Genomic DNA, 72,089 nt, shown 5'->3' on the forward strand with positions numbered 1-72,089 from the left:
GTATCCATATTGCTCACTATCTACCTCATTTGTTGTGTTAATGATGAAATTTTGGTGAATATATGAACTTGTGTTTGATGATTTTGCTTGAACATACTATAATTTTGGCACCACCATTGTTGGACTTATTGTTTGATTATAATGAATTGGAAGTGTTGTTGTGCATAGTTGTTTTAGATGATGATTTGGAGTGTTGTTGCTCATGTTGCATAATTGTGGCTCATGATCCTTACTAACTAGTGCATTTTTCAATTAAATGTGTAGATGGCCCCTCTCCGGCGAGCTAAGAGGGCTAAATGCTCAAACTATAGGGAGGTGGTTCCTCCTCCTCCCCACATCACAGAGACTTATGGAATTGAGTTTACCAAAGAAGAGCATTGGGAAAGATTCACCAAGCTTTCAACTCAGACACTTTTTTCTACTAGATTCTATGATTCATCGGCAACTACTTCGTTGGGTATTGACGATGATGTGAGATTTTTGGCATGGAATTTGGGGTTAGAGGAGTTCTTAGGCCTTCATATTCCTACCTACTCTCAGATTACTTTTGAATTTCTATCTTTACTTGAGGTTCACGAGGAGGACTTGGAAGGTGAAACTTCTCGAAGACTTTCATTTCAAGTCTTTAACAATGATCATTCGGTGCCTCTTTCCTATCTCAATGAGGTTTTCAAATTTTCTACTCCAAGTGAGGATGTTCCACTTATTTATCCGCATTTGAAGGTTTTCAACGTGATAACAAATATTGTGAGTTCAAGTGGTGGAGGCATATCTCTATTGAGGATTCATATCTTCCTCAATTTTCAAAATCGGCATCAATCATTCATGCGGCTTTGAGATATTTTAGCCGACTTCTTACATAATTCCTTTTTTCTCCAAGGAGTCCCTTGGTGCTATTTTTCGAGAGGAGTTAAGTTGGTTGTGGCTAGCGGATAAGCCATTTGAGGAAGGGGTGGCGATCATTGACTTTGCTTTGCATTTGCTTGATTGTTTCATCCATATCAGAGACGGTATTTTCCTCTCCGGAAGTATCCAACTAGGGGGTATGATTACCATCTTGGTTCTTTCCCTCAACAAGAGGTATTCAAGTCACTTGTCCCGGTCCATGATAAATGGGAGAAAGTCCCTTACTACTTTTTAAGCATCTATGCCATGATAAATCAACGATTTCTGAAGCGCACTACTAAAGCAAACTTGTACTTTTGGAAAGTTACAAACACTGCGTATTGGTGCCCCATCCCTCACCTCGAGGCTATGGTTAGATGTGTGGACACCCCTCTTCCATGGAGATCTAACAAAGTGGCGATTGATCAAACCCTCAAGAGAGCACCGTTGCCTAACCTCCGCCATAATCCATATCTACCTCTTGCTCCCTCTTCATCCCGCGGAGGTAAATCTTCCCAAGGAGGTACATCCTCAATTCCTCCCTCTTGTTCTTATATTTCTACTATTGACTTGTCTATTTTTCATGCAAAAATTGATTCCATAGCGAATGTTCTAAATTGTTCACCTTTGGGGTACGATTTTGTTTTAGGCTATGACTGTTATTTAGGGTAAAATTACCCTAGACACGTGGACCAATGAGAGGAGGCCACATGTTGAGTCCATGATGGCCCACATGGCTTAATATCCTCTTGACACGTAGCCCCCTTAGATACATCTTTTAAATGGCGGTCTTCAAGGGCCCAAATCCCAAGAAGCGTCGTAAAACAGCGCAACCCACTGAAATCTAGGTCAAGTGACCTAGATAGGGGCACGTTCTCCAATGACCCTATAAATAGGGAGATACTTCCCCATTTTAGGGACACATTTAATCATTTATTACACCTACATTCTCTCTCATCAGAGAAAGACTTGAGCTTGGAATCCAAGCAGATCCCCACCTAAATTTCCGTACTCTTTATTCCCTTTCAAGTTACTAACTTTATCTTCGGAGGCGGAGCTCCAACCACCCGAAGTCTCCGTTGTTTTGCAGGTACAACTCAGCCGGACCAGACTTCGTGACGTAACTCTCCCGAGGGACAAAAACACCCCAAAACATTTGGCATCGTCTGTGGGGAGAGTACCTTGAAGATGGTTCAAGAGTCTGACAGATTTGAATATGCACTGCATTTTAAGTTTCAAGCCTCAAATAACGAGGTGGAGTATGAAGCCCTGCTAGTCGGAATCCGCATGTGTAAGGCAGCAGGGGCAATCAAAATTGACTCCTACTCTGATTCACAGTTGGTCGTTAGCCAGTATGAGGAAAAATATGAGGCAACTCATCCGGCTATGATAAAATACCTTCAGGCAGTCAAAGAAGAGGCTGGGGCACTTGAGGAATTCACCACAGGAAGCAGCCGCCATGAAGAAGCGAGCAGCAAACTTCGAGTTAAGAAACGGAGAGCTGTTCAAGGCGGGTTTCCTTAAACCTCTATTGAAGTGTGTTACCCTAGAAAAGGGGAAATAAGTTATGGAAAAATTGCATGATGGGTACTGTGCCTCTCATATAAGCGGCAGGTCCCTAGCCGTCAGAGCCAGGCGGCATTACTTTTGGCCTACTCTTGAAGCAAACGCTAAAGAGTTGGTGAAGCGATGTGACAAATGCCAGAGGTCTGGCAAACTTATTCACCACCCGGCTACTGACCTGACGGCAACCCACAGCCCAGTCCCGTTTGCTAAATGGGGCATGGATATCTTGGGTCCTTATACGCCTGCTCTAGGCGGAAAGCGCTACATTTTGGTGGCTGTGGATTATTTCACCAAATGGGTGGAAGCTGAGCCGGTTAAGAACATCAAGACAAAGGATGCCATCTCTTTCATCCGGAAGAACATCATCACCCGATTTGGGGTACCTGTGTCTATGGTGTTTGATTATGGACCTCAGTTTGAAACCCCTCATCTACAGACTTAGTTGGGAGATCAAGGTATCTCACATTTGTTTGCATCAGTCGGCCGACCCCAAGCAAACGGCCAAGTTGAAGCCTTCAACAAACTCATCTCATACGGCATAAAAAAGTAAATTGAAAGATCCGGTGGCTTATGGGAAGAAGAGCTAGTTCATGTCCTATGGGCCATCTGGACTACTTCCAATGGGGCAACCGCTGAAACCCCATTTCTTATGGTATACGGTGCTGAAGTCGTCTTGCCCATTGGGAGGCATCTGGACTACTTCAAATGGGCCTTCCCCACTACGAGCCGACTCTCAGAGTCATGCTCAATGATGAAGAGGCAAATTGGGAGGCCATGCGGATGGCATTGGACTCCCTCCCAAAATGCAGGGGCAACACTGCCCTGCGTCATGAGATATACCGTCTGAGAATGACCAGAGCCTAAAACAAGAAAGTGCACAAACGTCCTTTGAAAGTTGACAACTTTGTGTTACGAAAAATGGAGGCAACCGGTAGGGCCAATGAGGCTGGAAAGCTAACCCCTAATGGGGAAGGCCCCTACCGTATTTATGAAGAAGTTAGGGATGGCACCTACCGTCTGGAAACCCCAGACGGCCGGCGTCTACCTAGAACTTGGAATGTAGATAACTTAAAAAAGTACTACTTCTGAGAAATGTAAATTTTTGTAAACAGTAAGTCAATTAATGAGAATTCAGACTTTGTTTGCAGAATTATTTTTCCATTTTTATTACTTGTCCGCCTGGGTAAAACTCAGACAGACTCTTTGTTTAAATAAATAAGTTTGATACTTAGTATAATTTAATAATTGCTTGTCCGCTTGGGTAATACTCAGACGGACTATTCGTTCAACCAACTAAGTTCGACATTTAGTGTAAATTCAATGTTGTAATAACGCTCGGCCAATGGTCCGATTAAAAACTAAGCACAAAAACGCTTAGTGGCTATACAACCGGTCTTAGACAAGACCAAAGGCCATAATGGCCGGATGGTTGCTAATTTATAAAACCGCCTGTCCCAACATGGACAAAGGCGTCCGGCGACAGCCCTCCGGGTGCAATTGTCGCAAAGAACAGACTATTCGTCGGTTCTACGTATCTATGCAGACGGCGAAAATTGAACGAACAAATTGGTCAACTCATAGCCGTCTGACCAGAATAATCTATGAAGAACGACTAAGTTACCGAATACCGGATGCCCTGAGGCATCAGTTGGTCACTGGCTAAAGTTCTCACTTAGGTTATTTATTCCAAAGTTGCACTCACTCTCCCTATTGGCGTAAAAGATTTTGTGTAATGGCTACGTGATAACCCAAGACGGAATATAACTGCTTGGGTAAGAAGCTAAAAGCACCCGCTCTAATGGCCGGCTGTGCACTTGGTTTGGGGCAATCACCATTGTGATTGATTGGCCTAAAAACACTCCATACTTCTCCTAGTATCAAGTGTTTTCAAGCCAATCAATCAATTTTAAATAAAACCAACCACACAGCCGCCTAGGGGCAAGAGCACCCGGATTGCAAATTGCCGCATGCTTTTTTAAGTTAGACAAAATATTAAAGAATTGCAAACATACGCAAACATACGCAAAATTCAAATTGAAAAATTCAAACACAAACAGGTATAAACAACCGACTGAGTCGGAATACTTCATTAAATATTTAAAATGGCTCAAAGGCCAGAAGTTGTGTTAACCGGAGTTACATCCGGTGAAGAAACAAAAAATAAATTGTTAACCCAACCTCATGGTTGGTAAAGATAAAACAGAACACGGCATACATGCCGGTAAAGAAACAGAATGGCATACTACCGTAAAAAGTGGGAGGCCCGCCTAAGGCTGAGGTAGATGTTGCTGCTCCGACTGATCCTGTCTGGGTTGGCCTTCATCTTGATCATCCGGCGCCGGCTCCTCGTTATCAGATACTTCATATCCCTGGTTTGCAGCCCAATCTTTAAAGCGAGGCGGGGGAGCATCACCCAGCAGTTGGGCATCATACACCTCAGTGGCGGAATCATACCTTAACTTATAGACCTCGAAGTTTATATCTGGGTAGAGGAGGTTCCAAGTGATCTTCAGCCAGGCCAAATTATCACGCTCATTCTCCTCCGCCAGCCGCTTTTTCTCTTGGGCTAGCTCGTCCGAATGCTTGTTTCGCAGATTGACGAGCTCAGCCCTCAGGCGGGAAACGTCTACTCGAAGTTGAGTGTTTTCTTGATCAGCATCTTCTAATGCCTAGAGCTCAGACTTGGCAATCTTTAGTTTTTGATCAAGATCATCAGCCCGGCTGTTAGCTTCGTTGTTCGCAGCCGTCAAACTCCGGATCAACTCCTCCTGTTTCAACTCTACTACTTTAATCTTTAAATCACGCATATAATTAGCATATTCAGCACAGTTGAGGTTTTCAAGGGCCCTCTGTTTGGCGTCATTTACCTCTTCCTGTTTCTGCCTGAAGGGGCCCCTGAGGCCATCCACTATCAGCATCACCTGAGAAAAGAGCAGCCGGATTATGATATGCTTAGTTCAAATAAAGAAAAAGTAGTGGGGTTGTGGGATTTTTTACCTCAGCCAGTTGGCCCATTATCCGATCAAAGTACACCACCTGCAAGTCAGGTATTGAGTTCTTCTCCAACCGGGTGAGGGTCTTCACCATCCGTTTTGCGAAACCCGCAAGATCCGGCTCGTCGGATGTCAAATCTGTACCAAAAGTAGTACTCAGTGAGTAAGAGGCAGCATAAGTGGCACTCATCCGTTGCCGGATGCTGACTGAACCCCCAGAGGGGTTTACCTTAGTCTTGACTCTCATAAAGTCAAGTGGCCAAGGTATCTCAATCTTTCCCTTACCTTGGGTATCCGGATGGGGCGCAGGCTTCAGCTCCTCCCCAGTTTTTGCCGCACCGTCTGCAACATTAGGTGGCTCGCCACCCTTCAATGCCGTAGAGGCATCTGGCGCTTTCTGTTGTGAGTGTTCTGAGCTTTCGCTCAAAATCTTCATTGCAGCAGGAGATTTGCCTTCGGTCGTTGGACGATCGGATTTGGCAGAAGAATGTGTCTGGGGAGGGGGATCCTTCCCGGCGGCCTTCGCAGCCGGAGCTTTCTCCAAATCATCTCCTTGCCTTTTGAGAAGCTTGGAGAAGGATCGTGGAATCCGCTTTGCAGAGTACTGGGAAAGGAACCAGGGTCAGTATACCCAATCGGCAAATTGCCTTAGTAAAATATATATATATATATGCACATATAAAGTCGGTCTTACCCCGCCTTTCTTAGACTCTTTAGCATCGACGGCTGCTTTCTTGGCAAGTGCAGCCTCTTTGCGCAGCAGCGCCGCCGACTTAGCCGGAGGCTTCGTTGGGTCAACCATTTTTAAGGCGTCGGCTGCATGAATAGAATTCAAGTTAGAAGAAATTGTGGCAAGTTTGCAAAAAATAAAAATAACAAACACTCCGGATGTAAGGTAATCTACCCTTAGGAAACATGGTACTCAGCCCGCATGCGGACAAGAAGCACTCGTCCTTGAAGAAGTCTGGATGGGCGATCCATTTCTTGGGAACTATAATGTGAATCCCATCCCCCATGGGCTCGGTTGTTGTTTCAAGAAATCCCGGCTCTATTATTTGCTCTCGGGCCTTAGTAGATAGCGCCGGGAGAGGGCACTTCCTGCCTAGAAGAGTCGGCTCAGTGTTTTACCGGTGCAAAGTCCGGTTATGCCCCAAAGTTGGGGAAGAAATCAAGTAAAACTTGTCCTTCCACCCGGACCATTTGGATACTTTGTCCAAAGTCTTCAAATATTGGGGCAAGGTAGTCAGAGTATACCATGCCCCATGGCCGCCTGGGGCCTAGCTCAAATAATGCATGTGAGCGAAGCCGGAGTAGCTTGGATTTATATTTTGGAACTCGAAGGCGGCGATGTAACTTAGAATATTCACCCACGAGTTGGGGCTGAGCTTCCAAACTCCTACATCGTACCCCTTCAGGATTTTTCCTAATCCCGGAGTGGAGGGGGAACCGGAGGCCGGCTTCGATGACCGCCTCGTAGTAGACAAAGTAATGGTCTGCATTATCAATATCATCGCTCTAGGCCATCACAGCGTCAGCCGGTGTAACGATGATGTCCCAGCCCCTTCCAAAGGGGTTCTTTTCTTTAAAAGCCCTAAAGCCGCTCTTAAGTAGGGCAATGTTACCCGGCAGCATCCTAGTCCGTTTAGGGTTGGGTAGGCCGGCGACCTTAGGCACCTGCTGATAGTCAGCCGCAAAATTATCTTGGTCAGAGCCTGAAGATTCGGCCCTTGACCCTTCGCCGGCTTCATTAGAGGAGGCGGCTCCCTCGCCGTCTACCTCTCGTACCCCCTAGCTCCCGGAAGTAGAGGGAGCCTCTTCATTAGAACCACTCTCCTCCAAATCTCTCTGTTCCCCGTCGGGGACAACCTCATCGGCTGGCACTTCTATAGTGCGCCGGCTCCTAGACCTTCTGGCCGTCTGTTTCGTTCTGGCCATTGTGTCCTGCACAGACACAGAGAGGGAGGAATTCGTAGATGAGCATATCGGTTCCGACAGTCTAGAAAAGGCACCCTCTGTTCTAGACTCAACCGTTCCGGGGGACCGGCTGAGTGTCCTAGGCAGTGCCGAGTGAGTGGGTTGAGAACTCATTTTTATTTTCTAGAATTATGTATACAGGCGGAGAAAAAATTGTATACAATTTGAAACGGAGAAAAGCTAAAATAGTACATGCAGTTACCTTACTTTAACTCTGAAAAATCTAAAAACCGCTACAACCAGTAAACCGGGTGTTGAACTTCTAGCACACGGAAACTTGAAACTGCTTTGATGCAGACGGAGGCAGAGAATCTCTCTTTTTCTCTCTCTAAAAAGTCAAATGTGAATAAGGTGAAGAAAAAGGGGGAGGTAAACTTCTATTTATAGAAGGTGAAAACGGGGGAAATCCTTGTTTGAAATTCAAGTTTTATTACCCGTTACCGTTCACCTTTGATAGGTGGACACGTTTCACAGGCCCCACGTGATATGCATGTGCCCCCTGTGAGGGGCAAATGTTTAGGGTAAAAATACCCTTGACACGTGGATCAATGAGAGGAGGCCACGTGTCGTGTTCAGGATGGCCCACGTGGCTTAATATCCTCTTGACACGTGGCCCCCTTAGATACATGTCTGAAATGGCGTCCTTAAAGGGCCCAAATCCCAAGAAGTGTCGTAAAACGGCGCTGCCCACTGAAATCTAGGTTAAGTGACCTAGATAGGGGCACGTTCTCCAATGACTCTATAAATAGGGAGATATTTCCCCATTTTGGAGACACATTCAATCATTTATTGCACCTACATTCTCTCTCATCAGAGAAAGATCTGAGCTTGGAATCCAAGCAGATCCCCACCTAAATTTCCGTACTCTTTATTCCCTTTCAAGTTACTAACTTGATCTTTGGAGGCGAAGCTCCAACCACCCGGAGTCTACGTTGTTTTGCAGGTACAACTCAGCCGGACCAGACTTCGTGACGTAACTCTCCCGAGGGACAAAAACACCCCAAAACAACTATCATGCTAGGCAAGTCTACGACATGCATGTCATGAAAGGGGGATATCGAACCGTATGTTAACCACCCGTACCTCCCAGTCTAATAGGGACCCGTGCCTCAGTGGGAACCATTTGATGAGTCCATCGGCCCTAGGTTGTGCTATCCCTATTGGGAGGGGCCTAATGTACCTCCCCATGCCATTAGGGGGACCTCCCCGACATCTTACGATTATAAGAGGCCAGGGGGATGCGATTTTGCATATGATCCGGCTAACCCTAACCATTTTCCCTCACCTGAGACTTTAGGCCGATGGGGGCAATCGGGCAAGCCGATCCTTGATGATTGGTCCCACCTTTTTGCTAGGGATAAAGCCGAGAGGGCGAGTAGGTTAAAGGGTAAGGGCCCTATGTATATGGATGGTGTTACTAGCCAGTTTTCTTCTAATGTTGGTGAGGGGAGTACTCATTCTACCCCTTACCACAGTGCCGAGTGATACTATATTAGCTACCCTCCCTTTTATGCTTGTTTGCTTTTCTTTTGTTTCATTTCCTGCTTGTAGCTTTGTTTTAGCTTGGGGGGGGGGGTAGCTCATTTAGCTCACGGGAATATTCTTGTGTCTACTATGCTTCTTTTGTTTCCCCCTTGCTTTTATGGTTCACTATGGCTTTATCTCACACTTGGTGTCTTTCTCTGCTGTTAATTTATGTTGTTGTCTGTTTCATGCGATCGTTTTATGCTGATGTTTCATGATATTGTTCTCTTTCTCATGATTTTCGCTGATGATGATATGTTGACGGTCTTGTTCTTGATATTTGTTTTCCTGATGATTGATTGCTTCCTGATTGGATGATTTTTCTCTCTGCTCCATGATTCTCTGTCACTGCTTTTCTAATCATTTCTAACACCTATGATGCTGTTTGATTTTGTATGGAAGTTTATAACATTTTCCTTTTTGTATATAGCTTTATTTTTCTCTCTTGGTATGTTATCCTTGCATTTGTGTTTGAAGCATCCTGACGGTAAGCGTTTCCTTTCTTTTACACTCATTAGCATTGCTTGGAGTACCCGGTGAGATCTTTCTTTTCTACCTTTATCTTTCTTGATTGCATAGATTAGGTTTAGATTAGGATGATTTGATCGTACGAGGATGTTTGCCTTGTAACACCTAGCGTGTTTGGGGTCATTGGCGTTGTTGCCGAATGATCGCTTGTTTGACAATTGGGTTGTACTTGTGATTGCTCTCATTCTTGTGCTTTTCTCTCTAACTTTTCTTTTCTTTCTTTGATTTAAAAAAAACAAAAATAATAATAAAAATAAAAATAATACAAAAAAAATTAAAAAAATATATAAAAATATAAATAATAAATGCATTTTTGAGGCTATATTTTTCTTTATTCTTGTTTAGCTCTTATCTTTGGACATTCTAGAATTTGGAATTTTGCCTTTGAATATATGCTTTCCTATGTTTTATCGGTGTGCACTTTGAGAGTATTCACGGTTGACTCTAGGATAGGGTATGCTAAGGTAGAGGTTTAAACCTTTTGGGGCCTTGAAGCCGGATTTGACAACTTTAGTGGTAATACGGAGTTTCATTTTTCTTTTTCAAGCCTTCATCATAATTTGATTGTGCGGCATGGATCCTTGACCTTTGCATTCCTACCCTTGAATCTTGACTCATAATTCTCAAACACGAGACCAAACAAACTAGGAAGGACAAAGGCAACTTTTTGGGGTGGTAATTTTCCATTTTTAGGATTTTTTTCTTTCTTTTTAGTCCAATTGGTTTACATATGCCTTCTTACTAACCATTTGAGCCTTTCTCATTCTTTTCAAGCCACATCTTTAGAACTTTGAGCCTTTTGTTTCTTTTTGTTCTATTTTTGGTTTTTGTGAAGCAAATTGTCACGTTTTTGGAGTTTGTGGTAAATAAGGTTGGATATTGGTTCTATTTGTAAGCAAGCTTCTCTTTTGTATATATTGTAAATAATGGCATATGAATGTTTGGAAAAACCCGTCCAAAGTTAAAAAAGGCAAGGACATAATAAATGCAATTTGGTAAAAGCCATCCAAAGTTAAAAGAGGCGAGGACAATTGCTTTAAATACATGAATAAATAAATAAAATGTTGAAAATGAGAAAATCCAAATACATTCTGATGTGATTCTTTTCCCTTTTCAAGCATAGAGGACAATTCTTCCTTTAAGCTTGGGGGAGAAGCGTTTACTCTTTTTGTATATATGCTTGTGGTTATAGCTTTAAATAAGCTTGGGGAGTTAGTTTGTTTTTGTTTGGCGATTGCTTGGTTATGTGGAGAAGGTTTGATCACCCTTTTCTTCACTAATTAGGAATACCGCCAAATTTTAAAATTTTAAGCCTACCCTAAACCTTTTTTCCCTTACGTTACAACCATTGGGAAAGACATTTCGACCTAGAGGTTGAGTCACATATCGAGGGAGGGCATTATGAGTTAAAGCCTAAAGAGAGGGAATGCATAGTTAAGACGTCGAGTAGCCCAAAAATGTGTTCTTTTCCGGCTCCTTCGAGGAGCCATTAAGATGCTCATTAAAGGGAGATTTGAGACTATAGGGAGAACGCGGTAAGATTGAATGGGATGAAGGTGAATTGTGATAACTAGTTCTTTACGCTTAGTATATTCTTTGTTTCAATCAACCTCGGATATCTTGAAACGTGCATACCCTATTTGCTTAAGAAAGATGTTTATTCATTTGAAATGTAGTCATTTTGTAAAGTCCAATTCGTAAAGGTTTCAATTTTGCTTTTCTTTCTTTTACTTTACTTTTTGTGGTTTGCCTCATGTATATTGGTGGAGAGTTATAGGTGAAGCTCCTAGGAAACCTTTACGAGACCTGACTCATCCTCACAGGCAACTTTGGGGTTTAAAGAGCTTTTTGTAGCTAAAAACAACCATGATTCCTAAGATAGTGAGTCTTAGTGTATATTCCCGTCTTATATCCTTTTTCTTTTTGAATAAGTCTTTCATCCTTATTCTTTCTTTCGTTGTTTTGCTCGAGGATGAGCAAAATTTTAGCTTGGGGTATTTGATGAGTTTCATTTATGGCACTCATTTGGTTCTCTTTAGGGTGGATTTCATGCTACTTTATAGCTCTTTTCTTTAGATTTTCCTTCATTTTACCCTTTATTTATTTAGTTTGCATTTTCTTAGTTGAAATTCTATTTTTATGCATTTCTTGGTTTATTTTGTTATTTTCTCTTTTATTTGCTTGTTTTAATTCATTTTTCAGGTTAAGGTCGTTATCCAAAGATTCCCGAGGCCCCATCCTAAGTTCGACATTGATTAGGATGCCCAATGTTCTCCATTTGAAGCTCAAGCATGGACAAGTGCAAGTTTCTAAAGACTTTAGGTCGTGCTTTCAAGCCGTGGGGGCACGAATTCTTGTGTTGATGAAAGGAATGGTGTCTTTCGAACAAGTGTATTATTCTTATAGTGGGTTCAGAATTATTGGAAAGCTAATATATTTAGTAAGGTCAAGTGATCGAAAAGCCTAGGTGGAGGCAGCTTTCAATCAGTAATATTAATATATAATTAATATTGCAGCTTAATCTTGATTGAACCCTTCGGGTCACACCCAAGCAATTAACAAACCAACTCGACGAATTAATTCGAAAGAAATTAATGAGTCGCCTGAGTATTAAATATTTAGATGTCGGAAATTCGAGCTTAGAGCGTCGAAACCGAGCGTTGGAAGTCGAGTAAAAAGTAGTAAATGACAAGACGCGCAAAATAATAATAAATCCATTATATTCCAAAAATACCCCTGGCATCGGAATGCCCCAAGCATCCAAATGCTAGGGGCATAATATGCTAGCACAGGTGGCTAGCATGCGCACCATGCCAAGCCAAGGTGGTTGGCTGGTACGTGCTAGCGCACCATGCATAGCAGCAGCTAGAATCTGCACGCGCACCAAGGCAGCAACTGCTAGCAGCCCGCACATGGTGTGCGCGGCATGCTAGCAGCAGCCCGCACTTCGAGTGCGTGTCTTGCTAGCCACAGCAGCAACCCGCAACTCCAAGTTCGAGGGCTGGGCTCCGGCTAGGCCTAAGGCACGGGTAGTAGGGCCGAAGCAAATGGGAAGGAAGTGATGGCTAAGGACATGTGGCACAAGCAGAGTATGGAGTGGGGAGCAAGTATGGTTCCCTACTCTCTAAATGGTCCTCACTTCTCTTTACATGTATTAGTGACATTTGTAGATTTGTTATTAGTTTACTTATTTATTTTAATTTAGCTTTAAAATAAATTATGAAATTTCATGCTCCCACATTGATGGGATAGAAATTCCCACTCTCCCTCTTGCCTATAAATACCCATCTTGGGTTTTTGGGAAGAGTGCTTGAGTAGGAGTTCAATAGAGCATTACATTAGCAAACTCTTAAACTCACATAATACTCGGATTTTGGTCGGACCTCGCTAACCTCGAGGTTACGGACCTAAAAGTTGCTAGTTGTTTTATTGGGTGGATCTCCGTCGGAGGCTCTCGTATTTTCGGGGCTAAGATTCTCAAGTAAGAGCCCAATTTGTGGGGCGAAGCACGCGACAAAGGTAAATTTCCTATTTTGCCCTTTTATGTTTATTTATGCATTAGTGATATTATTTATTGCAAGCGTGATCCTTGGCTCGGTTTTTTTCCGTGGTGAGTAGGACTCACCAAACCCCAACAGCGGTATCGGAGCCCCGCTCATTTATTTTTAATTATCATATTTTTTCAAGGTATTTTTATGGCTTAATTTTTCTGGTTTTAAGTTGCTAATTAGATAGTAGCTCGTATTATCCATTTGAACCTCGTATTAGAGCTGACTTTAGCTCCCGAACCCAGACTTGGACCCAAAAATAGTCAATTTTGGTGAAAAAGGCGTTCTGGAAATGGTTTACCCTTTTAGGGCTCATGTTTTAGCCAAAAAACGACCAGAAATGCATTTTTTGAGGGGTTTTTCGTTTTAACGAAATTTTTTAAGTGTTTCTAACCTTTAAAATTAATTGCATATTTATGGTGGTTATGTAATTGGTTGAATACATATTTTATATGCAATTTTAAACCTCTTTAGGCATGATTACTTGGTGGTAATTTGTGTTTGAAAGCTTGGTTTTATTTTTCACATAATTGTAAATTAAATGCATTAAGCGTGAAATTTTTGTTTTTGAGGCTTCTGAAGTGCTAAAGATTCAATCTTTAATTGTGTTAAGTGATTGAAACTTTAAAAGCTACTAAATTCCATGAATTTTATGTTGAGCTTTATTGTTTTAATCATTTTTGGTTAATTAGAAACATAAAGTTTCAAACTTTGTGATAGAAATTTGTTTATCTTCATATTGGAAGATATAATTTTTACAGGATTCACAAATCTTAGTACTTAGATTTTTTTCATTTGAACATTCAAGTTCATATTTTTCCAACTCCCTCTTACTTTGTCAAAATCTCAAGATTAATTTAAATTAATTAAATTAATAATGAGAAATTGCCTTATTTATTTTGTTTCACCATGTTAAACCAATTTAATTAAAGAATGGTTCTTGGGAATTATTTTGGCTGAATGCACCTTGATAAATTTTATTTAAGTTAGACTTGTTTAAATTTTCAATTTTTGCTCATTGAATTAGTTCTAAAATCAATTTAGAATTAATAATATGTCACGCAAAATTGGGATCAAAATCCCGAGGCTATGGCACGCAAAACGAGGTTAAACCCCCCTTTAGCTAGTCAGGCTACATAGCAGCCCGCATGTGGTTGCCAAGAGGGGTGCCCTTGTGTGCGTGCAGCCATGGGCGTGGCTAGTGCACCCAGCCGCAACAGCACATGGCTGTGTGTGCGTGCGTGTGTGTGTGTGCGTGCACAGCAGCGACACATAGATGTGTGCTTGCGTGCTGTGATGCGGCAGTGGTGCTCGAGCAATGTGTGTTTGTGCTTGGTGTTGCGGCAAGAGAGTGCGTGTGGATGTGCTACGTGCTTGCGTCACGATGCGCACAACCCCACATTTGGCACTTTACCCCAGGTTGTAAGGCAATGCAATTTTGTTTATTTTTCCATTTTATTTATTTAATTAATCTTGTTTATTTTAATTAAAATTTTTAAGGCTAGGCCTCGGTTTTGACCGACATTGGCAAAATTTATTTTGACAAATTTTGGGTTCTACCGGTTTAATTAATTGGATTAACTAAGAAGGATGCGGAATTTAGTGGGAGCTTCAGTTATTAATTACTTCAATTATATAATCGGTTAAACAACTTTGATTAGTTTTAATTAGGCATGTTAATCGAATTAACCACCTAGATTAGTTACTAGTGCTCGTGTGTTTACTGCATTATTACTTGTTTATTGTTGTAAAATGCATGGGCCATTCACATATAGTGAATGGATGGATGGAATGAATATTCTCTTACAGGTATGTAAAAAATGGAAATTAGTGGGACCCGATTAGGACAGAAAATACAGACTGCATACTGTGATGTATTTTTGTAAATCTAAATACGGTCTACGTACCGTTGAGTATTTTTATACCTTAATATTTAGATTAGTCCTAATCTTAGCTACTAGTATTGCATAAATATGGTCAAGTCTTGAAGATAGAGATTCTTCTAAGACAAAGCCATGAAGTTGCAAATGAAGACCTTTTGAAGACTTGAAAAAATCAAGGGGTCATGCTAGTTACCAATATGCATCAAAATGCTTTTTGCTTTACATATTCAAGATTATTTATATATGAATTATATATTAGATGCATGTTTAAGGATTTCAAATGTTGTGATGATTAATTAAGTTCACTTAAATCAACCAGCATAGAAACCCTATTCCAAAACAACACTTATTGACCTATCAAAAGTAGTGATGGGCTACGCCAAGGCATACCGGGTATGCAAGTTGGTTTTGGTTGTACCCAACGATATGAGTGATGGAGTCCTAACATGTCGTGGCAAAGTGAATAAATTGTTGAGAGAGCATTAGATACGACGATTTATTCAACCAAGAATGGCTTAGAGCCATTAGCAAAGCGTTTCTTACCTTGGGAGATTGAGTGCTAAGACAAGCCAAAGCATGCTTAGCCACTCATTGTTTCCTTAGATCTTGGAACCGCCTTATTTTAACAAAATGGGGACAATTTTATGTGCAAATAAGACGTTAAATAAGTATTGAAATATGCATCAATTATACTCAATATTATTTAAAGTATTTTGAATGGTTTTTCATTTCAAATTCTTTCAGTTGTAGAATCATGTCTTCAACTATCAATAATAATCTAATATTCCCAGAACTTCCCAAGAAGTTATCATTTAACTTGAATTTGGTAAACTTCAAGGAAGGGAAGAGGAACTCCATTTGACCCTCCGCAATTGCTACCTAGAGCATATCTTGGATACGGCCATCCTGAGTTTCTACTCAAAAGGGATTATGGACGACGTGGCTCATAAGGAGTGGAGTTATGATTGCAAGAGAGTCTCTCGACTCATGGAAAACTCCATTCCGGAACAGTGGATGAAGAAATTCTCCAACTACCTTCCGGATGTACTTCTCAAGGCTCTAGAAGATGTGGTCAATTTTAGGGTAACAAAGAGCAGTAAGGGCAACTATGATGGACTCGTGGAAGAAGTGACTAGGTCATTGTCTAACATGAGGAACAAGCCACCGCAAGATGGGTGTCTCAGAAAAGAGAGGCAAGAAGTATGGGCTAGGATCTATAGTGCAAGACTTAGACCAGGGATGCCACTTCAAGCCCATGTGTAAAAGATGACAAGGTTATTCAACATCTGGAACTGATTGATAAACCGGTAAAGGATGAGTAAGCAGCTCATATTCTTTTAAGATCACTCCACTCGGGATACATTGCAATTAAGATGCAATGTACCAATAATCGGAACAAACTATCCTACAAGGAAGTTGTCTAAGAGCTCCAGTAAACCTATGATTGCAAGACAACTAAGTTTGCTCTAAGGCTTAAGAAGAAGGAGTTCAAAAACAAGGCCACGATGCACTGCTTCTATTGTAGTAAGCAAGGCCACTACAAAAGAGAATGTAGCGAGAATATGGCAGATGAGGCAAGAGGAAAGAAAGCCTCAATCTCAGGTATCATCTTGACACTTGAAAATAAGCAATTTATAAGGTATTAGATATCGGAAAATTGACTCACTTTATGCTCCTGTTTAAGGAACAAAATGAGCGGTGCTTTTCAAGTGGTCATGAGTACACAAGTGGAAGATGAAGAAAATCTATCCAAAGAAAGCTTGTAATATCATGTATTTTGTCTAAATTCTAAAACTTGTTAAGTTTTATCTACCATACTTTGATCTTGCGACGTGGGAGGTCATTTTAACCTTGATCACAAGACCTTTTGTTTCATGTCTTGTTTATATTTATGCAAATGGCACCTTTTATGTGTTTAGACAAAATTGTTTATGATGATACTAAAAGAGCTAAGACCTTGAGTCAAATCAAACTTACTTGTGGCATTGTCATCTTTGCCACATTAACATCAAACGCATCAAGAAACTTCTTCAAGAAGGCGTTCTTGACACTTTCAATTTAGAATCTTTTGAGAATAACGACGGATGTTTACTAGGAAAGATGATAAAGCACCCATTCTCCAAGTTGGGAGAAAGAGCAGGTGACTTATTAGGTCTAATACATACCTATGTATGTGGACCAATGAGCTCCGCCACAAGAAACGGACATCGATATTTCATCACCTTCACAGACGACTATAGTAAATATGGCGCACAAATCTGAATCGTTTGACAAGTTCAAAGAATTTTAGTGTGAGGTTGAAATCAGCTTGGCAAGAAAATCAAAGCCCTTCGATCAGATCGAGGAAGTGAATACTTGAGCCAAGAATTAGATGACCATCTGAAAGAACATGGCATACTTTCATAACTGACACCTCCAGGAACCCCACAATGGAATGGAGTATCCGAACGGAGAAATCGAACCTTGTTAGACATGGTACGATCAACCATGGGTCTTAGTGATCTTCAAATCTCTTTCTGGGGACATGCACTTTTAACTGCGGCACTTACACTGAACCGTGCTCCATCGAAAGCTGTAAAAAAGACTTCGTACGAATTATGGATGAACAAACCTCCTAGGTTGACTTTTCTAAAGATATGGGGATGCGAAGCATACGTCAAGAAATTGATTTCTGACAAGCTTCATCCCAAATCTGACAAGGCTTACTTTGTGGGCTACCCAAAAGAAACCAAAGTACAACAAATCGGAGAACAAAGTGTTTTTTGCTTGCGATGGTGTCTTTTTGGAGAAGGAGCATCTTTCCAAGATGACAAGTGGAAGGAAAATCAAACCCGACAATGTTCGTGAGGATGAGCAACAAAATCAAAATGACAGTCAAAGTGCTCAAGTAGCATCTATTGACGAAGGTCAAAATATGCATAGTCGAATCGACAATGCAAATGCTCAGTCCATTACCCTACGTAGGTCTCAGAGGCCGAGATCTCAATCATCATGAACAAAAGGGGAAATAGAATTGAAATCATTTGTTTTAGGTAGAATAATGGAATCATGTGACAAACTATGGGAAATCATGCTACATTAGAAGAACAAAGATATTTCACATCAACATTAGAACCATGATTACCCCTATTATAAACATCCCAAGCAAACCAAACATAGAAATCTCAAGCATCATCAATTGACAATGCTCTAAATTCACCATTATGCATGTATTCAACTTCATCCCTAGTTTGCTCGTTTAAACCAAAACAACAAATCTCAAAAGCCTCCCAAAGACTACAACAAGTTTAGTCTAAAAATCCCTCAAGTCTATTGAAATATTCACAAAAGGCTCATTGTCATATTGAGGAAATGATAGACATATTTTTTTTACACAAAACAAACAAAAATTAATTAAAAGAAAAGTATATACAAAGACCTAGACTCAAGCAATCAAAAACACTCAAACATAGACACCATTCCCCGACAACGGCGCCATTTTGACGAGGGAAAAGACTAGGTTGTTGACTAATCCTCCCTTAGCCCAACAAAATTTATAATCACTTAACAAACCTAAATACAAGCATAGAGGTAAGTCAAGGGTCGAACCACTAGGAACGGTTATGTTCAAGTGCTCTTAATCAATGCCTAAGCAAGGTTAAAGTCTAAGGATAAAAAGGTAAACACTAACCAACTACCAAAACAAAGAACCAAACAAATAAAGCACTAGGGAATGGGGATCAACTAACGAGTAACCATGACTATTGTAGCAACTCAGGATCAACATGCAAATCAATGGTTGCGAATACTAATGGTAAGAGCAATAAAAAAACCTCGATAAGCTATCTCCTAGAGGTCTAACTAGCTCCATCTACGAGAGACACTAACTAGGAACGTCACTTTAATCTCAACAATCAATCAACACAATTCTTAAATTAAGCACAATCAATCAATCATACAAGTTTTACCCAATCCCTAGCCAAAAAACTACTCTAACATCATCATCTATTCAATTAACAAGTGAGGGAATCAAGAACCAACAATATATGAAGAACAACTACACTAATAAAGCATCAAACAAAAAAATCAATCCAAACAAACTGAAATATTAAACAAAGCAATAAAAAAGAGATAACATTAGAAATGCTCATTAATAATAAAGAAGATCTTCAAAATAATTGTTACCATTGAATCTTCAATCTCTCAATCGCCATTAAAATTCCTTACTTTCTCTCTCTAAATCTACTCTTAAACTAACCTTAAATCTAGAGAGAGGAACTCTCAACTAAGCTAAGAAGATGATCAAAGATTATCTCAAATTGCTTCTCCTTTCCCCTAAAAACCGGGTTACAAGTTTATGAGTGTCATTTATGGCACTCATAGGGTAGTCTTTTAGGATGTTTTCACCTTATTTTCATAGATTTCTTGTATCATTTTTGTCTTATCTCCTTTAGTTTCTCTATTTTTTCTTTCTTCGTGTTTTACTTTCCTTTACATGGTTTTCTTCGTGTTTCCCTTTTATACGGCTCTTTTTCTCTTCTATTTTCTCTCCTTGGTTACTTTTGTAGGTGCTTAAGGAGTTGGATTTGCAAAGGGATCGAGAAGACCAAAAAGGGCTAAGCAAAGAAGAAGCAAGCTCCTTTGAGAGGGCTTGGAGAGGGCACGGACAGGGCGCACATCATTTGCCAAATGCTGCGGGCGCAGGTCTTGAAGGCCGTGGGCGCGGATAAAGTGCAAAAAAATGAAGATTTTTGGCTTGAAATCTCTGCGCCCTGGCTGCGGTCTAGCCACGGGCGCGGCGGTTTTGGAGAGATCGTTCATATTGGAGAGACCGTGGGCCCCTGACTTCACTTGGAGAAGAGAATTTGCCGCGCCCTTAGCCGCGGGCGAGGGTACCTTCGCCGCGAGCGCGGGTGTTGCCCTATTTTCCCGCAGAGTTAGTTATGGGTTCTATACCCATTTCTCCGCGCCCGCAGGATATTCTTGGAGAGGGCGCAGCCAATCAGATTTTCTTCTTTGTCTATAAATACTTTTGGAATTCCTTTAGGAGGCTAAATTTTAGATAATTTTTCATTTTCTTAGTTTTTAGAGATAGAAACTAGGGAGAAGTTAGAGAGAAAGTAGATATAGAAATTCTTGGACTTGAATTGTATTACAACATTGCTTCAATTAAGTTTGGATTTATTCTACATATCAATGAAAGTTTATCAGCTTTCTTACCTTTCAATTTACCCTTATTGCAATTTCCTTTAATGCTTGAATGTTTGATTTGGATTTTGATTTATGTTTGAGAATTTGTTGATTGATTATTGATTTTCCTTTTGATTAAGCTTGAAATGAATATGTTTGTGATTGAATTTATTTTTTCTTTCAATTTCACAATGATTAGTGAGTAGATTAGTTGCTAGGGAGAAGGGGAAGCATGCTTGATTGATGATTTTAGCTAGTTGATGATCATTGATTTATTGAATTTTTGCAATTAAATTGGTTTACATAGTTGTGCATGTGATTAATTATAATAGGAGTGATCAACCTATAAGATAAATCTAGATTGCATTGTAAATTTCAATGACATGAACACTTGATTTGAGAACTGCTTTAATTGATTGAGTTTGATTGTGATTCTCCTTGTTAGCCATTCATAGTGAACCCTAGCTTGGCTTATAGGAGATAGCTTTTGGATTCCATTGACTGCAACTATTGTTTGTCCCTTGTAATATTTGAATCAATTGAGTGAACTATAAATTAGCATAATCATTGAGCTTGCATGTGGAACCTATTTCCTTAGTGTTTATCATATTGAATTCTTCAATTAGTTTATCTTCTTGATACTTTTGTTACCAACCACAACCATTTATATTCTTCGAATTAGCTTGACGTAGACTATAGCATATTACCTACTCATTCCTTTGGGTTTACAAATTAGGTTTGGCTATAGGAAGAGGTAGATAACTACCTACATTTTCCTCTTGTCAAAATGGTGTCGTTGCTGGGGAACGGTGTCTATTTTTGAGTGTTTTTGATTGCTTGAGTCTAGGTCTTTGTATATACTTTTCTTTTATTTGATTTTTGTTTGTTTTGTGAAAAATAAAATGGCATGTCTATCATTTCCTCAATTTGACAATTAGCTTTTTTGTTAATATTTCAATAGACTTGAGGGATTTTTATACTGTAATTGTTGTAGTCTTTGGGAGGCTTGTGAGATTTGTTATTTTGCTTTGAATGAACAAACTAGGGATGAAGTTGAATGTATGCATGATGGTGAATTTAGAGCATTGTCAATTGATGATGCTTGGGATTTTTATGTTTGGTTTGTTAGGGATGTCTATAATCGGGGTAATCATGTTTCTAATATTGATGTACAATGTCTTGATTCTTCTAATATTAGCATGAATTCCCATGATTTGTCACATGATCCCTTAAGTGAACCTAGAACACATGATTTCAACTCTATTTCCCCTTTTGTTCATGATGATGAGGTACATGCTCAAGTTGATGCTAATGGTGTGTTTCAATATCCTTCATTATATACCATGTCTTCTTGTGATGTGCTTCGTTCCCTTAATGATCACTACAAGAAAATAACCTTTTCGTAGCAATTATTTTAACCTTTAGTATCAATTATAATTGCAACAAAAAGCTTTCCCAATAAATGGTCATTCAATACAATATCCCTCGTTGCCTTAGCTTTTAGTAGTGTTATTCAATATCGCTGGGGTTAACCTCAAAAATCGATACAAAAAAACTACATTAAATCGTGGTGATTATTGTAGCAATTATAATTGCTATAAATGTTGAACTTATTTTCTTTAAACAAATTCATACATATGATCTTCACAAGATTCGAACATGCAACCTCAAACTCTTATATTAAAAGTTTCACCAATAAACAATGACATATTTTATGTATTCTTTGTCAAACAATATTAATATATCTAGTGTAGAAAAGGCTTTTTGTATCGATTTTTAGGATTTAGTGGTGATAGTAAATGATAAGATTTCTCATAATTTTATAAAACTGAAAAAATAGTGTGGATTTGTATTATTATATATGTTTTCCGTATCAATTTTATAAGGGAAAACCATGGCGATTGTAAAATGATGCGATTTCCTTAATTATTTTACAAACATACTTCCATATTGTAGCGAATGTACAATCGCTACAAAGTAATCGCTACGAAAAGACAAGTTTCTTGTAGTGGATGAATCTCATATGTTTGATTGGGCCCCCACTCCCCAATGTGATGTATATTCTCATGATCTTAATGTTGATTCTTCCAATCTTGGTTGTACTTCTTCTTCACTTGTTGAGCCTCAACCTTCTACATCTTTTGAATCTCTTGTTGATATATTTGATTCTCAAATTAGGCGCATTGAGCTTGATAATGAGCTTGGGCCTAGCAAGGAGATGATTCTTCAATCTATGAGAGGTCAATTAGAGATAATTAAAAAAAATGAGGACCGTCTTGAGGAGGGAAGGAGAAGAAAAGAAGAGTTAGAAAGCCAATTGTCATACTTGATGCTTGTATGTGAAAAATCCCAATTTAATGAGTGTGTTGAGGATGATGATGATGATTTTGAGCAACCAAGAGAGTGTGAGGATCCCATTAGTGAGCATTTGAGTGATGGAGAAGGAGTTGATAATGGAGAAAGTTTTTATTTTGAAAACCTCAACCCTACTTCCCATCTTGAAGAGTCTCTTATTCATGATTGTGATTCTTCTATCCATGAGTATTTGGACTCAATTGAGGTTATGCCCAATGTGTTCTTTGAGTGTCAAATGAAAACCCATAGCATTTTTAGTGAGCTCATTAAGAATGCTTCATGGGAGAGAGGTGAGTTTGAAATGAATTTACATCCATTCATGCATGGATTTGAGACTTTAGGATTTAAGGAAGTTAAGGGAGTTGTTGTTCATGATTGTAGTGAAGGGGATTATGTAGTTCTTCTTGGAAGTCGGATGTTTGAGGGAGATGATGATCATGAGTGTTTTCTTTTGAGGATTCTAGGATTGATTTTCATGATCTTATTGGTGATTTGAGGCATGGTGGTGAAGAAGAGTTCATTTTCGAGACCATAGCGCCTATTCCCTCATCTCACGTCCCTTTTCAAGCAATTTCATCAACATCCCCTATACTCCTATATCCCTCCCTTCCTTTATTAATAAGCCTATTGGGGACCCCCTTGTCTATGATGACTTACATGTGCCTTATTCGTCCCCTATTGAGTAAAAAGGTGATGTAGCCACCCAATAATTGTTTTAGGAGAGTTTGCCTTCTTCTTCTTCTTCTTCTTCTTCTTCTTCTTCTTCTTCTTCTTCTTCTTCTTCTTCTTCTTCTTCTTCTTCTTCTTCTTCTTCTTCTTCTTCTTCTTCTTCTTCTTCTTCTTCTTCTTCTTTTTCATTTTCTTTTTCATTTTCTTATTTTGTTGAATTTTCTTTTGATTTTTCTTCCTTTTCTTGGCATCTCTCTCCTCATTTGCGTGCACTAACCTTGTTACACATACTCTTCCCATCATTGGCCTACAGTTTATCATGTGAAATGTGTAGTAACGCATTTGACAAGCTCTTGTGTGCGTTGAATTATTATTTTTTAGAGCGGTCAAGCTTAAACCTTAAGCAAGCCTTTCTCGGGAAGTAACCAGATTTTTATTTCTTTCATATTCTTTTCTTTTTAGAATAGATTTTCTCTCATGGAAATGTTTGTGTGCCTTTTGCTAGGTTCATGACTTGATATACTTTGGTGCTTAGATTTAGATAAAGAATCAAGGAAGTTTGACACTTATTTTTCTTAGCATATGGAAGGCAAGGTTCAATTCTTGAGGAAATTAGCTTTAAAAGGTTTAATTGGGCTCATTTGCAGGTATTTACACCCACCTAATATTCGGTAATATCCTTCCTTTATCATTCTCAAGTGGATGATGACTTGTTGGACATATGATAGTTTGATTGGATTGATCTCCTTGTTTTCCCCTCCGATTGATTATTTGATTTATGTTTGAGTGTAATGTCGTCTCATTAAAGCTTGGGGGAGGGTATTCTATCATGTTTGGTGGGATATTGATCCATATATGCTTTGCACCTTTGTATGTGCTTTTTCATGTTCCTTTATTTTGAAAAAAAAACTCCAAAATGATTTTTGTTTCTATCTAGGAAAATTTGTATTGTGTTTTGTTTTTTTCTAGCTTTGGACATAATAACATTTGGACTTGTATAATTGAATGATATTCTTCCTAAGTGGTAACGGTGTACACGATTTGAGAGTATTCTTGGTTGATTCTAAGATAAAGCATGCTAAGGTAGTTGGTTAGAACTAGTGGGACCATGAGACCGGATTCTACTTGTTTGTGGCATGATGGTAGTTGCTTCCTATAGTCGAATTGACACCAATAGTGAGTTTTTGCTACATCCATGTGAGGTTCATTATTTTTCAATCCTTCAACATATATTTTCATGAGCGGCATGGATCCTTGACTATTGCGGACTTAATCTAGAATCTTGACTCATAATTCTCAAACTCGAGACCGAACCATCTAGGGAGGACAAAGGCATCTTTTCGGGGTGGTAATTTTTCTTTTCTAGGATAATTTTCTTTCTTTTTAGTTCATTGGATTTACATTTGTCTTCTTGCTAACCATTTGAGCCTTTTCCCTTCTTTTGAAGCCACATCTTTAGAATTTTAAGCCTTTTGTTTCTTTTTGTTCCATTTTTGGTTTTTGTGTTGGGTTTATGTTTGCACCGTGCCCCTCTCCTTCTCTCTCCTCTCTTATTTCTCTTTACACTTAACTTTTATCCTCTTTCTCTCTCATCCTCCTTTCAAACCCTAACCCCCAACCCATAAATTTCACATCATTTTCCTTAATTTAACTCAAATTTTCATCAAAATCTTTTACTTATCTCCATTTTCATCAAATTTAGATCATCTTTCTCGTTGTTTTTCGGGAAAAATTGATTTCTTGAAGCACCTTCAAGCTTGATTCGTGCTTGGTCCGTTTTTGGTGTTCTAGTGCTTCTTGTGTCTACAACTTTGGTATAATCCTAATCCTTGCTCTATTTTTGTCAATTTTTATTGATTTTGATTTACCTTGGTTTAGTATGCATATGATGATTATGGTTAATAATTGTATGGTGATTTTAAAATTATTTTGAGTGATTTGGGCTTACTTTTGATATTGATTGTTATTTTTTTTTTGTTGTTTGTATGTTGGTTGTTGTCTTGTTTAAAACAGGTACTTTGTAGTGTTGGGTGGTGTTGTGAAGTTGTGTAAAGTGTTGGTGGTATAGTATTGGTGTTGAGCAGTTTTTTGTGTGAATTCCTTTGAGTTATTGGTGTTATTTGATTTGGTGATTATGGATTTGTTAAGAAAGAGCAAGAGTAGCAAGAAGCGCTCTCACCAATCTCTTGGTCAATATTCTCAAGGCCAATACTCCCATGGCCAATCTTCCCATAGCCAACCTCCTCCCAACCCCACTCCTCAAGATAATACCCCACCTCAACCTCTACCACCTCTCAAATTTTATAATCGGTCTAAACAAGATACCATATACAACAAAATGAAATCCCGAAAGTTTAGACCAACCCGAAATTATCATGATGACGACAAGGTCAAGTTAGGAATCGATTCCGACCTTGACATCCTTCTCCGCAACCTCCATTTGGACGGGTTTGTTAAATCTTCTCCTAGAACATATTTGGAACCCACCATTGAGTTTTTCTCTACATTGGAATACAATAGGGTGGGGGATACAGATTTTCTCATCTCTTTCCAATTGTTCAATGTCAAGCATACATTAACCCTCCACGAATTCAATGAAGCCCTTGGTTTCAATCCTCATGCCGATATTTTTGAGCCAATCCTTTCCAACTCGGCTGCTTATAATGAGGTTGCTTGGTGGAGAACCATTTCTAATAAGAAAACATTTTACTCCAAGAGTTCGCTTACTAGTGAAATTATTCACCCGACCCTTAGGATTCTTCATAGGGTTCTTGGTTATGCCATTTTTAACAAGCAAGACCTTGGGAAACTTTCAAGGGAAGAGATTATGGTTCTTTTGATGACCACCAAGTCCGATTTTAGGCCTAGGGTGAATTTTGGGTACATTTTTATAGAGTGTGCAGGGCCATAATTAGTGGGGTCAAAACCGAAGAGATTCATTGTGGAGGAATGGTTACGAGGTTGGTCACTCATTTCAAACAAGACGGGTTCTTGAGGTCTTGAACTCCGGTTGGAGGGAGCGAAGATGTGTTACTAAATTTGAAGCAACTCAACACTTTACGCTTCATCTCTATTACGAGGAACGCCGATGTATATTCTTTGTTAGTGCGAAATGAGCTCTATTGCTTGCTTCCAAACCCGGCCGCAACTTCTATTAGTAGGGAGGATAGGAATGTTTAGATTCCCCCTAAGGATAGGGGGCAAGTGGTAGTTGATATGGAGGAGGATGAGGATGTGAATGAGGTGGATGATGACGGTGATAATGGTGGTGGAGAGGAAGAACAACAACAACAACAACAACAACAACAATTAAATCAGCAACGACGAGGAAGAATACAACAACGACAACAATATGACTACCAACAAGATCTCTATCTTCGGGAGATGACGGCCATGCGAGAGCAAATGGAGCGCATGCAATTAAGAATGCAAGGTATGTATGCCGGAAACCAAAACTTAGCTTTTCAAACCAGCGCCTTGTACGATGCTAGTGTACGTAGGGGGAGGTCACTCCTCCGGTTAACTACCCGTATGTGCCGGCCCAACTAGGGCCCGTGTCATCTTGGGGTTGTGACACCCTCCCTACATACCCTTATTGGCAAGGGGTCTCAAACTCCGATGAGCCTAGGCGCGAATTCCCCGATGAGTACGGTCATTATGACTACCGGGTTTCGAAAGGCAGTGACTATATGGGTGATCCCAACTACCCCTATGTTCACCCCTCTCACCTCGAGCTTTGCGTTCAACCCGAGCTATATGACCAGTTCACCGCATCCCAACTTGACCTTTTCAAAGGTCATTATGGGTGGCCACCAGGTTATACCGGTGGTTGGGATCCCTATGGCCCCTATTGGGTTTTTCTTATGATGGGGATGCGAGTGGCCATTAGTCCCCTTGGGTTATTTCTTTCCCCTTTTTGATACCTCCCCTTTAGTCTTCCTTGCTTGTGTGCATCGCGGTCGATGCCCTTATTTTGTGAGGGGGAGTCAAAAAGGGTGTTTTAGGGTAGGTTTAGGGGGAGGCACCTTGGACTTATGGGGATATGTTTGAAATGGTTTTGATGGGTTTTCTTGCTTCGCTTTTGGTAGTGTAGTTGGTATGTTGTTTGCTATGTTGTCTTGATTTTGATGATAATGTTTTGGGATTTTCAACAATGATGATGATGATGGTTTTTCTAGGTTGTTGTACATAGTTTTCCAGTAAGTTTTCTTTTGTTTGCTTTTGTTTGGAAGTTAATAACAATTTTCTTTGTATATAGTTCTTTATTTCTCACCTTGCTATATTGCTTATGCTTTGGATTTTGACGACTCGTAAAGGTGCTCTTTTGCCTTGTTTTATGTAGCATAGCTTTGGCACCCGGTGAGATCTTTCTATTTCTCTTCTCTTTCTTTTCTTGGATGCTTAGATTAGAATTAATTTAGGATGAGTTGATCGTTCGAGGATGTTTTCCTTGTAACACCTAGCGTGTTTGGGGTCATTGGCGTTGTTGCTGAATGACCGTTTGTTTAACGATTGGGTATTACTTGTGATTGCTTTAATTCTTGTTCTTTTCTCTCTTTATTTTGATTTTTAGTCCTTTGGGTATTACTTGTAGCTTTGAATGTATGCTTTCCTATGTTTTATTGGTTTTCATGCTTTGAGAATATTTACTGTTTACTCTAGGATAGGGTATGCTAAGGTAGCGGTTTAGACATTTTGGGGTCCTGAAGCCGGATTCTTTTGGTTTGTGGTAAAACGGAGTTGCTTCCTTTGGTGGATTTGACAACTTTAGTAAGTTTTTGCTACAACCGTGTGAGGATTTTTCTTTTTCAAGCCTCCATCATATTTTGATTGTGCGACGTGGATCCTTGACCTTTGATACCTAATCTTGAATCTTGACTCATAATTCTCAAACACGAGACCGAACCAACTAGGAAGGACAAAGGCAACTTTTCAAGGTGGTAATTTTTCATTTTTAGGATTTTCTTTCTTTTTAGTTCTTTGGGTTAACATTTTCCTTCTTGCTAACCATTTTAGCCTTTCCCTTTCTTTTCAAGCCACATCTTTATAACTTTGAGCCTTTTGTTTCTTTTTTGTTCCATTTTTGGTTTTTGTGAAGCAAATGGTCATGTTTTTGAAGTTTGTGGTATATAAGTTTGGATATTGGTTCTATTTGTAAGCAAGCTTGTCTTTTGCATATATTGTTAATAATGGAAAATGAATGATGGAAAAAGTCGTCCAAAGTCAAAAGAGGCAAGGTCTTAATTAATCCAAAATTGAAAAAGTCGTCCAAAGTTATAAGAGGCGAGGACATTTGCTTTGAATATAGAAAAAAAAACAACAAAATGAAAATGAGAAAATTCAAAAATATTTTGTTGTGATTCTTTTCCCTTTCAAGCATTGAGGACAATGCTTCCTTTTAGCTTGGGGGAGAAGTGTTTACGCTTTTTGTATATATGATTGTGAGTTTATCTTTTTAACCTTGGGGGTGTTAGTTTGTTTTTTTTTTGGTGACTACTTGATTGTGATTCTAAGAAAGGGCCCGTTCTTTGCTTCACTATTAGGGATACCACAAAATTTTTAAATTTTAGGCCTACCCATAACCTTTTGCCCTTACGTTACAACCTTTGGGAAAGTCCTTTCGACCTAGTGATTGAGTCATATACCGAGGGAGGGCATTATGAGTTAAAGCCTATGGAAAAGGGATGCAAGGTCGAGATGTCGAGAACCCTCAAATTTTATTCTTTTCTGGTTCCTTTGAGGAACCATAGAGACGCTTACTAAGGGAAGATTTGAAGCCATTGGGAGAACGCAGTTAGATTGGTTGGGATGGAAGTTGATTGTGCCTCATTAGTTCTCTACGCTTAGCATACCTTATGTTTCAATTAACCGTGGATATCTTGAAGCATGCATACCCCTATCATATAGAAAAATGTTCATTCACTTGCATTTGACCATTTGTGAAGGTCCTTATCAAAAGCTATTTGTTTGAATTTTTTATTTACCTTCTTTTCTTTTAAATGATTTTGCCTCAATTTTAATAAAAAGAGTTATGGGTAAAGCTCTTAGGAAACCTTTACGAGACCTCACTCGTCCTCATAGGCCACTTTGGGGTTTAATGGGCTTGTTGTAGCTAAAAATAACTGTGATTCCTACGAAAGTGAGTCTTAGTGTATATTCCTTTTCTCTCTTTTTCCTTTTTCTTTTCTAAATTAAATAAGCCCTTCTTATTCCTTTTTAGCTTTTGTTTTGCTCGAGATGAGCAAAAGTCTAACTTTGGGGAATTTGATGAGTTTCATTTATTGCACTCATAGGGTAGTCTTTTAGGATGTTTTCACCCTATTTTCATAGCTTTATTTTTATCATTTTGGTCTTTTCTCCTTTAGTTTCTCTATTTCTTCTTTCTTCATGTTTTACTTTCCTTTATATGGTTTTCTTCGTGTTTCCATTTTATACGGCTCTTTTTCTCTCTTTTTTTTACTTTTGTAGGTGCTTAAGGAGTTGGCTTTGCAAAGAAATCAAGAAGAGCAAAAAGGGCTAAACAACAAAGAAGCAAGCTCCTTGGAGAGGGCTTGAAGAGGGCATAGAGAGGGCGCGCAACATTTGCCAAATGTTGCGACTGCGGGTCTTGAAGGCCGCGGGCGCGGATAAAGTGCAAAGAAATGAAGATTTTTGGCAGGAAATCTATGCACTCTGGCCGCGTCCTAGACGCAGGCGCGGCGGTTTTGGAGAGACCGCTCCTATTAGAGAGACTACAGACCCCTGAATTCAGTTAGAGCAGAGCATTTGTCGCGCCCTTAGCCGCGGGCGCGGGGGTCTTCGCTAGACCTGGCAAATGGGTCATTCGGGTCGGGTATGGGTTGGGTCACTTCGGGTCGGGTCAAGTTCGATTCAAAAGGTTATCGGGTCGGTCGGGTCATTTCGGGTTTCGGGTTGATTACGGGTTGACTAATAATCGGGTCGGGTCGGGTATCGGGTCAACACTTCGGGTCGGGTCAAGTTTAGGTCGGATCACTTTTCGGGTCGGGTCGGGTCGGGTCAATTTTCGGGTCAACTTCGGGTAATTCATTAGGTTAAATTCAACTCTGTATATATATATATATTTATTTATTTATTTATTGACAAAAAACTCACTATATTTATTAAGGCTATTTTTTTCATGGATTATAGTAATTGTTTAACTTTTATTAACCTTTTTTTTTTTTAAGACTAAGAATCACTTTCAAGATCTCTTGAAACTAAGAGGGATGCTCTAACTAATTGAGTTATACCTCACTCTCTTATTGATCTTAGTTTTAATACATACTCTTATTATCATTGTCATTGTTGCACTAATTTCTTTGAATTATTCTTATACTCCCTCCTTCCAAATTACTCTTAACGATTTGACATTTTGCACTATTCACAAATCTCACTTTGACCATCTTTAAGCTATTATATGAAAGTCAATGTAGTCATGTAAGATGTTGTTGGGTCTATTTTAATGTATAATTTCCTAATATAAACTTTTTATAACTTATATAATTATTTATTAAAAGAAGTTAAAGGTCGAGTCATTTTCGGGTCGGGTCAACTTCGGGTCTCGGGTCAACTTCGGGTCGGGTCATTTTGGGTCTCGGGTCAACTTCGGGTCGGGTCGTTTCAGTTTGGGTCATTTCGGGTTTCGGGTTTCGGTCGGGTCAGTTCCACTTCGGGTCGGGTATGGGTCGGGTCGGGTTAATTCGGGTTTTGGGTTAATTTTGGGTCACTAGTTTCGGGTTGATTTCGGATCATGGGTTGGGTCATTTTGGTCGGGTCATCGGGTCTGGCTCAGGATTACCAGGTCTAGTCTTCGCTGTGGGCACGGGTGTTGCCTTGATTGCCCGCGGTGTTAGTTATGGGTTCCGTACCCATTTCTCCGCCCCGCGAGATATTCTTGGAGAGGGCACGGCCGGTCAGATTTTCTTCTTTGTCTTTAAATACTCTTATAGTTTCTTTTGAAGACTAAATTTTAGATAATTTGTCATTTGCTTAGTTTTTAGAGAGAGAAACTAGAGAGAAGTTGGAGAGAAATCAGAGATAGAAATTCTTGGATTTTGATTTGTATTAAAACATTGCTTCAATCAAGTTTGGATTTCTTCTTCATATCAATGAAAGTTTGTGAGATTTCTTCCCTTTGAATTTACTTTTATTACAATTTCCTTTAATGCTTGAATGTTTGATTTGGATTTTGATGTAGGTTTGAGAATTTGTTGATTGATTGATTTTCCTTTTGAATAAGCTTGAAATGAATATGTTTGTGATTGAATTTGTTTTGTCTTTCAATTTCACCATGATTAGTGAGTAGATTAGTTGCTAGGGAGAAGGGGAAGCATGCTTGATTGATGATTTTTGCTAGTTGATGATCATTGATTGATTGAATTTTTGCAATTAAATTGGTTGACATAGTTGTGCATGTGATTAATTAGACTAGGAGTGTTCAACCTATAAGATTAATCTAGATTGCATTGCAAATTTCAATGACATGAACTCTTGATTTTAGAATTACTATAATTGATTGAATTTGATTGTGATTCTCCTTGTTAGTCATTCATAGTGAACCCTAGCTTGGCTTATAGGAGATAGCTTTTGTATTCCTTTGATTGCAACTATTGTTTGTCCCTTGTAATGTTTCAATCAATTGAGGGATCTATTAATTAGCATAATCATTTAGCTTGCATGTGGAACCTATATCCCTAGTGTTTAGCTTATTGAGTTTCTCGATTTATCTAGGTTCTTTATACTTTAGTTACCAACCACAACCATTTATATTATTCGAATTAGCTTGACATAAGCTATAGCAAAGTACCTACTCATTCCTTTGGGTTCGACCCTTGTCATACCACGTACTTGTATTAGGTTGGTCGAGTGTTTAAATATTAGGTTTAGCTATAGGGAGAGGTAGATAACGACCTAAATTTTCCTCTTGTCAAAAGTAGATATATATTGGAGGCGCAAAGTAAAACCGTGCAAAAACAGGGACATGAATTGGCGCGCCCACGCCCGCGCTCCTCTGGGTTTCTTTGGTTCTTCTCGAGGATTCGTGTGTTCGCTAATGGGATTCGAATGAGATCACCGAATGATGATGACGGACACCAAGGAGGCAGATCCAATGGAGCTTGACGGTGGGTTCAACACCACTCCTTCATGAGAGCGCGACTTGAGAGCGCAAGAGCTAGAACTTGGAGAATTCGCTTCCTTGCATCTTGAGCTTTCTCAATGCTTTAAGCTTGCCCAAAATACACCTTGTACCTTAAAAACCATCAACATCAAGACCCAAACCTTGTACAACACCTACAACCACAAAAAGAGAGCAAAAAAAGGAGAAAAGACTAGAAAAACCATCAAAATGCACAAAACCACAAAATAAGAGAGAAAAAGTAAAACAAAGAGCTAAAGCACAAAACTAAGCATTTATTAAGAAGGAAAGCAATGAAAATAAGGTAAAAACAACCTAAATACTCATCAAATGGGTGCCATTTATGACACTCATCAATGACACTTCTAAAATTCCCCCAAGCTTAACTCTTGCTCGACTTTAAGCAAGACAAAGACTAAAGAGAAAAGGAGAAAGATTTATTCAAGCAAGACTAACACACCTAAGAAGATAAGAATGTATACTAACTCACTTTCGTAGGAATCAAGGTCCTTTAAACCCCAAAGTCGCCTAAGAGGACGAGTGAGGTCTCATGAAGGTTTCCCAAGAGTTTAACCCACAACTCTTCACAAAAATATAGACAGGGTAATAAAAAGAAAATAAAAATAAAAATAAAAATAAAAAGAGAAAGAAAAACACAAGTTCATATTTGGACAAGAGATAAGAACAAGCACCAATGAATCCAAACCTTTCTAAATAGACAAATGTATGCACGTTTCAATATGTCAATGGTTAATTGAAACATAGAATATTCTAAGCATAGAGAACTAATGAGGACTCAATTCACCCTTATCCCAACCAATCGGTCCACGTTCTCTCCACTAGTTTCAAATAAACCCTTAAGCTAGCTTCTCATGACTCCTCGAAGGAACCATAAAAAGATAAAGAAAATGAAAAACTTTGAGAAGGTAATCCCGACGTCTTAGCCATGCACACTTTATCCATAGGCTTAAAAACTATCTCCATCCACCGAAGTTGACTCAACCCTCAAGGGTCTAAGGGTCTTCTATTGGTAGTAACATAAGGCTTAGGGTCAAGGCGGGGAAAAAATTTGAAAATTTTGTGATATTTCCTAAGTGAATCAAAAGAGGGGCCCTCTCTCAAAAACAAACTCAAGAAGTCACCAAACATCAAACAAAAATACCAATAATGCCATCTCCCCCAAGCTTATTCAACACCAACACACAATATATATAAAAACGAAAGAATGCTCCTCCTAAGCTTGAACAAAGCATTATCCTCAATGCTTGAAATAGTGAAGAAAATGAAACCAACTAAAATATTTTTGTTGTTTTTTTGTTCAAAATCTTTTTTTTTTTTTTTTTTTTTTTTGTTTTAAACTCTTATTTGGTTTCCCTGCCTTTTTTACTATAGACGGCTTTTTCTTGAATACATTTTCTTTATTACACACAATATAAACAACTTACTTTCTTGCTTGGTCCAAAGAACATAATACTTTATCATTTTCATTCAAACCATCCCAACACAAAACAAACTCTCAAACCAAAATGCTTCACAAAACTAAAGGTCAGGGAAGCGAAGGGTCCTTAGGCTTGTAATGTGGCTCATAATCAAGAAAGGGAATAGGCTAAAAGGATTAGCAAGATAGGAAAATACAAAATAGAAAACCAAAATTTGTAACAAAACAAAAAGAAGATAAAAAAAAATGAACAATGCCCTTGTCCTTCTCTAAAGTGACTCGGTTACGATCTCGGGAAGCTAGAGGTCAAACAAAGGATAAAGACATGTATAGCTAAGGATCCTAAATTGTCGCTCAACAAGGTGATGAAGGCTAGAAAAAATGAAGCTCACACAAGGTATATACCAAGAAAATACCAACCAAGAGTTTCAAAACCACTATAGAAAAAAACTCCATCTTACCACAACCAATGAACTAAGGTTTCATGGAACCCAAAAGTTCTAAACCGACTACCTTAGCATATAATATCCTAGGCAGCCAATGACACTCTCAAACCGTGCAGACATTCGCTACTTCGGAAGAATAACATTCAAGGATACAAGTCTCAATATAGAATGTCCAAAATAAGAACTAACAAAACACAATTTGCCAAAATTACATTTAAAGTAAACAAAAATATTTTTTGACTTTTTCAAAATATAAGAAAATATATGGAAATGCATATACTCAATTGCATAGCATAAATGAATCAACATCCCACCAAACATGATAAAATACCCTAATAAGGGATATAAACATGTCGTCAAGTACCTAACCCTAAATCAAATAAAATTTATATAACCTTAACTAACCAAATACAAGTATAAGGTAAACAAGGGGTCAAACCGCAAGGAGAAGCTAAACATTGTGATCACTACTAATCAATTAAGCTATCTCGGGACAAAGAACGGAATTATCTAAGAGATTAGGCTAAGAGTGAAATGAATTAAATATAATATAAAGAGAACACCAAGGGGAATGGGCTGGTGGAATCTGATTTGGTGCGCGTTGTTGCAGCTGTTAGGTGTGTGGAGAAGGAGAGAGGTGCAGGGGAAGTTTGGTGTTTTAGTGTGGTGGAGGATATGGAGAATAAAGAGGTGATGAATAACCTGGCAGCAGTAGTGGCTGTATTTGCTCATAATTGAGTTTATTTTAACAACATATCGACATCTCAAACACAAACCCTTTAAGCCTTGAAATTTGAACTTTGACCTAAATGCATACTACGCACACAAAAAAAAAATGGGAAGAGATTGGGACAATGAATAAAATAAATTGAAAATAAATAAAGTAAACTAGAATAAAAATATGACACAAAACTAAAACTAAGAAAAACAATTAAAACTACACAAGTACATAAAATCAAATAAAATAACAAAATAACTAAAATATTAAAAAATGAACCAAATAAACTAAAACACGCCAAAATTACTAAAATAAAAAGAAAATTTATTAAATAGAAAACAATAGAATAAAAGGAAAAATAAGCGAAAAGGAGCCCGAAAATGACTCTAAAACTACTCCCTAAGAGTGACATAAATGTCAGTCATCAAATTCCCCCAAGCTAAACCTTTGCTTATCCTGGAGCAATGCTAGAGCAAAAGAGAACAATATGAAATTATTGAAAGAAAAAGAAACAAAATAGAAACAAAGAGAAAGAATGTACACTAACTCACTATCGTAGGAATCACGAATGCATTTAGCGTATGCATGAAGCCCTTTAAACCCCTATGTCGCCATAGAGGACGATTAAGATCTCATGAGGGATTCCTAAGAGATTTAACCCACAACTCTTGGTAACCCAAGAAAAGGCAAGGCAAATAAAAACAAAGAAAAAGAAAAGAAAACAAATGAACTTAAATGGACAAAGAGATAGAAACAAGCACCAATGAATGTGAAACTTTCTAAATAGACAAGTGTATGCACATTGTAAGATGTCAATGGTTGATTAAAAGATAAACTATGCTAAGCATAGAGAACTCTACCATGCTCCACTCCCCCCCCCCCCCGCATTTCATACATTTTTACCGTGTTCCCTCATCTAGATTCAAATTCACCCTTCAAGGTAGCATCTCATGACTCCACGAATGAGCCGGAACAAGTATAAGACAATAAAAACAAGGGGAACCCGACATATTACCAAGTCATGCTCTCTCCATATGCTTGAAATCTTGCATCCACCACTGACTAGTGACTTAACTAGTCTAAGTCAAAAGGACTTTAAAAGGGTTGTAACGTAAGCTAGGGGTTAAAGGTGAGGAAAAAATTTGAAAATTTTGTGGTAATCCTATTTTTGAAGAAAAACGATGGGCCCAATTCTCAATAATAACACAGAATATCACCAATTTCCAAGAAAAAATACATCTCCCCCAAGCTTATTCAATGCAAACACACAAAACTATAAATAAAAAAACATAGATACTCTACCCCAAGCTTAAATAAAGCATTATCCTCAATGTAAAAACTAGGGAAGACACTACATCAAAATCTTTTTGCGAATTTTCATTTTTTTCGCTTTTTTCTCATTTTTTTTTTGAGCTTTTGCTTTTGTCAACTTTTAATTCATCCTTGCCTTTTATAACTATGGACGGATTTTTCTTGAATTCACATTTGCTTTTATTAACATTCAAAACACAACCTTAATTTCCATTCCAAACCATCACCTTTAAACTTTTCAAACCAAAAACACGACAAACTTTCGTGACCCAAAAACTTCACAAATCTAAAGATGTAAAATTTAACGAAAAGGCCTTGAGTTTTGTAATATGCTCATACACAAGGAAGGTTAGGCTCAACATGGCTATCAAGGGGAAAATGCAAATAAAATTACAAAGAAGCAACAAAAGAAAAGCTAAACCTAGAAAAACAAAAATAGTCACCGAAGAAAATGTCTTTGTCCTCCCTAGATTTAGTTCGGTCACGATCTTGGGAGTTAGACGCCATATTCTAGATCTAAGCATGCCTTGGTAAGGATCTTACGCCACTCATACAAAGAATTGTTGGAGGCTTGAACAATGAAACTCGCATCGGGTTATAAAAACTAACTCTAGGGCTTCAAATCTTTTAATGAGAGCAACATCTTCTTACCACAAACAATTGAATTTGGGTTTGATGGGCCTTACGGGTTCTAAATCGGCTACTTTTGCATAGACATATCCTAGAGTCAACCAATGACACTCTCAAACCATGAAAACATTTACCACTTAGGAAGGTACACATTCCAGAGTACAAGTCCAATCATGAAATGTCCAAAATAAGAACAAACAAAACACATTTTTGCCAAACTTGCCTTGAAGGATAAAAAAATCTTTTTAGATTTTTTAAAAGCATGAAAAACATGGAAATAACTCAAATGCATGGCATATATGAATCAACATCCCACCAGACATGATAGAACACTCTCACTTAAGCTTGAATGAGACAACATGCTCAAACATAAACCAGAGAATCAATGGGAGGGGAAAAAGGAGAAATCAATCCAACATTACCAACACATGATCTTCAAGTCACAATAAGTATGAGATAGGGAAAAGAAGGATATTACTAGATATATTATAAATTCAAAATCACACAAAAACCCAAAATAACCTCATAGGAACCACAATCTCTACAAATAAGGCTTTAACTCCACATGATAGGTAAGTTGAGGTTGATTTTCCTTGATTCTTGATCCATAACAATGCACAAGAGTATATCAAGTTGTGTACCTAGCATGGAACACAAAAACGTCCATGAGAGAAAATCTAACCTAAAAAGAAAAGAAAATGAAAGCAATAAATCACGAGTTATTTTCCGGCAAAGGCTTCTTTAACGTCCAAGCGAGACCACTTTAGGAAATAATAATTCAACGCACGCAAGAGCTTGTATAATGCACTACTATACATTTCATGGGGGTGTAGATAGGCAAATGACGGAATAAGAACGTACAACAAGATCATTGCACGCAAGTGAGAAGGGAGATGCCAAAATAAAGAAGAAGAGGGATTAAAAGGAAATTCAAGAAAGTAAAAAGAAGAAAACAAGGGAAAATAAGATGGGAAAGAAAAGGAAAAAGCCAAATCCTCCTCATAAAATTTTTGGTCGGCACTCTTCCTCTCTTCCTCAACAATGATAGATATAGTGAAGGACATGAAAATCATCCATAGAAGGCGGCTCCCCAATAGGTTCTTTGAGATAGGAAGGGAGAAAAATAGGGTAAGGAGGGATGTGATTAAACCTTTGAGAAAAAAGGATATGAGAAACGGGAAAAGAGGTAGCTACTCTCTCACCAAGGTCTCACATCATCAATGAGGGCATGGAAATCTATCATAGAGTCCTCAAATGAATATATATATCTCACAATATACACCTCCCTCATGCTCAAAAACTCCAATAGAATCAACCTCAACCTCCTTTCCACCACAATAAACAACCTTTCCTTTAATTATATCTCAAAACCCAAGGTCTCAAAATCGTGCTTGAATTGAGGTAGATTCATCTCAAATTCATCTAACTCCCAAGAAGCGTTCTCAATGAAATCATTCAATAATCTATAAGTCCTCATATAACTCTCGAAAAAACATTTGGGAAATCACCTCAAAAAAGTATTACACTCATATATTGAAGGGTCACAAACATACACTTGAGACTCATCAAGATGGTAGAGGGGGTTAGGGCTCACAAATTCAAAGTTAGCTCCATTATCAACTCCTTCACCATCACTCAAATGCTCTATAGAGGGATCCTCACTCATATGGGGAAGAAAGAAGAAAGAAGGGTATTTTCTTGAGAGTTGGCTAATTGGAGAATTTGGCTCTCAAGCATCTTCATTCTAGTTTCCGTCTCCGTATTCTCAACTTCCCTCATCTTGTTATACTTCTCCATCATCTTCATTATCTCCATCATCTTCTTTTTCTTCAAATTTTCCATAGAATTACCCTCATAAAAGGATTCATTAGAAGCCTAAAGGAAATCATTTGAAGCCATGTAACAATAAGAAGATGAGGAAAGAGGATCATTCACATTATAAACATGAGCATTATCATATTGGGGAGAGGGGGCACAATCAAGAAAATGAGATTCATCATTAACAATAGGAGAAGAAGAGTTGAAATCACTTGTTCTAGCTTCACATATGGGATCATAAGACAAATCATGGGGATTCATGCAACCAATAGAATTATTATCACATTGAGAATTAAAATTAACAACGTTACATGCCCTATTACGTACATCCCTAGCAAACCATACATTAAAATTCCAAGCATCATGAACCGTTAATGCTCTAAATTTGCCATTAAACATGCTTTTACTTCATATCTAGTTTGTTCATTCATTCCATAATAATAAATCTCACAAGCCTCCTAAGGATTACAACCATTATAGTTCAAAAACCTTACAAGTCTATGGAAGTAGACATAAAAAGACTCACCATCATATTTAGAAAAAGATAAACATGCCATTTTTCAACGAAATCAACACAAAGAAAAACCAACAAATAAAATAAAAATAATATACAAAAATGACAAATCTCAATAAGATAACATAACGGTAATGAAATTCGTTCCCCGGTAACGGCGCCAATTTGGCAAGGGATATAAACCCGTTGTCAAATGCCTAATCCTAAATCAAATAAAATTTATATAACCTTAACGAACCAAATACAAGTATAAGGTAAGCAAAGGGTCAAACCGCAGGGAGAAGCTAAACACTGTGATCACTACTAATCAATTAAGCTATCTTGGGAAAAAGAACGGAATTATCTAAGAAATTAAGCTAAGAGTGAAATGAATTAAAGAAAATATAAAGAGAAGACCAAGGGGAATGGGCTGGTGGAGGCTGGTTTGGTGTGCACTATTGTGGCTGCTAGGTGTGTGGAGTAGGGGAGAATTGCAGGGGAAGTTTGGTGTTTTGGTGTGGTGGAGGATAAGGGGAATAAAGAGGTGATGGATAAGCTGGCAGTAGCAGTGGTTGTATTTGCTCATAATTGGGTTTCTTTTAACAGCATATTGACATCTCGAACACAAACCCTTTAAGCCTTGATAAATGAACTTTAACCTAAATGCATTGTTGGGTTTTAATGAGTCCAACTCACCGCGAAAGAAAACTCAAGCCAAGATCACACTCACAATTAATATAATCACAACGCAATTAACTTAACTAACAAGAATTAAGGAAAGATTAATTACCTTTGACACATGATTCGCTCGTAACCTTGACTCTTACTTGAGAAAGCCTTTAGTCTCGCACAGGGAAAACCTCATACGGTATCCACTCACAACTCAGCCCCGACAAGTTCCAATGCTTAGAGGTTAGTTAAGCCCGACCTAATACTCGAGTAATTATATGTGTTTAAAGGTTTTCTCAATGGAGATGCCTTTTATAACACCTTACTCAAGTGATTTCACCCATACCCCAACTTGGGTATTTATAGGGAAAACCAAGAGTGAAATCCTCTCTCCCATCAATGTGGGTGAGTTGGTAAAATCAATATTATTTCGTTATCTTTAAATTAAAAATAAAATTAAATATCAAACAAAACAAATTAATCAACAAATGGAACATTTAGGAGAGGAGTTAGGTTAGCACCACAAGGAGGGGAAGGGACCAAACTTGATCCAAATGACGTCCCTTAGAGCCGGCCACCTACACACCTCAACCACTAATTTGCGGCTGCCACATGGCACCCCAAATTAGGCACTAAGGTAGGTGGGTGGGCGTCTTCCACGGCCCAACTATTGTTGGCCTTGGCTTGAGGCTTGCAGCTACAGCCTCGGCCCAGCTAGCTGCTGGCCCTGGCTTGCGGCTTGCGGCTACAGACTCGGCCTAGCTAGCTGCTAGCCTTGGCTTACGGCTTCTGCCTTGGCCCGGCTATCGCGACTAGAATCATACTAGCCATGGTGCGTTAGCACGCACCAGCTAGCCTAGGATCGGCTTGGTGCATTTGATAGCCACCTCAGCTATACCAAATGCCCCTACGCGCCGGTTTTCTTTGGTCATTCCGATCCTAGGGGTATTTCGGTAAATTGTTGATTAATTAGTGATTTTAGTGTCTCGTCCTTTATTATTTTGACTCGACTTCCGACTCTCGGATTCGACGCTCTAAGCTCAAAATTCTGACGTCTAAATAATAATTACTCGGGCGACTCATTAATTCTTTCCTAATTACTTCGTCGTGTTGGTTCGTTAGTTTCTCATTAATATTACTGATCAGAAGCGGCCTCCACCTAGGCACTCCAATCACTTGACCTCAATAAATAATTAGATTTCTAATAATTCCAAACCCTCTACCAGAATAATACACTTGTTTGGAGGCCACCATTCCTATCAATCTCCTACTTGTCCTTCTGGACAAGTATGCTTTTAATGTATAGCTTTTCTCCCATGTCGCTTAATGTCTCTTCATGAACTATAAGGTAATATTTATTCGTCATCCTTATTACGTCCAAAGGTGTTTCTCGATATCCGAGTCCGAATAAACAAATGATTTTTAAAATCCATCCGAGCACGACCATGCATTTTCACAGTCTCGCTCTTCGAGAGGCCTTGTAAAAAACAAAAGAAATCTTACCTATTTTTAGTAAGGGGACATTCCCAGTCTTTGATGTAGTTTCTCTTACTGAGAGGACCTAGTCGCCCGAGTGTTGTTGTTGTAATCCCCTTTTACGGAAGATGTTTGACTAACATCAAAACGAACTAGTACTCAAACAAGAGAACTCACCATACTCATGGTCGAGGAAATAGGTTCTGAAAGCCATAATTTAAAGTACACTTATGACTATTTTTAAATCTCTTAAAGTATTCGCATAGGTCGATCCAGTTCGATTCTAAACCAATACCTTTGCAAATGATTTATGACAATCACGTCCTTGTAGCACAAGAAACAGTGCTATAAATCAAAATACAAATTAATCTGAAGTGGTCATTAATCGTCCATCGTTTAAATGACCTCGATTAGTGATAATTTTCCATTATATATTCAATGTTCACTTAATAGGTGTTTCCTTATCAAGACTTATCTTGATACCTTTATATAAATATTCTCGTAATCGAATGGACTCATCATTTAATCCTAAACCACAATCAAATAGCAAACGGAGTTATAAAATTTCATGAAATTTAAATTACTTCAAACTTAAATGGTTTTTCTTAGTGTCTTACATTAAAATGTTTAAAATTAATTAAAACACTAAATAGGAAAATCAAAGACAATCTCCAACGTGCCTGATCCCATTGCCTCAACATGCTTGTTATGCTTCACTTGAGGCAAAGGTTTAGTAAGCGGATCGGCTACATTGTCATCCGTTCCGACTTTACAAATTTTTATTTCACCCTCTGATTTTCATTCTCAAATCACGTGAAATAGTCGCTTGACATGTTTGACCTTCTGATGTTTCCTTGGCTCTCTGCCCCGAGCAATAGCTCCATTGTAATCACAATAGAGGGCTATTGGACCCTTAATAGAGGGTAAAACATCAAGTTCACCAACGAACTTACGAATCCAAACAGCCTCCTTAGCCGCTTCAATAGTTGACAAGTATTCGACTTCAGTTGTAGAGTCTGTTGTTGTGCTATGCTTGGCACTCTTCCAACTAAAATCTCTTCCATTAAGACATAACACATATCCAGATTGCGATTTGAAATTGTCTATGTTTGTCTAGTAGCTTGCGTCGGTATAACCTTTAACAACTAATTCTTCTGAGCCACCATACACCAAGAATTTATCCTTGTTCCTTTTCATGTACTTTAGGATATTCTTGGGCGCAGTCCAATGCGCCTCTCCTAGGTCTGATTTGTATCGGCTCGTAGTACTCAAGGCATACGATACATCTGGCCTAGTACATATCACGGCATACATGATCGATCCAATTAGCGAAGCATTTGGAATCTGATTCATCCTTTCCCGCTCATCAGATGTCTGTGGACACTGCCTCTTTCTTAGGGTTATGCCATGTGACATGGGTAGGTGTAGACACCCATTTGTGTCTCCCCAAAACCAAACCCAGTGATGAATACCTTTCACGTCAAACCATAATCGAATGAGGTGAAAGTGTGCAAAGTCTAGTGTTGCGGTTAGTTTTTGTTAAAATTCTTTCTTTCTGTTTTCGAAAACCCACTCTATTTTATGAAAATGTCCATTCCAGTTTAGTTTGGTCTATGATAAGGGTCGAATAATGGTGTAGTTGGATGGGGCTTGCAATGACCTTTCCAACGATATATTATAAGCTCAATTCCGATGGATAATAAGGAAGTTATGGCCAAAATACTAAAATGGGCCCGAACCGGATTTTGCCTACGACCCAATGATCATGAGGAGGGTCCAAAAGTTTAATCCTATTCCTAAACTAGTTAGGATTGATTAGAATCTTCTATAAGTTTCTAAAATATCTTAATTATCCTTTTTTGAAAAGATAAGATTAAGGAATTTGATTTAAATATAAACTTTCCTTTTTTATAAAACTTTCCTTTTTTAAAGTCCTAATTCTATTCGGATTTAAACATGTTCAAAGACAGTCAGATATTATTTTTGTTCCTCATATTTTTTATCCAAATTTTATATGGTTGGATAGATCTTGAAATTATCTTTCCAATGATATATTATAATAATAATTCCGAGCTATAACGAAAAAGATATGAATAAGATATCAAACTCTATCCAAAACTGACACCGTCTCACTATTTCGTTCATATCTTTTATTCTACAACATATTTTAATCTGCTTTTAATTGGGTTAGAACGTAGACTTCAAGATCTTTCCAACGACATTTTATTCATCTTATTCCGATTCTTGGATCAAAAGATATGGTAAAAACAAAATCCACAAAAACTGCTGTCTACGAGTTTTATTTCGATTCGAATTTGGATTCTTTTCTTAATTCTTCGACCCTCTTTTTTCCTATAAATAGAGGTCATATCTCCTCTTTTTCAATCACCAACTCTCATCAAGATTTTCTTGATTATTCTTTCTCTCTCTCTTTTCTAAACTAGCCTTTTCTCAAATAAATAATTCCGCATTCACAAGATCTAGAAACACCTAGCCATATTCGAAGTTGTCTTCGCTCTAGACGTGAAAGGTTTTAATTTCTGAGGGTTTGGTCCCAAATCTCTTTTTCAATTATTTAATTTAATTGTTTTGATTATTATTTTCCTTGAAGTTACTAACGTGTGTATTTTGTTATTAGAAAGAGGTACGAGGCATCCAAGTAAGTACTTTAATTGATTAATTGATATTATGATGTAGAAATCATGTTTATATTGTTATTATGTTATTCCTAGTATCATGTCTAGGGTATTTTTAATATTAAATATGATTGTTATGATGCTTCCTATGTTCTTCCTAATATTAATTCATGTTAGTATCATGTTAGGGCTAAAGATTTGATTTTTATTGTTTAGTGACATGCTAGGGTTTGTTATTAATCTTGTTAGTATCATGCCTAGGATCTTGCTATGTTTATTATGCCTTAATATTAACATGAACATGATTATGATTATAATTGTTATAATAATTTATGAATATTATTATTATTATTTTGATAATGATTATTTTTATTCATGATTACTATTATTATTATGGTGATTATTATTATTATTCATAATTATTATTGATTATGTTGCTTGATACATTATTTATTCTTTATTTCTTGATCACACCTTTTATTGCATGTTAAAGGGAATTGGTATTTGCAATCACGCTTAATAAGATAATTAATAATCTTGTTAGGTTAATTGTGATTATAATTCAAGTGATCGCCAATAATAGTTTATTTGTGCATTAAATTCAACCAACATATATTAAACAGGTTTAGGGTTAATCCTATTCATTGTATGTTAGTCAGAAAGCGCACATGAATACGAGCAGAATAAAGTAGAGGCCTATTATTAGGGCAGGTTCAATCTCTTTTAGGTTGGATTTGTACCTTCATCCCCGAACCCTTATTTGGTTCATGACCTTATGGAGTTGGCGATCTCTTGGATCGTTAAGGGGTGTAACCTTCACCTCGTGAACGGTTTACAAGTTCCTTAAAACTTGTTGGCGACTCTTTTGCTCTATCTTCTTCCCTGTTGGACGCCATCGTACTTTAGTGTATGATCATAGTGGGGTTCAAGCTAGTGGGATTTTAAAGGCTTGAAATTATTCCCTATAGTAGGTGACCTCTCTTGGCCTCCTGCATGTTGAATCTTGCCAGTACCTTATCAATATAAGTACTTTGGCTCAATCTAATCCTTCTTTTCGATCTATCCCTATTTATCTTGATACTCAATATGTATTGAGCCTCTCCCAAGTCTTTCATTGAAAACACTTTTTGAGCCAGGCCTTTACAGACTCTAACGTTGAAATAATGTTTCCAATGAGAAATATGGCATCGACATATAAGACTATGAAGGCGATATCACTCCCATTGAACTTCTTGTAAACAAAATATTCATCTAGATTCTTGATGAAACCAAACTTACTAATGGCTTCATCGAATCGCAGATTCCAACTTTTGCTAGCTTGCTTTAGCCTATAGATGGACTTTATAAGCTTACAAACTTTCCCAGCATTATTTTTGTCAATAAAACCTTTAGGTTGTTTCATATACACAGTTTCTTCCAAAATCCCATTGAGGAAGGCGATTTTGACGTCCATCATCCATATTTCATAATTATAATGTGCAGCGATTGCTAGGAGGACCCCTTACAGATTTAAGCGTTGCGACTGGAGAAAAGGTTTCATTGTAATCAATACTGTTTCGGGGTTTTCTGATGTCCTGCGGGAGAGTTACAATTCCGAGACTGGAACCGGACGCCTGTACCTGCAAAACAACGGAGACTCCTTGTGGTGGGAGCTCCGCCTCCAACGATCAAGTTAGTACTTGTTTGAGGAGTAATATATGCGGAAAGTAAAGGTGGGAGATCTGGTTCCTCTAGGTGAGGAGTGATCAATGTGTTTAGACTTCTCTAAGTGAGAGTCATCAATCGCTGCTTTCCCTTTAATGAGGATTAATTAAGTATTTATAGTCTTGAGAAGCGTGCCAAACCTAGGTTTAGGTTAACCAGGGCAAATTGGGCTTCTCTCGGACTTTGGGCCTTGGTGGCCATTTTTGCCTATTTGGCATATGGGAGGCCACGTGGCGTGGCCTGATTAGTCCATGTTGGACCTCTTAGGGTGACAAGTGGCGGACGCTGATTGGCCCACATGGTGGACACGTGGCAGGTCCGGATTGGTCCATTTTTAATGGGTAATTTTACCCTAAACATTTGCCCCTCGGAAGGAGTTATTTCTCTTTCCAGGAGGGATTGCTCCTTTCGAAAGTTAGACCCTCGAAGCTTTGCTAGGTCGGCATCTTGTCTAGTTCTAATGGGAGATGGACTTGATTAACTTAGAAAATTTTGATACCTTGGGCGGTATGACCTTTTCAAAGTTAATCAATCATAATAATGATTGCCGCCGAACTAGACAGATGCCGATTCTTTGCCCCACTATGCAGATAGCCCCTGATCAGGTGGACTGTCAACTATTGCATAAGGGGTAAGCGTTTAGCTTTATTCGGCCATTGGCCTCTTTTGATTCAATATACTAAGTTTGGTACTTAGTTTATTTCGTTGGGGGATGGCTGGTCGTCTGCTTTGGTGGCTGTATAGGAGCAGGCGTCAGACAGGACGTCCAACCAAAGTAGCTACGCCTGTTGGGTTACAGACGACAGCTTTAAGTATAGCCAACCTAGTAAGAATAGTGGTCGAGTACCTCTGTTTACCAAAAAACAGGCGGACTCCTCATACCTTTTAGGTTCCGTACTAAGGAGGGCGACTGGTTAACCTTGCGGTTAGTCAATCACTGCCTATTTTGTTTGAGTGGTAGGGAAACCAGGCGGCGGGGGCCGGATAGTCCCCTTGATTCGCCAAGTTTTTCTTGGCTATTAACTCAAAGGTTGTTAACCTAGCAGGAGTAGTGGTTGAGAGCCCCTGTTTGCTAAAAACAGGCGGGCGACTCATACTTTTTAGGCTCCAAACTAAGTTTGAGGGAGTGACTATAAGTTAACATAGGAGTTACTTAGTCTCCGTCACACTCTAGCTTCAGTAGTAGAGGTACCAGGCAGCGGAGGCCGGCTGATCCCCTTGATTCGCCAATGTTTGTTGGCTATTAACCCAAGGAGTGGTTACCTAGTAGGAATAGGGGTTTGAGTGCCCCTGTTTGCCAAAAAACAGGCGGTCTACTCAAACCTTTTAGGTTCCATACCAAGTTTGAGGGAGTGACTATGAGTTAACGTTGGTGTTACCCAGTCGCCGTCACTCTTGCTTGAGAAGTAGAGGTACCAGGCGGCGAAGGCCGGCTTGACCCCTTGATTCGCCAATGTTTGTTGGCTATTAACTCAAGAGGTACCCCCTGCATTTATCCCAAGTAATATAGGCGGTCATCTGACTCAGATGTCAACTGCTACCACTGGTTTGGTTAGTGCTAGAGTTATCCTTGTCTCAAAAACGGCTACGTGGTTGCCTTTGGGGACAGTCGTATAGGTGTCGTGTAATTAGTTTATAGAGCAATGTTCCACCCAAAAGGGAGCTGCTCTCTGCGACGAATTTTATCCGGAGGGATGCCGCCGGACGCCTGCTATGATGTTGGGACAGGTCGTATTAGTTTAAAGATTGGATCAGTTGGCTTGGCGCCTGGACTGACCATTCGGCTTGTGGCCTTGGTTAGTTCTTGGTGAACGTAGGTGCTAAGTAAGAGGAGGGTAGCCGCCTGTTTAGGCACAGGGTCGGCCTGGCCCTAATCTTTTTTAGCTAAGTATAAGGGGGGTGGCTATGTGTTTGGAACCAGTCGGCCCTCTTCTATGGAGAGTAGCCGACTATATGTCCAGACGGCATGCCCCTATGGTGATAGAGTAAAATATTCAATGGAGGGTAGCCGACTGTAAAGGTACAGGCGGCATGCCCCTCTGAAGATAGAGTAAAATACTCAATGGAGAGTAGCCGACTGTAAAGGTACAGACGGCATGCCCCTCTGAAGATAGAGTAAAATACTCAATGGAGAGTAGCCGACTGTAAATGTATAGGCGGCCTGCCCCTCTTAAGTAAGAATAAAAATTAAACATGGAGAGTAGCCGACTGTTTGTCAGCAGGCATGCCCCTCTGAAGATAGAGTAAAATACTCATTGAAGAGTAGCCGACTATAAAGGTACAGACGGCATGCCCCTTTGAAGATAGAGTAAAATATTCAATGGAGAGTAGCCGACTGTAAAGGTACAGGCGGCATGCCCCTCTGAATTAGTATCAAGTATTGAAATAATTTCAAGTGTTAGAGTAGATAGATCACTTAGCTCCCTTCCATGGAGGACTTAGCTCCCTTCCATGGAGGATTGGTGACTACTTTCTTCGAATGGGAACAGTTGTTTTAATGTGGTTTGCGACCTTGTTGTTCGGCCCACACATTTTCTGCCGGTCTTTAGCCCCTTAGTGAAATTAATGAGGGTCGACTGCTTTCATAGCTTCGAGACTTCGTCGTATAGGGGGCCGACTACTATTCATGCCGCCTCTCTTGCTTGATAGATTGTCACACAAATAAGTGGAGGACGGTCTTCAGTAAGGTGTTGCCTAAACAGAAGGGAGACGGTCTTCAATAGGGTGCCGCCTAAACAGCTTTTTTTTTTTTTTTTTTACTTGCAATCATAATAATGATAATGTGCTTATGGTGACAACTCACACATAAGATGAGACTTCCTGAACAATCATGCGACAGGTTTTATACGATATGCAAGGCGTCAATCCCCACACATGCTTGCAATGAACAAGCAATCGACTACTCTTTGGGTTTTGAGGCCGGCTGCTTGAGCTACGACGCTTTACATGCCGCCTGCTCAAGCTTCACATCCGGCCAAGCATGGTGCCGGTCTCCTTTGTTGGTTGTTCAAAGAGAGATGGCTCTCTCATAGCACCAAGATACGAGGGGGTGTTTTCAATAATCATTTGGCATGCCGCCTGTTGTATGATGTCGATTGCCGAGCCACTTGTATACAGCTTGCATATTCACAGGTGGCTTATTATGCCGCTTGTGTTTCTAATTCATCTTCAGTTTTCCACTCAGCAAGGAGTCTATCAAACATACGGCTTTCGCCCCTTGCTTGTGCTATTGTCGGATGCTTTAATCATAGGTGCCCATGCTCCACCTTGTACCTTGTCAATGATTTCAAAGGCCGGCTGGTTCTGCCGTGATGTACCGGTTGGAGTTTGAGATGCCGCCTGCTAGCCTATTTGTGAGGACCAATGAAGGTGCCATCGAAGTGGACATGCCGGCTGAAGCTAGGTGACTAGCGCATGGTGCCGGTTGCATGCTATTTACGTGCTTGGCATTATTTAGACAAAAATGATCATAAGACTCGGCCCCTATTTAAAAAGTATGAAGACCCACTTTTGCTCATGCCCTTTCAACCAAGTGCCGGTTGTTTAAGGTGAGTCTAGCTGGGACTGGGCTTGAGTCTTGAAGAGCACTTGTGGCCGCCTGTTTTCATTAATAAGGGTGGTCGACTATTTGATTTTATTGAGCGTCTTAGCACTGAATGCCGGCTGAAATAAGAGCAATGAGGATTCCCTAACTTAGCAAGTTATATAATCTTGGGCTCATAAATTTGGCTTGGATGATCACTTCATGCGGCTCTTCAAACACATGGATACACACTTGGTTGGACGAATGGATAGCTTAGCATCTACTTGGCATGTACTCGTACCCAGCATCAACGTCAAATCTCAGCATGATATTTGAACTTAGCACGATAATTGTGTTTCATGTGCCGCATGTTTTACTATGGCTAGCTTCTTTGGTTGCAAGTGCCCCCTGCTAGCTTGAGCTACGACACCTAGATGTCGCCTGCTCTCGAATGCTTCGACCATCTGAACTCGGCCAAGCCGGATGTGTTTTAGAGCCGCCTCCTTGCTGTGTTGCTAGGACTAGGCTGGCTGTCTATAGACATACAAGGGACTTGCTGTTGTGTGCATACACATGGTGGTTGTTTCTTTACAAACAATAGCAATGTGTCGTTTGATTCTTGATGTTTACCCATGATACTATAAAATTTCAAAAGGCACTCATTTTGAGCTTACATGGTGCTTTGGTAAGGATGCTGAGCTGCTCTTCTCAATGGAGCTAACTTTCAAAATTTTATTCGGCTACATGATGCCGTATGATCAGCTTGCCGCTTGTTTTAATTATGTTTTGATCGTGTTGGGCATTATTTAGACCAAAGTGATTCAAGACTCGGCCCTCATTACAAAACATGAAGACCATATCACCTCACGCATTGCTTGATGCGTTTGCTGTGGATGTCGCCTGCTTTCATGAAAGACAAGTGGTTTGTTGGATTTACTTGATGGCTAAACAGTCGGTTTCAATGCTTCCCATACATAAATACAGCTGCCTAGCTGCCTATTTTTTACATACACACGAACTCATTCGTCTCGGCCATTTGAGTTGCTTGTTCTTGAAGTGATCAATCCGGCTGTTTGGTGGCTCGGATTGAGCTGGCTGTTTACGTGTCGCCTACATTAGCATGGCTAGCTGATTTGTCATGCTTCGTGGCTAGGACTAGGCCGGCTGTCATCTGGCCGCCTGCTTCCTTGGGCAAGACGCCAATGCCCAGCTTTCACAATAAGAGACTAGCACATGAACAAGTTAAAGCATTTACTCTCATGGCCAATTATATTACTACGAGCCAAGCGCTACTCCTCTCGGCAAGTCGAGAGATTTTTATATGTGCGGGTATTTTGGTTGTTTGCTTTTGGAAGAACAAGCTGGAACCAAACTCATTTGTATCAAGTATACTTGGCATTATATTTTGAGCAAAAACCTTGCGACTGTACCTTGATAAAACATCATATAGAGCCGGCTGTTTATGCGAGAATGAGGGCTGCTCTTATGGTTGCCGCCTAAAAGCTCAAAGGCTCGACGTTGGCACGCCACTACTGCACTCACAGTCGGGCCTTTATCGAAGGAAAAACAGCAGGCTTCCTAGACATGTAGAACAACCGACCGAGGAAGCTGTTCGTGACAAGCATCATGGGAGCCGGCTATGTATATAGCAATGTGGGCTGGTAGTTATGATACTACTTATGCCACTTGATAATATCAAATGCTAAGATTAACTTTGTAGTAGGTTGCCACCTAAGGCTCTTAGGTGGAGCCTTGCCATACAAAATCAGTAAGTTAGGCACATGTGGCCGTATGATAATGATTTGATAATATTGATTTTTTTTTATTTTAAAATCAATATCATAATAATGATTTGATAATAAAATTAATAATAGCTTACAAGCCTATCCATACGACTCTTGGCATCCGACCGTACGACGCTTGTAGTACTTGGCTGTCGGGCCGAATGATGGGAGGCTGATATTTTGCCGGATGTACCCATTGAGTGAAGGGATGTACCCTGATATTTGGACGACTGTTCCTTTGCAGGAACAAGCGCCCTTTGGTTAATCAAGTCTTGGATCTCCCCCTTGAAACTACTCATGAGGGTCATGAGTTCATTCCTGGTGATAGGGGCAGATCCCTCGGCCGCCTGTTGATGATTAGACCATGAGGGCCGACTGGTTTACTAGATTCATCCAGGCAGTCTCCCCGTTCCTTCCTTTCGATGGGACGGGTGCGTCGAGCTCTTAGGTGGAGAAGCTTGACCGTCTGACTCTTTGCATTCGGCCGTATGACGCTTGCAGTAGTTGGCCGCCTGGCCGGATGCTCGGAGGCTGGTATATTGCCGGTTGTACCCAGTAGTTTCATGCGAGGCGCATGTAACTTCAACTGGGAGTTGTTTGATCTGGCCGACTGTTCCTTTGGTGGAGCAGTCGCCTTTTTATTGACAAGCTCTTGGATCTTTCCCTTGAAAGTACTCATGAGTCATGAGTTCGTTCCTAGTAATAGGAGCAGATCCTTCGGCCGCCGGCTGAGTCTCGGGCGGTAGGCCGGCTGGCCGACTGGGACCAGCCTCTCGTTCCCTCCTTTCGGTAGGACGGGTGCGCCGGGCCCTTAGGGTCCCGTCTGAAGCTGTGTGAGCTTCACCTTCAAATTCTTCCTCAGTATCATGGTCCGACTGAACTTGAGGGTCGTCTAGGGGACGCCTCTCTTCAGGAGTCGATACAGACGTGGATGCCATCTCAGAAGTACTCTCCCCACAGACGGCGCCAAATGTTTCGGGGTTTTCTGATGTCCTGCGGGAGAGTTACAATTCCGAGACTGGAACCGGACGCCTGTACCTGCAAAACAACGGAGACTCCTTGTGGTGGGAGCTCCGCCTCCAACGATCAAGTTAGTACTTGTTTGAGGAGTAATAAATGCGGAAAGTAAAGGTGGGAGATCTGGTTCCTCTAGGTGAGGAGTGATCAATGTGTTTAGACTTCTCTAGGTGAGAGTCATCAATCGCTGCTTTCCCTTTAATAAGGATTAATTAAGTATTTATAGTCTTGAGAAGCGTGCCAATCCTAGGTTTAGGTTAACCAGGGCAAATTGGGCTTCTCTCGGACTTTGGGCCTTGGTGGCTATTTTTGCCTATTTGGCATATGGGAGGCCACGTGGCATGGCCTGATTAGTCCATGTTGGACCTCTTAGGGTGACAAGTGGCGGACGCTGATTGGCCCACATGGTGGACACGTGGCAGGTCCGGATTGGTCCATTTGTCATGGGTAATTTTACCCTAAACAAATACCATGAACTTACCTGTAACCTTTTGCTACCAATCTAGCTTTGTAAATGAATAAATTTCCATCTTTGTCAATTTTCAATTTAAAAATCCACTTACATCCGATAGGTGTGTAACCCTCAGGTAAGTCAACCAAGTCCCAAACTTGATTTTCAAACATGGAATCCATTTCAGATCTCATGGCCTCTTGTCATTTAGAAGAGTTGGTGCTTGCCATTGCTTGCTTGTAGGTTTTCGGTTCATCACCATCCATCACCAGGATATTCTTATTCTCGGTTAATACAATGCCAAGATATCTATCAGGTTGAGATCTCGGCCTCTGAGACCTATGCAGGGTAACGGATTGAGCATTTGCATTGTTGATCTGACTTTGCACATTTTAACCATTTTGACCAGTTTCAACGGATGCTATTTGAGTACTTTGACTGTCAATCTGATTTTGTTGCTCATCCTCTCAAACTTCATCGAATTCGATTTTCCAACCACTTGTCATTTTGTAAAGGTGTTCCTTCTCCAAAAAGACATCATCACGAGCAACAAAAATTTTGTTCTCGGATTAATTTTAGAAGTAATACCCTTTGCTTTCTTTTGGGTAGCCCACAAAATAAACCTTGTCTGATTTGGGATGAAATTTCTTAGAAATCAATTTCTTAACATATGCTTCGCATCCCCATATCTTTAGAAAAGACAACCTAGGAGGATTCTTCATCCATAACTCGTATGGAGTCTTTTCTACAGCTTTTGATGGAGCATGGTTTAGTGTTAGTGACGCAGTTAGAAGTGCATGTCCCTAGAAAGAGAACGGATGCTCACTAAGGCCCATTGTAGATAGTACCATGTCGAACAAGGTTTGATTTCTCCTTTCAGATACTTCATTCCATTGCGGAGTTCCTGGAGGTGTTAATTCTGAAAATATACCCTTTTCTTTCAGATGGTCATCGAATCTTGGCTCAAGTATTCACCACCTTGATCCGATCGAAGGCCTTTGATTTTATTGTCAAGCTGATTTTCAACTTCACTGTGAAATTCTTTGAAATTTTCAAACGATTCAGATTTATGCGACATAAGGTAGACATAGCCATATCGTCTGTGAAGGTGGTAAAATATCGATTATCATTTCTTGTGGTTGTGCTAATTGGTCCACATACATTGGTGTGTATTAGACACAACAAGTCTCCTGCCCTTTCTCCCAACTTGGATAATGACTGTTAAATTATCTTGCCTAATAAACATCCTTCGCAATCCTCAAACGATTGCAAATCGAATGAGTCAAGAACACCTTCCTGTACAAGTTTCTTGATGCATTTGATGTTAATGTGGCCAAGACAACAATGCTGCAAGTACGTTTGATTTGACTCTTAGATTTTGTATCATTATAAACATGTTTATCTAAACACACATAAACGTGTCATTCCATAGTTTTAAGCAAGACATTAAACAAAAGTCTTGCGATCAACAACAAAATGACGTCCAACGCCAAGAGATTAAAGTATGGTTGACAAAACTAAACAAGTTTTAATTCTAGACAAAACATGAGATTACAAGCTTTCTTTGGACAAATTATCATCATCTTCCACTTGCGTACTCATACCACTTTAAAAGCACCTCTCACTTTGTTCCTGAAATAGGAGCACATAGTGGGTCAATTTTCTGGTATTTAATACCTTATAAATTGCTTATATTAAAGTGTAAAGATGATACTTGAGATTGAGGCTTCTTTACCCTTGCCTCATCTTCTAGATACATGCCACATTCTCTCTTGTAGTGCCCTTGCTTACTACAATAGAATCAGTGCATCTTAGCTTTGTTCTTGAACTCCTTTCTCTTAGCCTCAGAGAAAACTAAGCCGCCTTGCAAGAATAGGTTTTCTGGAACTCTTGGACAACTTCCTCTCAGGACAGTTTGTTTTGATTGGTAGTAAATCACATCTTTAATGCAACATAGTCCGAATGGAATGAGCTTAGAAGCATATGAGCCACTTGCTCATCCTCCACCGGTTTTCCAATTAGCTCCAAGTGGATTAATAACCTTGTCATCTTAAGCACATGGGCTTGAAGTGGCATCCCAGGTCTAAGTCTTGCACTTTAGACCCTAGCCCATACTTCTTGCCTTTCTTTGGTGAGACACCCATCTTGCGGTGGCTTGATCCTCATGTTAGAGTGTGACCTATTCAACTCCTCCACAAGACCATCATATTTGCCTCTGACGCTCTTCGTGACCCTCAAATTGACCATATCCTCTAGAGCTTTGAGAAGCATGTCAGGAAAATAGTTGGAGAACTTCCCATTCCATTGTTCAAGGATGGATTTTTCCATGAGTCGCGAGAATCTTTTGCAATCATAACTCCATTCCTCGTGAGCCTCATCGCTCATAACCCCTGTTAAGTAGAAACTCGATGGGTGTATCTAGAATACGCTCTAGGTAGCTATTTGGAGGGTCTTTTGGAGTTCTTCTTCTCATTCCTTAAAGTTCACCAAATTCAAGCAAAATGGTAACTTTTTGGGAAGTTCCGGGCATATTAGGTTGTTGTCGATAGTTGAAGACATGATTCTACCATTGAAAGAATTTACATGAAAACCATTCATAATACTTAAATAAGATTGAAATCATGCATTTTAATCAAACTTATTTAAACCTCCTATTCACACATTAAAATTTTCCCCATTTGGTGAGAATAAGTCGATTCCAAGATCCAAAGAAACAATGAGTGGTTAAGCATGCTTTGACTTGTCTTAGCACTCAATTTTCTAAGGTAAGCAACTCTTTGCTAATGGCTTTAAGCCACTCTTGGTTGGATAAATTGTCGCATCTAATGATTCCTAAAAAACTTATCCACTTAGCCATCACATGTTAGGACTCCATCACTCATATCGTTGAGTATAACCAAAACCAACTTGCATACCCGGTATGCCTTACGTATCCTAGGGAGTAATAGTGATGCCTTGATTTGGCGTAGCCTGAAAGGAATAGTGTCCTTCGAACAAGTGTATTATTCTGATAGTGGGTTCAGAATTATTAGAAAGCTAATATATTCAGTAAGGTCGAGTGATCGGAATGCCTGGGTGGAGGATGCTTCCGATCAGTAATATTAATGCATAATTAATATTACAGCTTAATATTGACTGAACCCTTCAGGGGCACACCCAAGCAACGAATTAATTCGGAAGGAATTAATGAGTCGAACGACTAATATTTACTTAGACGTCGGAAATTCGAGCTTAGAGCGTCGAAACCGAGGGTCGAAATTTGAGTCGAAAATCATAAAAGACGAGACGAGAAAATAGTAATAAATCAACTAATTTCTCAAAATACCCCTAGCATCGGAGTGCCCCGAGCAATCCAAGTGCTAGGGGCATAATGCATAGCATGGTGGCTAGCATGCGCACCAAGCCAAGCCTTGGCTGGCTGGTGCATGCTAGCGAACCGTTGCTAGCAGCCAAGGACCAGCCTCAGCATCTAAGGGCAGCGAGCTGCAGCAGCCCGCACTCGGAGTGCGCGGCATGCTACTAGCGAGCAGCACCAGCCCGCACTCGGAGTGCGTGGCTTGCTAGCCGCAAGCAGCAGCAACCCGCAACTCCGTAGTGCGGGTAGCTGGGCCGAGTGCGCGGGTAACTGGGTCGTGTGCAAGGGATGAGTAAATGGGAGCCTTGAAAGGGAGGACATGTGGCACATGGAGAGGGAGAGAGTGGGGAGCAAGTTTGGTCCCCCCCCCCCCCCTCTCCAAGTGGTCCTCACTTGCTCTCTCATGAATAGTTGACACTTGTTGATTTATTACTAGCTTGCTTAAATAATTTTATTTTACCTTTAAAATAAAATGTGAAAATCTCATTATCCCACATTGGTGGGAGAGATAATCATACTCTCATCATTTCCTATAAATACCCAAGTAAAGGCATTGGAAATGATGCTTGAGTAAGAGTTGGAAAGGGGATCACAAGTAAGTGAAAACCCTTGAACTCAAGAGTTCGAAAGGGGATCACTAGTAAGTGAAAACCCTTGAACTCAAGAGTTGGAAAAGGTATCACATTTAGTTAAAGCCTTTGAACTCAATTACTGGGGTTTATCGGTCGGGTCTTGCTAACCCCAAGACATTGGACCTTGTCGGTGATCATTGATTACGAGTGGATCAACGTCGGAGCCTTCGTAATTTCGAAGCTACCTTTCAAGTAAGAGCCCAAACGGTCGGGCGAAGCACGCTCCAAAGGTAATTGTTTTATCTTAATCTTGTGATTAATTTAATTATGTCTATGGTTTTATTTATTATGAGTGCGGTCTTGTTTTTGGGTTTGTTTCCGCGGTGAGTCGGACTCACCAAACCCCAACAACGGTATCAGAGCCTCGCTCGTTTATTTTTAAAATCATAATATTTTTCAAGGTGTTTTTATGGCTTAATTTTTCTTGTTTTAAGTTGCTAATTAGATTAGTAGCTCGTTTTATCCATTTTAACCTCGTATTAGAGCTGACTTCAACTCCCGAACCCAGATTTTGACACAAAAATAGTGAATTTTTAGCGAAAAAAACGACCAAAAATGCACTTTTCGAGGGGTTTTTCGTTTTTACGAAAAATTTTAAGTCTTTCTAACCTTGAAAATTAATTGCATATTTAAGGTGGTTATATAATTGGTTCAATACTTATTTTATATGTAATTTTTAACCTCTGTAGGCATGATTACTTTGTGGTAATTTGTGTTTGAAAGCTTGGTTTTATTTTTCACATAATTGCAAATTAGTTGAATTAAGTGTTAAATTGTTGTCCTTTGAGGCATCTAAGTACTAAAGATTCAATCTTTAATTATGTTAAGTGATTAAAACTTTGAGTTACTAAATTCCATGAATTTTTGTTGAACTTTAATAATTTAATCATTTTTAGTTGATTGGAATCATAAAGTCTGAAACTTGTGATAGAAATTTGTTTATTTTCATATTGGAAGATATAATTTTTCAAGGATTCACGAGTATTAAAGTTGGAATCTTTATTGAATTCATGTTCATTTTTCCAACACCCTTTTATTTTGTCAAAAACTCAAGATTAATTTAAATTAATAGTGTGTAATTGCCCTCTTATTTTTATTGCACCAAGTTAAACCAATTTTATTAAAGAATGGTTCTTGGAAATAATTTTGGTTACATGCACTTGGATTATTTTTTATTTAAGTTAGACTTGTTTAAATTTTCAATTTTGCTCATGAAAATTAGTTCTAAAATTAATTTAGTCCCTTTTAATCTCGGACCTAGACGATCTTTAGGAGGCGCTTTCTTACTTCCAAGACGGCCCTTCACATCAAAGTTGCGTGATCCGACTCAATCCCTTGTACTTCTAGTATTCAACCATGCCTTGTATGCACTAGATAAAGGATGAGGAGCTTGGTTACTTGCAGAAACGGTCCACAAAGGTCTTCCAATCCAATAAGCCTCGTACTTGTGAACGTTACTTTCATGCAACGATACTTCACGAGGACTATCGTATAGCGTGGAACTACTTGTTCAAGTCCATATTGCCGCATCAATCAAGAAGGACAATAAAAAGTCAGTCTTGAGATACTAGGAACACTACAATACGGAGTATCATTCGTACCAACCATCCTAGTAAGCCTCCACCAAGGCACCACCCAAAGAATGGAAAATTCTCTCTTTACAAAGAAATTCTTCCAATCTTCATACGACATGTTCACAGAGTAATTCTTCTTCCTGCGGACTAGATCGTTGGGACCATATTTTTCAATATCGTCGGGGGCTTCAAAAAATTCTAAACGCTCCATCAACCAAATCTGCAAAATAAATTTTTTTTTAAAAAAAATCAGTCGAAAAAAAAATTTGTAGGATCCACCGTGACACGGAAGAAGTGCACCGTGACAAGGTGCCTATTTTGTGTCACGAGGGCTACTCGGAGCGCGTTTTTACCTGCAGCAGTACTAGAGAGCCCTTCCTGACGGCTTTATGGTCAGCTTTTGCTTCATCAAGGCCGCGCAAAGTTTCTCCTAGACACGTAGGCATAGGAGATCTCCCAGATTCAACATGTTCAAGCACAGACGCTAGACAAGAATGTCCTAATTATGCATGTCTCAGGGCTAATAAACCCCTGACATGAAACAATTCCAACTCTCTTTTGTCAGCATTGGTCAAAGAATAAGACCAGTCGCGCAATGTATTATCAAAATTCTGAGACATTATTATTGAAATATGAAATTCTAATTATTTTATGTTTCGTAATTATGCATATCACGAATATACTGGTCCTATTTCATAGAAAAAACGCTCGAAAATACTCAGAATCTATCTTTCTATACGCGTAAACCACACCGTTGCAAAATACGCGCACCGTGACACGGGAATTACCACTGTGTCACGGGAATTTGTGCCGCGACACGGCAGCTTTTCCTGTGACACGATGTACAGTGTCGTGTCGCGGTGCCCACGCGTTTTCTTTTTTATCTTTTTCCTATATTTATCCGGATTTTTATTGTTTTATCTTCACCGTTTATTTTGTAATTCAGTTTTTCGAGAGTTTAATTCCTAATAAAATTCTCAATTTTTTTTATTATTATTTTTTTATGTTATTTTTATCATTATTATTTTATTTTATTATTTTTTATTACTTTATTCTTGTTTCTATTTATCTTTATTATTTATTATTTTATTTAATTATTTACTCTTATTTCTATTATTATTATTTTATTTTTTTTCTGTCTTTGGGGAAGTTGTAAACCTTGTCCCATTTCCATACTTATTTATTTTGGCGGAGTTGCAAAATTTATCCCTTTTTTCTTTTCTTTTTATTTCTTTTTTCTTTTGGGGGAGGTCGGTACCCTCCACTTACGTTTTTTCGCGTCATTAATAAATACACAATCACACACAATGAGTCTCAAGCACACACTAACACACACTAATAAATACATAAACTGTGAATAATGTACAAAATGAGTCATGATGCATAAGCAGTGTCAAGGTGTCACCAACTAAAGTACAAATAAAGACCCTCGGTCAAAAAACTATAGAACTAGAAGAGTGAGGATCAGTGTCATCTCCAGCTTGTGAATACGGGAGCGGTGATCCAAAGAGTCCCTCCATCTTTCAGGTACGAGGAGTAGTATCCTTACTAGTCCCTGTAACCCTAGCAGTAGTCAAACTCAAAGCAAGACCCGTCCAACTGGCAAACGGTGTAGACTGACTCCAAGAGGTAGGAAGGGTCGTTGGAGGCATCATCCCATATACTGGAACTGAAAACAAGCCTGGCATCAGTGGAGGAAGCGCCCCAGACGATGGAGCTGAGTATAATCCATGATCCACGGGAGTGATAACTGGCCTGAACTCAGGCTGTGAAGACTGTGAAAACGACTATCGCTGCTACTGACCCTGAAAGTGATGGAACGGCTGGGAAGCCTGAGGCTGCTACCACTAAGCCTCCTGAAACGGCTGGGAAGCCTGAGGCTGCTACCACTAAGCCTCCTGAAACGGCTGAGAAAGTTGAGGCTCCCACTGAGACTGAGAATGCCGATGAACCTCAGGAGATCGTCTGCCACGACTACGCTCTCCTTCGTCCGAGCCTCTATGCCTCGAGCGCGAGCAGGACCTCTGTCGCTCCTGAAAGACACAAAATCAAAAGATGTCAACAATTCAAAATAGAACAAATGGTAAAAATGAGAAAAAGTGAACATACCTCAAGAACATCGCTAGAACCTATAGGCGTCGCTCGAAGTGCGCCTACGTTAAAGCATGTGTGAATATGCTTGGTACTCTTAGGAAGTTGGAATTGACATTACGATTAGAGACAACGATTAGGGACAAAGCAAAGTAGGGAGCCGCCAACAAGTTTTTTAAGGAACTTGTAAACCATTCACGGATCATAAAAAGGCAACCACGATTAAGGGACAACGAAGGCAACAACGATTGACCCGTGAAGGTTACACCCCATTCATAATCCATGAGATTACTAACTCCATATGGTTCGGAACCACAAAATGAGGATCGGGGATGATGGTACGAAGTGAGTCATGGAGTCACACTCGCCCGTACTGGCCTATACTCGATTCTTATAGTGAAAAGTGATTCTTGCGATCTCAAAGGCATACAAACAAAATATTCAATTCGCTCCAAACTATTATTAAGCTAAATTGGTTGAATATTAATGCAACATATAATTCTAAAATAATTGTGATCACTTGAATTAAATAACAAGATTAAAAAGGAACCTAAACCGGTCGTCCAAATTATCTTATTAGGCGTGATTTTCAATTACATATTCCCTTTAAACATGCAATATAGTGATCATAATAACAATAGAATAAACATTAATATAGGAAGCAATTTAACAATAAATTGTTAGTCAAATCAAATATAAAATAACCTAATCATGATACTAGAAATATAAAAATAAAATAAGAGTAATTAAATTAATTAATTACTCACATTTGGCGCGTTCCTTTAAATTGCTACATCATGAATAAACTGTTAGTAACTTCAATAAAAAAAATATAAAGTAAATGAAAATTAAATTAAATTAAATAAAAAAAGTAGAGTTGATTTGGTCCAAACCCTCAGTTATTTGTACCTTTCACGCCTTGGTTTAAGGACGGAACCTCGGGTTAAGTATAGACTCCTTGGAGTGCTTAGGGGAATTATTATGGAAGAATAAGGAGGCTAGAAATTAGGTTAAAGAGGGAGAAGAGAATGATTTTTGGTGTAAGGTGAGAGAGAATGATTATTGGTGCCCCCGAACTGTAGAAATAAGGGTCTTATTTATAGGGAAATTGAGTAGAGGTAACACACGGAACCCTAAAAAGATAAAAAACCCTAAAAATTAACACCGCGACACGGCAGAAAACACCGTGACACGGTGCCAGGCATTGTCACACGGGGGAAGGCACCATCAGACGGAGAAAAATCCCATGACGCGGTGGATAACTGGAGTGACACGGGAAATATTTGACCTACGAGAAGTGAAAACGCGTGAAGGATTTACGCAGAAAAGACACAAGAAAATTCCGTGTCAAGAGGTGTGCACCGTGACACGGGAAGACATACCGTGACACGGTGGATTTTTTTGCGTCCAAATTCATAAGAGCGTGGGAATGAAACGCGAAAAAGACACGGGAAAGCAATGTGACACGGTGAAAAATCCCGTGTCACGGTATCATACCCTGTGCCACGTCATCATTAACCGTGACGCGGGAAATTTATACTTTAAAACAGCGCGGAAATAAGCATGGGAATTCTCGTGTCACGGCACTAGGCACCGTGACACATTGAGAATTCCCATGTCACAGTACCAGGCCCCGTGCCACGTCACTTTACCCCGTGACGCGGTGGTTTGGTTGCCTGTGTGACGATTCCAGTTTTTTATGCGTTTTTCAAATTGCGATAACTTTTGATTCGTAGCTCGGAATAAGGCTATAATATATCATTTGAAATCTTATCAAGTCTACTTTCCAACCCAATTTGAATCAGGTAAAAATAATTTGAATATTTGTAGATATGGCCGTTTTAGTGGAAGGGTATCTGTTTTGGGCCGAGTTTAGTGTTTTGCTCATATCTTTTTCGTTATAGCTCGGAATTGGGATTATGATATATAGTTGGAAATCTTATTTCAAGGCCTATTCAAACAAATAATAATTGGATCAAAATTATATACCCATAAAATCAGTTTCTCTCGGTTTTGCGATGTGGACACGAAAAGTGGAAAATAGGTTATGGTTTAGGGAAATGAGCTAGAAATTGGATTGGTTCATGAAATATATTGGATAGAACATGGATTTAAGCACTCCAAAGAATAAATACTCAACCCGGCCAATAATGGCAGTGAAAGGTGTTCATCATCGGGTTTGGTTTTGGGGAGACATTTTTAGGTGTCTACAGAAGCCCCCACTTTGACTGAGTTTGTAGAAACGTAAGTTTGGAAAACAAAAGTCAAAGTAGTCGATAGGGACGGAGAATTATTTAAGAAGTTTTGCAATCCTAAATCACTCTGTATACGCCAATACCTGCTGAAAAATGTTAGTTCCACAGATAAAAGAGTAAAGGAATAGAATGCTTATCTGACACCAGTGCATCGGTGACAAATGAGTGTGGTAGCTTCCTATGCTTAAAGGAATCCACCAAATGATGTTTTGTTGAAATACTTTCCATGCCTGAGGAAACTCAACTGATGAGTTTGGTAGCTTTCTAAGCTTGAAGAAATCTACCGGATGATACTTTTCATGCTTAAGGAAAGTTGACATATGAATTTAGTGGCTTTCTATTCTTGAAAAAATCCACCGATAATGCTTTCCATGCTTGAGGAAAGCCGACAAAGGAATTTGGCAGTTTTCTATGCTTGAAGAAACCCACCGATAATACTTTCCATGCTTGAGGTAAGTCGACAGATGGTTTTGGCAGGTTTCTATGCTTGAAGAAATCTACCAGATGACACTTTCCATGCTTGAGGAAAGACTTGTCTGATTTTGGCAGGTTTGATTGTCCCCAAACTTGGGATGTAGTTGGTTTGCTTGTCCCCAAACGTAGGCTGTAAATGGTCCGCTTGTCCCCGGACGTGGGCTGTAAATGGTCCGCTTGTCCCCGGACGTGGGCTGTAGATGGTCCGCTTGTCCCCGGACGTGGGCTGTAGATGGTCCGCTTGTCCCCGGACGTGGGCTGTAGATGATCCGCTTGTCCCCAGACGTGGGTTGTAGATAGTCCGCTTGTCCCCGGACGTGGGCTGTAGATGAGACCTGCAAAATAAAATTTGCCAAGGGACTCGTATATAATGTGGTTGACTTGACCAATTGACTTGACCAAGTTTGACTTGACATGACATGTGTATGGCTTGTGATTGTGTGTGTCTTGAGTGAGTGTGTGCATTGACACAAGCAATTAAAAATGCACAAAAGAAAAAAATTTCCGTCATTTTTGTCATGAGTGGAGGGTACCGACTTTCTCCCGAAAAAGAAAGACGTGAAAAATGAAGTTTTGTTTTTAAACTTCCCCAAAATAAAAGTCATGAAAAAAAAGGGAAGAAGTGAACTTCCTTGTTGAGTAAGACAAAATGAATCACATGGATTTTCTTCTTGTCATATTGAACTGCTCGTCTTGAGTATAATGTATGCATGATGCATGTTCTTAGGCTAGGACGCTAAGGACAATTACATCATGTGACACGATAGATGAATGAACTTAGGTCATGGAGCTAAGCATCATATATGTTGTAAAGAAACGATCTTGAACGTCACTTAGGTCTTGAAGCTAAGCACGTATATAGATGAAGTGATTATTGCATAATGAAAGTTGCTTAGGTCAAGGAGCTAAGAAAGATATGCTTTGTATGATTACAAATCATTGATATATAAATGTTGCTCAGCACATTATGCGATGCATGAAACAATGAACATTGCTCAGGTCAGGAAGCTAAGCAAGTATACAATGTTTCTTTTAATGAATGTTGTCTTGGAAGATGATGAAGCATGCACAGTGGGGAAACAAGATTTCATGATAAAAGGTCCCTAAGGGATAGCTGATATGGCTATGTATGTGTGAAAGACGTGTGTGAAAGTGATACTAGGTGAGGCTGCAATGGCTATGGTGATGGAAATATATGTGAGAAGAGTCAAAGATGATGACTCTTTAGGCTAGGTAGGATAAATGATGTGGGTTCAAGCCCCCAAGTATAGCTCTAGATGGATAGGGTCATAGGGATAAGCATTGGATATTCTTTGACTCGATCATGCATATGAATGTGGCCGCACCTCGATGTGAGGTTGCCTACGTATCCGTTACGAATCAGGCCGAACGTAGCTCTAACCGAACTTTACACAAGTGTGTGTACACCTCAAAGAGGTCTTTCAAGGGTTGTAAGGTGGTTAAGCTGAAGGTTTAAGGAAGAAAGGGGTAAAAGGCTCAAGACCCGAGAGAAGCCCCCAAGATATGCAATTGTATATTAGACTTTGCAAGTTTTATTTTTCATATATTTTTTTGTTTTGAATTTTGCAAGTGTATTTTCATTTTTCTTCTTTTTTTTTTTTTGCTTTTTTTTTTCTTTTTTTTCATTCTTTTGGATCAATGTGGGCAATCTCAGATCATGCGGTCCATCACTCACTTAGCATTCATGTTTCTCAGGCACGGTACCAAGCACTCGATGAGAGACGCAATTTGAGATGTGTTCATATCAAAGACATTGGAACACTTGCCCTTAGACATTGTTTTATTGTTGCTTTGCTGCCCTTTTTTTTTAACTTGCTTTTTGAACGTTATACAATTACGTATCTTTCAATCCCAGGGTTAAATAAATATGGGTTGAAGAAATGAAGGCCAAACGTTAGACAAGGCTCAAAATGGTTGATGAAGAAATGGAATGTGATTGAACGGTTAACAGGGAATGACAGGGTTGCAAAGGTGCCTCAAGTCATTGGTGTACCTTGGGTTTAGTTCGGTAATTGATTTTTTTATTTATTTTTTAGAATGAGTGAATGCTATAATCGAGATTTAAAGGAAATTTGCTTATTTTATTAATGGAAAAAGTGAACGAAACACATATAAAAATTCAAAATGGGAAACCTATTCTAGACATGAATGGGGGAATGGAGATGAATGATAAAGAAAAAAAATCATGAAATCTTGCACAAAGGATCTGTTATGCGTCTTGTGTTCATTACTTCTTGCCGCCTGGAGGAACAGGAAGTTTGCTTGCATCCACTAAGTCTTGAATGACGTCCTTCAAATTCCAACATTGCTCCGTAGTGTGGCCCCTTCCTTGATGGTACTTGAAATGGGCATTGGGATTCCATTTGGCTCCTTTCTTCAGGTTTTGGCTCTGGAAATGGCCCAATAGGTGTGATCAAGCCTTGACCGTAAAGGCGATCAAAGGCCGCATCATAAGTCATTCCTAAAGGAGTGTAATTTCTTTTTTTCTTGGGCAATGGAGCATCAAGAGCTAATACTTCATTGAGATCAACTTAGCCTATATTGTTGGCAATATTTTTGTGCTTAGAAGACGAAGAAGAAGGATGGTCGTTCTTCTTTTTTTTCCAAGTGTTATTATTGTTACTACCAGCAGTCTTTATTAGCTCATCCTCGATATTGATGTCGATGTCATATACAGCTTCGAAAGTGTTCAGTGGAATAAATTTGAGATGTTCCCTATACTAGTAAGTCAGATTTTGAATAAAGAGGCGAACCATCTATCTTTCTTTGGGAGGATCTACCAAGAGTGAAGCAATTTCCCTCCACCTATTCAGATAAGCGGTGAAGCCTTCATTCTCTTTCTGTTTGAGAATGGAGAGTTCATGTTCAGAAGTTTTAGTTTGAATGTTACACTTGTAACGATTCATGAAACTGTCGGTTACATCTGGCCAAGTCGCAGTACGCTTGGCATCTAGGGAATAAAACCATTGTTGGCAAGCATGCTCTAAGGAGAGAGGGAACACCGTAGGGAAGATTGTTACGTACAATCCCTTGAGAGCCATGGTTTTAGAGAACGCCTTCAAGTGGAATATTGGATTGTCAGTAGGCTTGAAATTTGGAATATCAGCAGTGGAGAACTTTTGCAGGGAGTTTGTCCTTCACATCCAAAGAAGTGGGAGGTCGTTCAACATAGGTAAAATCCTCATAAATCTTGCTCATTTGCTCTTTGATCTTGTCCATTGCGGCCGCAGTAACATTGTTTTGCTCTACTGTGTTGACTGTGGTAGTGAGTGCTTGTAACATGTTAGACATTGTCTCAATGGACTTGTTAATGTTCTTAATATCTTCCTTAGTGGCTATACTGAAAGTAGTTTGAAGGTGATGAGTGACGTGGAGATGGCAAAGTTCTCTTTAAACGCCTCTTAGGTCTAAGAGGTTGATGAAGTAATGACTCGAACCGTACCAATCTACCCCTGCTCCTTGACCAAGTGCTGTGAAATAAAACAACCACACTTAATTGTTTGACACATTGCTCAAGATAGAAAAAAAAAGTCATTTGAAAATAGGTGAGAATAAATCCGATCCACTCATCTTTTATTATGATGGAAATGGGGGTGCATGAACCTAGTATACGATCATAAACGACATGGTGTATGACTCAATTCAAAAAATAAAGAAAGTGTGTGGACTATACTTGACTCGTGAGTGATTAAGTGATACTATAAGACTCGTGGTATGATCGTATGGCTAGACTTGTGAACAGTAACAAAAATGACTGACGCGAGGACCAATTTAACACGAAAGACTAAAAAAAAAAGCTGACTGGACTTATTTCCTGATCACCGTGAGACGGCAAACTGTACCGTGTCACGGTACAAGCTGCCGTGATGCAGTGATCATTTCCAGTTTTTTTTTTTTTTTTTTTTTGAAATTCACCGTGCCACTGTGAAAATTGCCTTGACACGGTAAACATCACCGCGACGCGCTGGATGCTGACGTGGCACGGGATTTTTTTTGTTGGAAATCCACCGTGCCACGGTGGAAACTGCCATGACACGGTGGACTTTCCCGTGGCATGGTGGATTCTGATGTGGCTCGATAATATTTTTTTTAGTTTGCGCTAATTACTCAGTGAGTACGGTCCATTGGCAATCATTAGTCATAAAATAATCCACTATAGAAAAAGAAAGATCGTTAGGGTTAGGATCAAAACGACCAAACATAAAACACGTAGGCACAATGATGCAAAGAATAGTTCGCAACCTAAAGTCAAGTTCTATGTTCGACTATGGTCAGGTTTATTTGGTGTCAATAGGGTACCATGGTTAAGGGTTTGGACGCGTTAGCAAGGCAGCCTCCCTTGAGGGTGTATGCCAACAGGCGGCTCCGCGAGTTCATGATGAAATCGAACCCAACTCCATGGTTTGGGTGGATTTAATAACTCGAATGAACCCTTATTTCCATGAGCGTTTTTGGGTTGATAGAGCTTAAATCCCCCTGGGCTAAGACGCATGTAGAACACACACGTTTTTTCAGAAAAATTGAAGGAAGTTGACTGTGAGAAGAGAAAACAAGCCACCGGACTGATTTTAGGACTGTCGTGACACGGCAGAGAGCACCGTGACACAGCAGACTATGCCGTGGCACAACAGTTAGAAAATCTGAGTGGTGCCCAGCTTTCCTTTGTACGCAATCAAGTTATTCAATTTTTCCTACGGGACATACAAAAATGCGATGTTTAAACGTCTATGCTTATGCAAAAATGCCAAATTAATCACAGGAATATTTTTCAATAATCTTTCAAGTCTCATCCACTCATCTTAATTAAATATCGATCACTCAAATCGATAAATAACCAAGAATCCTCCCCAATGGAGTCGCCAAATTATAGGCGTCGCTCGAAGTGCGCCTACGTTAAAGCATGTGTGAATATGCTTGGCACTCTTAGGAAGTGGGAATTGACATTACGATTAGGGACAAAGCAAGTAGGGAGCCGCCAACAAGTTTTTTAAGGAACTTGTAAACCTTTCACGGATCATAAAAAGGCAACCACAATTAAGAGACAACGAAGGCATACATATAGTGAAAAGTGAGTCATGGAGTCACATTCGCTCTTATTGGCCTCTACTCGGTTCTTATAGTTAAAAGTGATTCTTGCGATCTCAAAGGAATACAAACAAAATATTCAATTCGCTCCAAACTATTATTAAGCTAAATTGGTTGAATATTAATGCAACATATAATTCTAAAATATTTGTGATCACTTGGATTAAATAACAAGATTAAAAAAGAACCTAAACCGGTCGTCCAAATTATCTAATTAGGAGTGATTTTCAATTACATATTCCCTTTAAACATGCAATATAGTGATCATAATAACAATAGAATAAACATTGCGAATAAAAAAATAACCTAATCATGATCCTAGCAATATAAAAATAAAATAAGAGTAATTAAATTAATTAATTACTCACATTCAACGCGTTCCTTTAAATTGCTACATCATGAATAAACTGTTAGTAACTTCAATAAAAAAAATATAAAGTAAATGAAAATTAAATTAAATTAAATAAAAAGTAGAGTTGATTTTGGGCCAAACCCTCAGTTATTTGTACCTTTCACGCCTTGGTTTAAGGATGGAACTTCGGGTTAAGTATAGACTCCTTGGAGCGCTTAGGGGAATTATTATGGAAGAATAAGGATGCTAGAAATTAGGTTAAAGAGGGAGAAGAGAATGATTTTTGGTGTAAGGTGAGAGAGAATGATTATTAGTGCCCCCGAACTGCAAAAATGAGGGTCTTATTTATAGGGAAATTGAGTAGAGGGAACACGCGGAACCCTAAAAAGATAAAAACCCTAAAAACTAACACCGCAACACGGCAGAAAACACCTGACACGGTGCCAGGCATATTTATTTATTGGATTTACTTTGAATTGTTTGTGCTTGATTTTTACTTTTTGGGGTGAAGCATATTTATTTATTCATTGATGAGATCTTTGCTTAGGGACAAGTAAAGGTTTGGCTTGGGGGAGTTTGATGTGTCTATTTTATATAGTGTTTTACCCCTGTCCCTTGGTCATAATTAGTAGTGTTTTTGGCTCTTTAGAGCCACTTTTATTACTAATTGGTGTTTTCTAGTGTTTTCGTAGATTTGGTTGACTTTTGCAGGGATTTGCACTTTTGGAGCATTTTCCCGATTTATTATGGAGCAATTACGAGCATTGGAGAAGCACGACAAGATTTTATAACTCAGGACCGGTTAGAACCATCGAACCGGTGATTAAGGGCTCGGTATATGTGATACCGGGGCATTTGGACCAAGTATTCAAGACCCGAAGAGGAAATCCAGATTGGCCCGAAAAATTAGAGCCCAATCGAAGTCCAATTAGTGGCCCAAAAGAGCCGCCCGGCCAAAGATGCTGGCGCCCGGAGGCGCGCCCGGCCGGGCGAGGGAAGCAAAGGCTGGCGCCCGGCTGGGCACGAGAAATGTACCTGGTGGAAAAAGGCGCGCCCGATCGGGCGCGTGTTATTGTTAGGAGTTAATTATTCGTCGTTTAAGTTTGTTTTAGTTTAGGATTCTTACGGAGTATAAATACTTTTCCGTAAAACGAGTTTAATACTTCTTTTTAACTCTTCTTTACTCTCTCTTAATTATTTCTTAGATTTTCTCTCTCTACTTAGCTTTTAGATTAGTTTTCTCTCTCATACACTTTGTTCTTAACTTGATTCTTAATTTCAGATTTATTTTGGTAACGATTTCTCTTCTCTTAATCTTAGTTGTTTATTTTATTCTTTTGATAATGTCTTGCTTTATTACTTTGATTAGTTTAGTTTTTATTATGTGTGAGTAGTTCTATTTCTAGGGTTTATGGGGATCCATAAATAATATGAAGGGGTAATTTATTGTTATTAATTATCAATGCTAGATTAATTTCCTATTGATTGATTTAATGCTCTGTGACTAGATTTACGCAGATCTTTTATGCATGAGTTTAACAATATTGATTCAATATTCGACAGATGAGAATTAATGTTTAGGTCTAGTTTCGTTAGGCATGTTAATTTATAAATGGTTAAGTCGAGAATCGAAAGATGAGATTTAATACCGGTAAATTAATTGTGTGATTGTAATACGTAGCGAAAGCCCTTTATGATCTGATTAATGTATGCATTGATGATTGATTATCATGTTTTACCCTGGAATATTATTTATTGGTGAACCTATGCCCTAGATCCTTTTATATATTGTTTTCTCCTTATTCTTAATCTCCGTAGTTTACTTTATTATCCAAATTTACATATTGGTTACTTTATAATTTAGATTACTTTAATTAATTAGGAATAGAAAGACTCGTTTCTCTGTGGATTCGACCCTACCTCCCTATCTACATTAGTTAGAGGATTTAGGAATTACTTTTGATTAGGGGATACGACTTTACCCTGTCAAAATTTGGCGTCGTTGCCGGGGAAACGATTTTATTTTTATTTCTAATTATTTTTGTAGTCTAGGTTATTTCTTTTTGTCTCAGAGAACGTTAGTTCTTTGAGGCAAGTCTCATATTTACTTTTAGTTTTTTTTTTTGTTTATGCCCAGGTTTTCCAGATCAGGGTACGTCCCATTCGATCCTGAGATCGAATGGTCCTTCCATAGACAGAGGAATTTTTACAAGCAAATTCTGGCGGATTCTGGTGATAATAATAATCACCGGGATCCTCCAATTGGTTCTAGCGATTTAGAGGTATCATCAGATCCAAAATCAGAGATGACGGCTCCAAAGAAGCTTAGTGATTACTCACAACCAAAGCTTACAGATTTTCCATACCTCACTCCCACTCTGGCTCTTGATGGGGTACAATTTGAAATTAAACCCCAATTTATAACGGTGATAGAGAGGAAGCAATTAAGTGGGGCTAAGGGTGAAGACCCGAACCTTCAAATTGCAGACTATTGTCAGTATTGTAATACCATCAGGCAAGCCGGGGTCACACAAGACCAAATCAGGGAGATTCTCTTTCCTTTCTCTTTAACTGGAAAAGCCAAATTATGGTTTAATGGTTTAAATAGAACTGCATCTGGTATAACTGACTTGGAAACTCTTGTTTTGAATTTTTATAACAAGTATTATCCTGGAGAGAGAACAACCGTACTATGGAGTGCGATTCAAAACTTTGCCCAAGAAGCTGATGAAACTTTATACGATGCTTGGGAGAGGTTCAAGGACCTACAAAGAGAATACCCCTACCATAATCTGGCACAATGGCAGTTAATCCAAGCCTTTTACAATGGCATTGGAAATTCATCTAGAATAATTTTAGATTCTGCAGCTAGTGGGAGGTTTATGAATCTTAATGTTGATGATGCAGGTCAGGTTATTGAAGATATGGCAATACATAATTCCCAATATGGGAATCCTAGAGGCTTTGCTAACAAGGGGAAGCATAGTGTTGACTCCGTATCCTTTTTGCAAGCTCAATTAACCTCTATCTGCCAGAAATTAGATAATCTTAGCACTGCTAATGTAGCTAATGTTTCGGCAATTAATAATAATGCTAATGAGGCTTTCTGTGAAAATTGTGGAATTTTAGGTCATTGGGAACAAGATTGCAGGAGTTTCGTGGAGCAAGTTAATGCCTTTCAAGCTTATAGGCAGAATACCCCATACTCCAACACCTACAATCCTGGGTACCGGAATCATCCGTACCTTTCCTACCGGAGTACTAATGTTCAAAATCCACCACCACAAGAACCACAGGCGCCACAACAACAGCAAAAATATTACCATCCCAATGCTGGCCAGAAGAACCAACCACAACAACCCTCCTCATCTTCCGACCCTGCTTTGGTAGAAATTAGAGCGATGCTGGTTAATATGAAGAAGCATATGGAGAGTAGAGATGCACAAATTAATTCAATTCTAGCACATAATAAAATTGTAGATAATTAAATTGCGCAACTTTCCGCTACTCTACAAGCCCGCCAACAGGGAGCTCTGCCAGCACAGCCAACCAGGCCTACGGATCAAGCCTATGCAATTACTCTAAGGAGTGGTCCAAACTATGAAGGGCCCCCTACGCCTAGAGTTGATGAACCTGTTTTAATAAATAATGCTAATCTTGATTCCGTTAAACCAGAAAATGTAGCTAATAGCCCTACAGGGCTAAAGCATAGTACTAATATATCTGATTCTACATTGCAGGGTACGACCCCAGAGAAGGTGGCCACTCCAGATAAGAGCAATAATGCTCCAAAGCCAGTCATCAAACTTCCATTCCCCAATCGTCAATTGAAAACAAATTTAGATAAGCAGTTTGGTAAGTTTCTGGAGATGGTAAAAGATTTAAAGGTAACAGTTCCCTTCACCG

This window comes from Chenopodium quinoa, unplaced genomic scaffold (genome assembly GCF_001683475.1).
Source record: "Chenopodium quinoa cultivar QQ74 unplaced genomic scaffold, ASM168347v1, whole genome shotgun sequence".
NCBI classification, from domain to species: Eukaryota; Viridiplantae; Streptophyta; class Magnoliopsida; order Caryophyllales; family Amaranthaceae; genus Chenopodium; species Chenopodium quinoa.